The sequence below is a fragment of the Notechis scutatus genome, chromosome 2 (genome assembly GCF_049901735.1).
Source record: "Notechis scutatus isolate UNSWTSFEM ecotype Mainland chromosome 2, rNotScu1.2, whole genome shotgun sequence".
NCBI lineage: Eukaryota > Metazoa > Chordata > Lepidosauria > Squamata > Elapidae > Notechis > Notechis scutatus.
The window spans coordinates 127,451,625-127,518,209 of record NC_142010.1 but is presented as its reverse complement, the minus strand read 5'-3'; the positions used below and the strand labels follow the sequence as shown (position 1 = coordinate 127,518,209).

The 66,585-nt window shown below is 44.1% G+C and overlaps 2 protein-coding genes across 2 annotated transcripts; both read right to left on the bottom strand.

The window, feature by feature from the left end:
* Positions 1 to 28,504: 28,504 nt before the first annotated feature.
* TROAP (trophinin associated protein) lies at positions 28,505 to 49,087 on the bottom strand. The gene is made up of 16 exons (XM_026680809.2): positions 46,816 to 49,087; positions 45,819 to 46,020; positions 45,302 to 45,464; positions 43,933 to 44,090; positions 40,900 to 40,981; positions 40,657 to 40,705; positions 39,792 to 39,835; positions 37,579 to 37,736; positions 36,645 to 36,738; positions 36,423 to 36,547; positions 35,070 to 35,129; positions 34,156 to 34,230; positions 32,829 to 32,927; positions 31,861 to 32,179; positions 30,658 to 30,830; positions 28,505 to 29,023 (listed from the first exon to the last, which is right to left on the bottom strand). Exons 2-16 carry the CDS (start codon positions 45,990 to 45,992, stop codon positions 28,952 to 28,954), a joined length of 1,845 nt encoding a protein of 614 aa, XP_026536594.2. The 5' UTR covers positions 45,993 to 46,020; positions 46,816 to 49,087; the 3' UTR covers positions 28,505 to 28,951.
* Positions 49,088 to 49,340: 253 nt separating this feature from the next.
* PRPH (peripherin) lies at positions 49,341 to 65,693 on the bottom strand. Its single transcript, XM_026680791.2, has 9 exons — positions 65,039 to 65,693; positions 62,566 to 62,626; positions 62,018 to 62,113; positions 60,418 to 60,582; positions 58,222 to 58,347; positions 57,282 to 57,502; positions 56,134 to 56,183; positions 55,547 to 55,626; positions 49,341 to 54,855 (listed from the first exon to the last, which is right to left on the bottom strand). The coding sequence occupies exons 1-9, from the start codon at positions 65,611 to 65,613 to the stop codon at positions 54,808 to 54,810; spliced, it is 1,422 nt and encodes a 473-aa protein (XP_026536576.1). The 5' UTR covers positions 65,614 to 65,693; the 3' UTR covers positions 49,341 to 54,807.
* Positions 65,694 to 66,585: the final 892 nt, after the last annotated feature.

Sequence of the window (66,585 nt, the reverse complement as noted above, 5' to 3'; positions counted from 1 at the left end):
ATTGCATATTTATTTATATATACAGGTAAATGTATGCTTGTGTATGTTCCTACACTTTTATATTCCTCAATACACATACAAATACACTCCCAGGAAACAAAATGGCAAGATTAATGCTGTAAGTGGAGGATACCATTTTTAAAGAAAAAAGAAGCTAAAATAGGACTAGTCTCTTCCAAACAGACTGGTTTTTAAATGGCAAGTAGAAGCCTATAGGGACTTATAATCTGGGTGTTGTGCACAATTCCATCCTGACAGAAGCAGATCCTAGTTGAGTAGTTTTGGGGGGACAAGAAGGAAGGAAAAATGGAACTGAGTTTTGATAGGAACAGTCAGGGTGTTGCTATAATCAACCACATCTCAGCATTGGCTCTACAAAGACAACATTCATCATGGGAGAGACTAGCTAAGCTTGCTTATCTATTTATATCTATATCTATCTGTCTGTCTGTCTATCTATCTATCTATCTATCTATCTATCTATCTATCTATCTATCTATCTATCTATCTATCTATCTATCTATCTATCTATCTATCTATCTATCTATCTATCATCTATCTATGGGGTTCCTCAATCATCTATTATCTAGCTAGCTAGACTAGCTAGCTAGCTAGCTCTATCTCTAGCTATCTCTAGCTATCTCTCTAGCTATCTCTCTAGCTATCTCTCTAGCTATCTACCATCTATCATCTAGCTAGCTCGCTATCATCTATATCTATCTGTTCTGTCTCCCCTTCCCTTTCCCCCAAAAGGTAAGGGATTATACACGCACACAAATGCCGACAGGCAAGCTGGCTCGAACTTTGCAGAGCAAATCCTCTGTAACTGATAACATTCTTGGCATCCCACTAACGTCCTGCCTGCCAAGTCCGAGCTGGCAGCAATTGTAAATCAAAGTCTTACTCATACAGAAAGAAATGGGTCTTTTACTTCACAAAGCACAAGGCAATCCACAAAACAATCATTCTTCCAACATAGTCATGAATAAAGTCTAAAGTAAGTTAAACTTTGTCCCATACAAAGTTTAAGGAGAAAGCACACCCACTTTTATCCCCTGTGGGGTGTGGCTCAGTGACTCAGCTCACTCTCTGACCCTCCCACACTTCCTACATTGCTGCTCACGTTTCTCCCTACGATGCTGCTTGGGGTAGAGCCAAGACTCCTCCTCTTCACTCTCTGTCAGGGGCTGCTCCGACATGCCTTCCTCCTGATTCATCTCAGGCTGTTCTTCTTGGTTGTCTGATGGAACCTGAGGCATTACCAGGGAGGAAGGCATTGGCAGGGAGGAAGGTCCTAGGGAGGAAGGCATTGGCAGGGAGGAAGGTCCTGGGGAGGAAGGCATTGCCAATTCCTCCCCCTCATCTTCCAGGTCCTCTTCCTCTGACAGCATAGGCTCAGGAGTTGGGGTCACAACATCTATCTATTTATCTATCTATCTCTAACTATATATCTATAATCTAGCTATCTGATAGATAGATGATAGATAGATAGGTGATAGATTCTATCATCTAGCTAGCTAGTTTATCTAGCTAGCTAGCTAGCTAGCTATCTTTCTCTATATCTATCTCTATCTAGCTATCTAGCTATCATCTAGCTATCATCTAACTATCATTACCTATCTATCTATCTATATCAATGTAGCTATCTATATAGCTATCTTTATCTCTATATTTATCATCTATCTATTATCTAGCTAGCTAGACTATCTATCTACTAGCTAGCTATCTCTATCTCTAGCTATCTCTAGCTATCTCTCTCGCTATCTCTCTAGCTATCTACCATCTATCATCTAGCTAGCTAGCTATCATCTATATCTATTTATTTATCTATCTCTATCTCTAACTATATATGTATCATCTAGCTATCTGATAGATAGATGATAGATTCTAGCATCTAGCTAGCTAGCTATCTTTCTCTATCTCTATCTAGCTATCATCTAGCTATCATCTAACTATCATTATCTATCTATCTATATCAACATAGCTATCTATATAGCTATCTTTATCTCTATATCCCTATATCTATCATCAATCTATTATCTAGCTAGCTAGATTATCTAGCTAGCTAGCTAGCTATCTCGATCTCTAGCTATCTCTCTACCTATCACTCTAGCTATCTACCATCTATCATCTAGCTAGCTAGCTATCATCTATATCTATTTATCTATCTATATATATCTATCATCTAGCTATCTGATAGATAGATGATAGATAGATAGATAGATAGATAGATAGATAGATAGATAGATAGATAGATGATAGATTCTATCATCTAGCTAGCTAGCTTATCTAGCTAGCTAGCTATCTTTCTCTATTTCTATCTCTAGCTAGCTAGCTATCATCTATCTATCTAACTATCATTATCTATCTATCTATCTATCTATCTATCTATCTATCTATCTATCTATCTATCTATCTATCTATCTATCATCATCTATCTATCAGATATCCACCAGTATCTATATCCATCTATCTCACATAATGACTCTGGATAGTTTACAATAAATATCCATACCCAGGCAGTATATACATATAGTCCTCGTTTAGCAACCATAGTTGGGATCAGCAATGTGGTTGTTAAGCGAAGTGGTTGCTAAGTGAATGCATCCATGCTTACAATCTTAAGTCAGCTTCATTTGCTTTGCAGACCTGCAAACATTGTAAATGCAAGTATTGGTCCTAAAAATATTTTTCAAGGCTAAACCCATATAGAATGGGGTATCTATAGTATGTATAGTTTGTAGGCAGAGCATATCTGAATGTTATCTTGGCTCATATTATCTCTTCACCCACAACCTCCTTCTAACCGACTCAGCTAGGATCCAATACTGAAAAAGGGCAGGCGGGCAGGCAGGCAGCATCTTCTCTGAACATTTTCTTCATTCTTCCCTGCCACTCACAGTTACTTTCCTCTCCTCAGCTCAGAAGCTGTCAGTGTTGGTAAAAGGGCTTCAAACAGCACTGGCTTTGTGGGATGGCTGTCATGCCTCCCCATCCAGCTCGCTCAGACTAAAATTCACAAGAATGGAAACACGTCACCCTGAATTCATCACGAGAGCCTCATCACCTCAGACACTGCGCTCTCAACGTGCGCCTTGTCCAACAAGCCTCTGCTCTAATGCACACCGACTCCCGTGGGCAGCCTCAGGAGGGTGCAGCAGTGCGGGAGTCTCGCGTACACTTGTAGACATATTAACCCTTATGCATAAGCTCACACAGGCAACACGTTAAGAATGCAGGAGACGTCGGCTGAAGAACTGCTGCATGTGGAAGGAAAGGTGCTCCCCAATGCCATAGATGCCGAGTTTGCCAGAGGCCTTCTTTATACGTCCCCCTCCCACACTTTTCATTTATTTACACCCAGCCTTTATTACAGGTAGTCCTCATATTACGAACCACAATTGAGCCCAACGTTTGTGTCGCTGAGTGAGATGTTTGTTAAGTGAGCTTTGTTCCATTTTACAAACTTCCCTGCCACAGCTGTTAAGTGAATCACTGCAGTTGTTAATCTAGTAGCACGGTTGATAAGTGAGTCCGGCTCCCCGTTGACTTTGCTTGTCAGAAGGTCGCAAAAGGGGGATCCTCATGATCCCAGGACACTGCAAAGGTCATAAAGATGAGTTTTGATTATGTGACCATGGGGGTGCTTGCAACGGTCATAAGTGTGAAAAATGGTCATAAATCATTTTTTTCAGTGGTGGTGTAACTTTGAACAGTCGCTACATGAACGGTCGTAAGTCGAGGTCTACCTATATTTTTGTGAACAATTCAAATTGGTGAACGTACCTAATATTCGTTCCACCTCCTCATTTTGCTCACCACAACAACCCTGTGAGGTGAACTGGGCAGGGGGGGAAGAGAGACAGAGGGAGGGGAGGAGAGAGAGAGAGGGGAGGAGGGAAGGAGAGAGAGAGAGAGAGAGACTGGCCACCTTGTGGTGGTTCAGTGGTTAGTATGCAGTATTGCAGGCTACTTCTGCCGGCTGCCAGGAGTTTGGCAGTTCGAATCTCACTGGCTGAAGGTTGTCTCCGCCTTCCATCCTTCCTAGGTGGGTAAAATGAGGACCCAGATTGTTGGGGGCAATATGATGACTTTGTAAACTGCTTAGAGATGACTGTAAAGCACTGTGAAGCGGTAGATAAGTCTAAGTGCTATTGCTATTGATATGTCGGAGGCAACCACAATAAAATTTGGTGATGTGCCCTGCCTCTGTCATAGTGCTGAGGGGCGGGAGGGGATGAGAGATAGTTTCACAGTACTTAATGAGCTCCCCAGCCTGGCTGAGGTGAGAAACTAGGGATTTAAACTTCCTGACATCTCAGGCTGGGAGGGCTGTTCTGAGAACGAACCGAGGGGCTGAGGACTGTGAGCTGCCTGTTGAGATGATTAAATCAACGCTTGGGAGGAAATGGGTCAAGAGCTCTCTCCAGATCTGACCCACCCACCCACCCCTCCCCCCTCTATTCCCGTGGCATGGCGAGAATCTTCATTAAGTCAAATGTAAGCTTGGGAGTTCGCTCCTCTGACGACAGCTTGTAAAGGGAGAGTGCACTGAGGTGAGAGCGAGGCTTTCAAGAACACTTGTGCCTGCTGGAGCTAATCTTGGAAGTGCAAATAAGACAAGTTATAGAGGGCTGAGAAAGCAAAATCTGAGGCAGCCACACATGAGTGCAATAAAGAACAGGTGAGCAAATACCAAACAGACTCTTCCAGGCAAAGTGCTGTGGTGTGTACCAGAGGCTGTGGTGCAAATAAGTAGATAGATGCATAGTGTAGATGGAGAAGTGTTTTGCTGGGGCCGCTGGGCTCCCTGTCATAGTCAGCTTTTGGCCAGGAAGGTTTCCAGAAGGGAAGTTTATTTTTATTTCATTTATTTATCTTGATTTGTCAATCACTTACAAGATAATAGGTATAAGAATAAACATGAGTAAGAATACAGGAAATAGGCACGATTAAATGGGGACAATAGGACAGGGATGGGAGGCACGATGGTGCGCTTATGCACGCCCCTTACAGAACTCTTAGGAATGGGGTGAGGTCAATAGTGGATAGTTTGAGGTTAAAGGAGTGGGGGGTTTGAGGATGTAACAACAGAGTCGGGTAGTGCATTCCAGGCATTGACCACTCTGTTGCTGAAGTTATACTTTCTGCAATCAAATTTGGAGCAGTTTACATCTGTTCTGTTCATCTCCTGCAAGTGAAACAAGTGCGACATTGTAGGAAAGACAAAATACTGGAAGAAAGAAATAAAAAATTGCAAAGATCTTGTGGATTACAGATCACTTTGGCCAATGCATAATTGTGCGCCTGTTTAGAATTGCCAAATTGGAAAGGCAAAAGGATGTTTGGCAAATCCTTGTCTCTTTTTTTGAGCCCGCAGCCCAACTCATCATTGTTTCCTTTGCTCATTGAACAAGTTGCTCTTAGGGAAACGTCATCCTTAGGCATATGATGTTTGACTTTTCATCGATGTCCAAGGATGACTGGAGAGAAAAGTCTTCGCCCCTGAGACCTGTTTGAATCCTTGACCTACTCCTAGTATGGAAGGCTCCATCAGGCAGTTTTATTTTCAAGAAGTAGCCTTAGAGATGAAACTGATATATGTAACCTTTGCAACAATAATTCCAGTTGAGAGCTACGTTAAACTACAGGTAGTTATTGACTTACAATCATTCATTTAGTGACCAAAGTTACAATGGCACTGAAAATAGTGAGTTACGATTGTTTTTCACGCTTACAACTCTTGCAGCATCCCCGTGGTCACGTGATCAAAATCTCTTCCTACTAGAAGTGATCAAATTCTGTTTCCTCACTACCCTAGAAGACCAAAAGATAATCGCAGTGAAAGAAGGGAGCAGGGGACAGATAAATGCATGTGCATATTGCTGCAACCCCCAAAGGTTTCAGTGATACCTGCTGTGGCCCTCAAAACCCCAAGCTGTTGACCATCCCAATATAGAAGACTGCTGCACAGTGTGCTTATGAACGGGCAACCTTCATAACATAAATGCCCCTACTTGGAAAATATCAGAAAGTGTCATCAAATATTGTATTCCTAGTTTGCAAAAACTTATTTGCAAACACTGAAAGCCAAATGAGTACAGCCACCATGGTCAGCTATGCCTATTTTTTTCTACTGTAGGAAGTTAGCACCCATCCCTCTCCTAGAAAAATGAAATATCCTGGGAAATATTAAAAAGGCAGAATATTTCCCCTAAAAAGAGTAGAATCTCAGAAGTAGAAACTCACCTCAGAATTAGAAGCTCACCCCCACCTTTGTTAATGGGTGAGCCATTAAGGCCTGGGCCAGAATAGTTTACATAACAAAGATCTCAGGTAAAGCTATAGCTATTGCCCAAAGCCCTTTTCATTACATCATCATCTAGCAAGGTTCAAGCAAGCCTGGAACTCAGGACAGCCTACAGAGTTGCCCCTGCATGGCCCCATGGGAGTCTGACAACCAATCAGAATACAAGCTCAAATTCAAATCTCAACAGAGGGTATAAAACTAGGCACTTTCAGCTCTCCTTCTTCTTGATCTTCTCTTTTCACCTTGGAGCATGTGATCATACTTTTCACTTTGGAGCTCCAAGCCATGTGGTCCTGTCCACCATTAAACCATCTTTCCAAACAGCATCCATGTTTCCAGTGTCTTTTTTCCGACTTGGAACTGAACCCAGAAGGATAATTCTTCCAACACTATCTTCAGCAGATGTTATCAGAGGACTTGATTTGTACTTTGGGCTCCTTAGCCCAGTTTTATCTGCTTCAGACCTGAGAGGACCTCTGCAGCAAAGTCAAAAAAATCAAGATGGTGGCTGTGACTGCACAATGTCCTGCTTTTTTACATGTTGTATATGCAACTTTAATTTAGAGAGGTGGGGAGTCCATTGCAAGGTTGGGCTCCTTTTTTTAATCCACACAAAACCATGTGTACAAATGATATTCCCTGCCCAAACTGAACTCTGGGATTAAACCCCAACCCTTTGCATAAAAAAAAAATAGCAACTTTACTACAAGTAATTCATGACTGTTCTCAATCCCTTGCTTTGCCTAAGCAGCTGCCCTTACAATATTTTGAACTACTACATTCACAATTCTCATGCTATGAAGACTGAAGATAACTATAGCTCACACAGCTGGAGAGTACCAGGTTGGGTTGGCTGACCCAATTATAAACCTGAAAAGGCTTTCCAGAACAATAACCTTGCTATAGACTATGCCTACAACAGTTTATGTCAAGCTAATAAAATAAGATCAAGGAGTATGCAGCCTTACTTTTTAAATCATATAAGATGTGTTATCTCAATCAGAGGTGGTATTCAGTAGTTTCTGACCAGTTCTGGAGAACTGGTAGCGGAAATTTTGAGTAGTTCGGAGAACCTGCAAATCCCACCTCTGACTGGAGAGTTTACAATATCCTTCCCCTGCCACGCCCACCAAGCCATGCCCACAGAACCAGTAGTAAAAAAAATCGAATCCCACTACTGATCTCAGTGTAGGTTTGCTACCAATATTCACTTTAAAAAAATAACTACTTAACAGGTAAAATACTATATTTTCTGTCCTTCTTTCTCAGGTCCATTTTCTTGGACTGGCAGAAAAGATACCATTAAACAGGTTTTGATGGGAAAAGAGTTCTCCAGAAAAACCAGCCAATGATCTTGGTTGTATCATTTAGGGTTAAAAGATCACTTGGAAGTCTACCTAAATCCCCTCACTAGGAACGAGAAAACGACTGATTTAAAGAGAGATTTAAAGCAAACTATGAACACCTCAGACTCAACATCACATATTTGTCATTAGTTAGATGCATAGATATGTCTTGTAAATAGTAACTTTAAGCAATAAACATGGTCTGAGGTCACATACTCTTTTATGAACCAATAAGATCCTGTTTAGTGTATGGGACATCTGGTTGTAGCTGCTTCCTCCACAAAGCGATCTAGGTTCCCCTGTTGCAGATCAAAGGATAAGGTGTCATGTGAAATCTACCACTTCTTCTTTTATTTAAGAGTGAGTAGTCTTTGAACTTCTTGAGGTAACAGGAGTCTTCTGCCACACACTATTTTTGAAACTCCTCTTTGCTAAAGCACACAACAGAGAGGGAAAGACCCATTTAAGCTATATTTAACAACTTTTGCCCATTGAGGGCTACACTATCTGGAGCAGGGGCGTCAAACTCGCGTCATCACAGCATCATCACGTGACATATCACGACTTCCCCCCCCCCCTTTGCTAAACAGGGTGTGGGCGTGGCCAGCATGTGACACATCCGGCCGAAGGTGGTATTCAGTCAGTTTTGACAGATTCTGGAGAACTGGTAGCAGAAATTTTGAGTAGTTCAGAGAACTGGTAAATGCCACCTCTGGTTGGCCTTGCCCCCATCTATTCACTGCCTCCTGAGTCCCAGCTGATCGGAGTCCCAGCTGATCGGCTGGATCTTCTTTTGTTGCCCTGCACAGGAGAACGGAGCTGGAAAGCAGGTTAGTGGGGTGGGGAGGAAATGGGGATTTTACAGTATCCTTCCCCTGCCACTGCCCACCAAGCCACACCCTGTCCACCAAGCCACGCCCACAGAACCGATAGTAAAAAAATGTGAATACCACCACTGCATCCAGCCCGTGGGCCACAAGTTTGACAGCCCTAGTCTAGAGGGCTTTCTTTCCTGGATTGAGACACGGGGTCTGTAAAGAACAATTGCACAATCAGGTTTAATTCAATTCAGCTTCAACTGATTCAAGGTTAGAAGAGAGCAAATAAAGCAGCTTTGAGGCATTTCATGTCAACATGCAGAGTGAGAAAACACTCTGAGAAAAAGGATCAAAATAAATGCACCTCAGTTGTAGGATAGCATTAATTACATTAATTAACACTGATACCGCTTCTTCTGTGAAAGTTAAAGTAATTGGATTACCAAATTCCCCAATCTATATTCAACATTGTTTCACACAGATTGGTCTCCTATTGGAATATAAAGGAGCCTCAAGTATGTCTGCAAATTACAGTATTTCTCCATTCAACATAGATTATTACCTAAAAATATCACATTTCTTTTCTCACTGTACACCCAACCCTTGCCTTCTTGACAAAATTTCCAGGTCTAATTTACATTCTGTTAAGTTTGGGGAATAAGGAGACCAGACATCTGACCAGTGACTTCAACTCTTTAATAATAACAGGAATCAGAATGGAACAGAGCAATGCTATGGGCAGCAGTAACCCTTTTATAGGGTTAGCTGCTGCCTTATTAACCAATGAAACTGCGCAACAGGTTCCAACTACTGACCAATAAGGACAGTCCCAAAAGTAACCAATCAGGGACTGGTTCTGGCCCAATCCCAAGTTGTTGTATAATGACCAATCAAGTGTGCAGGTTTTCAACCCTAATTTGCATTTAGGTTATTCACTTTTATTGATTCACAACACCCCTCCCCTTGGGTTCCTTTTGAGGGAGCTGTGATAAAATCCTCAAGATAGGCAGGCCGCTTGGTCTGCCTGGAAGATTTTCGAGGCTCCACCGGGTTTTGTCCAACGTCCGGTTCCGTGGAGCGTTTGGATGACCATTGTTAATTTCTATTTCGCTGCACGGTGATTCCGTGCTGCATTCACTGTGGATGTCTCTGCTGCTGCGTGTTTCTTCGGGTTTTGCAGTTCGTTTTCCCCTGTATTAAAGTTCCCTGGCGACATCAACTCCCTCCCGCTTCACGCCCGGTGCTTCGCTGGGCTGTAGGGCTCCCGTTGACCCGCTATTAGTTGTATCAAAGTCAATTCCCTCGATACTCCCTCCCCTTGAGTTGTTGAACTGGGAAAGTCATGGCCGCTGGGTGATAATCTCGATCGGAGTTGGTCTATGTGGCGTTTCCACACCCTTCCATCGTCTGTTAGCAAGCGGTAAGATCTAGGCCCGGTGAGGTGGGTAACGGTTGCGGGTATCCATAACGGGTCGCCGGAAAAGTTTTTGGCAAAGATTAAATCGCCTACGTTAAATTCCCGGCATTTGCTGCTGGAGCCGACAGGTTTTTCTGGTGCGAAAGCGGGTGGAGTCGGTCCAGGTGCGATCGTATTTTCCGCCCCATGAGAAGTTCAGCGGGTGTTTTGTTGGTCACGCTGTGAGGCGTGATGTGCTGCAATAAGAGGATTCGATTGATTTTCTCATCGATGTTGCCAAATTCCATTTTATGCAGGGTCTTTTTCACAAATTGTACCATGCGTTCTGCACGTCCATTCGCCGCAGGGTGCGCGGGCGAGTCAGCGCATGGCGGATGCCCCGATCAGCCAGATATTGTTCAAAGGGCAATGCAGTGAACTGCGGGCCGTTGTCCGAGACCAACACGTCCGAAACCCGTGCGTGGCAAAGAGTCTGTTTAATTTATTAATAACTGAGTCGGTTGTAGTTGTGTGCATTCGATGAATCTCGAGCCAGTTGGAATAGGCGTCGACAGTAATCAGGAAAGTGTGTCCTTTGGTAGGCCCCGCAAAGTCAATATGAATACGGGACCACGGTCCCCTCGGCGTTTCCCATTCGGTTGGGCTTGCTTGGTGGGGCGTTGCTGACGTCCTGGCAGCGTTGGCACGTAGCGACCCAGGCCTCGATTCTTTTGTCGATTCCCGCCACCAAGCGTAGCTGCGGCAAGTGATTTCATCCGCACAATACCGGATGTCCCTCATGCAATACCGCCAGCACGGTCTGTTGCAATTTGGCAGGGATTAAGACTCGATCGCCCCACAAGATACAGCCTTTTGGAAAAACAGCTCGGTTTGGTGGGCTTTGAAGGGCGCCCATTCAGGTGCAATTTGGTCCGTCGGCCACCCCCGTTCAACCCAGCGTAGTATGTGTTGCAGAACTGGGTCACGTTTCGCTTTCAAAAGCAATGTCTCTAGCCGTCAAGGGTGGTGCCTGTAGAGATTCAATCTGTAGTGTTGAGAGGGTTGGTGCTGGATCCACAACAGCGTGTGGAGCGGTGTTCTGCTCAATGCATCGGGCGTGAGAATCGATTTCCCGGCGGTGCTGCAAAGTGTAGTTCTAGGCCGCCAGGAATTCATACCAACGGGTCATTCTGGGGACAATATATACGGGTTGGTTTATTACCCGCAATGATCCCCTGTAACGGTTTATGATCAGTGATTATTGTAAAGCACGCCATAAACATATTCGTGAAATCTTTTAACTGCAGCAACAATAGCTAAAGCTTCTTTGTCCAGCTGACTATAATTGCGCTTCAGCTTTAGCTAAGGTTCGCGAAAAAACGCGATGGGGGCTTCCGCTCGTTTGGTAACACGTGGGCCAGAATTGCCCCAACCCCAAAGGCAATGCATCACACGTGATAGTAAGCGGCAGAGTCTCATTGTACTGCATAAGTACTGAATCAGAAGTTAGCAATTTCTTTATCTGTTGGAAAGCATGTTGTTCCCTTTGTCCCCAAACCCACGTTGCTTTTTTGTCTAATAGTCTATGCAATGGTTCAGCTACTGTTGCTTTGTGGGGTAAAAACATATTATAGAAATTGATAAGTCCAAGGAACGCCTGTAGGTCTGCCTTGTTCCTCGGAGTGGGTGCCTTTTAATTGCCCGTAATTTGTCTTCGTGGGATGAATTCCTTGGCTGTCCAGGAGGTATCCCAAAAATTCTACTTTTCGGTACATAAGTGGCATTTATCTTTTTTTACTCTGAGGCCTGCATTTTGGAATCTTCGTAAAACCTCTCTGAGTCGTTTTTCTAGGGTGTCTTTGTTAGGTGCGGCGATGAGTACATCGTCAAAATATGGGACAACGCCTTTTATCCCTTGTAACAACCTTTCCATTAAACTCTGGAAGATTCCAGGGGCAACGCTTACTCCGAATTGGAGCCGGTTGCATTTAAAGGTGCCCCTATGTGTTACGATCGTTTGTGCCTCGGCTGTGGTTGGGTCTACAGGCAATTGTTGATATGCCTGGGCTAAATCTAGTTTGGCGAAAACTTTCCCGCCGCCCAGAGAATGGAGTAAGTGTTGCACTACTGGATAAGCACTTTGCTGCAGTGCGTGGTTTAATGTGGCCCGGTAGTCTCCGCAAATTCTTAGGGACCCATCAGGCTTGATTGGCGTCACTATGGGGTTTCCCAACGGGCGTGGTCGGTGGGTTCCAGCACGCCCTGCGCTATCAGCTTATCGAGTTGTTCGTCGATTTTAGGCTTTAGGCGAACGGCACCCGACGCGCTTAAGGCGGATGGGTGCTATTTCAGGGTTCAAGTTAAATGAGATTGGGGTCCCTTATACTTGCCTAGTCCGTTCGCGAAAACGTCTTTGAATTCTTGCACGAGGTCTTCCTCCCAATCGACGCTTTCGGCCTTGTGGACTCCGGCTACAGTGATTCCGGCGGCCTGAACCATTGGAGGCCTAGAAGACTAGGCCTGTCGCGATCCACGACAGTCAGTGGTAGTGCGACGGTGCGGTCCTTGAATGAGACCTGGAATCTGCGGGACCCGATGACGGGATTCGGTTGCCCTGATAGTCTTTGAGTATAACCCTTTGAGGGTTAAGGTCTTGGCGGCGAATCGTTGGAAGGAGCTGTTGGAGCGTTTTCCATGACACCATCGAGAGGGAAGATCCTGAGTCTACCTCCATCACGCAAGGTTTGTTTTCGATGGCAACCTTTACTCGGATTTTCCCAGCATCAAGGGATGTAGCGTGGCCTATGGTGATTGTTTGGTGGGTCTCTTCCGCCTGGTTTCCTCACGCCTGGTGGAAGTGGTGGACGGCTTGTTTCTGTAGGAGTGTTTCACTTTTTTCTCGGTGTGTGCCGAAGAACTGGAAGACTGGAATTCGCCTGTCGGGGTTTGGAGTTCTGTTTGCTTCTGCAAACCTTTGCGATGTGACCGCGTCTCCCGCAATGGCGGCAAAGTGCGTCAAGGAATTTGCAGCCGGATCGTGGGTGATTCGCTCCACAGCCGCACACGGTCGAAATGAGTGTTGTGAGGACTGTTCTCTCTCCGTTCGAAATCGGTTTACCTCTTCCTCATCGCTGTCGGACGGGACTCTAGGTCTTCGTGGTGAGTTGATACCGGTGTCTCTCTGAGCGAGGCGAGGTATCAGTGGCGAGTTTACGTAGCGGTGCGTTGGTGCGGCGCATTTGGGCTGCTGACTTCTTTGTCGCCTCTGCTGCTGAGGTTTCTTTAAGGGCATCGGTGAGGCTGATGTCCCCCTTAGCCATAATTTTGCTCTGGATAGCACCGTCTTCTAGGCCCAGAACCAAACGGTCCCGGAGGGCTTCTTCCAGGTCGGCGAACCCGCAGAGGCCTCCTAGGTTCCGGAGGTCCGCTATGTAATTGGCAAGGCTTTCGCCCTTCCGTTGATCCCTCTGGTAATATTCGTGTCTTCTTACTAGGGTCGGCACGGAGGGCGCGTAGTGAGCCCGTAGTAACGGCTCGAGGACGTCCCAGTCCATTTCTTTTACCTCTGCTGGCTTGGCAAGCGACTTTGCCATTTTAAACACGGTTGGCCCACAATGCGTTAGAAAGATAGCTCTTTTTTTTCCCGCTGTTGCATTTTTAGGTTGTTGGTCTCCAGAAACATCTGGAACCTATCCATGTATGACTCCCAGTCTTCGGTCTCTGGGTCGAATGGAGCGGGTGGTACGACACCGCTGGCCATGTTGCCGTTGATGGTGCGTGATCAACCACGTGCTCTGTAGGTTGCTCTGTAGGTTTAGTCAGCTCTTCGGTCTCCGCATCCCATCCTCGTCGCCAGTGTTAAGTTTGGGGAATAAGGAGACCAGACATCTGACCAGTGACTTCAACTCTTTAATAATAACAGGAATCAGAATGGAACAGAGCAATGCTATGGGCAGCAGTAACCCTTTTATAGGGTTAGCTGCTGCCTTATTAACCAATGAAACTGCGCAACAGGTTCCAACTACTGACCAATAAGGACAGTCCCAAAAGTAACCAATCAGGGACTGGTTCTGGCCCAATCCCAAGTTGTTGTATAATGACCAATCAAGTGTGCAGGTTTTCAACCCCTAATTTGCATTTAGGTTATTCACTTTTATTGATTCACAACACATTCTATTAATCAAAACAGACTTTTAAAGTTGGAATATTTCCAGAGGCTGCTGCTTCATCATTCATTCAATCTCAAACAAGACACAGCCTCGTTTTTGTTTTAAACGTTTAAATAAAACCATTACAACTCTTTAAAGAAAAAAATATCTTCAAGAGACATGTTCTATTAAAAGCAACAGCTTTGTGAATTCAAAATAAGCTCATTTTAGTGTAGCACTTCTGGTTAAGGTGGCAATTCTATTTTTAAAAAATATATTACTAAATATAGATCAAATAGCATAATCTGTACTACTTGAATTAATTCTCAGATTTAAAGCCCCGCTTGCAGCCAACTCCTTCATCACACTACTTAAAAGCAAATAAAAAAACTTGAAATTTAACTTATCTGAAGAGCACCAGGTTGGCCAATGGTGAATTATATCTACAGCTGCAATCCAATTAATTTTTACATTTGAATAAGTTTCATTGAAGTAAAAAAGTTCTTAGTTCTAAGTAAACAGAGTTAGGGATTACTGTCTGAGTAATTCTCCAGAGAGATTGTTTCAGTCAAGGACCTCTCACACAACCAACTGCTAATTCTTTCATGTAATTACTTAAATTAACATCAATTTTAATTGCAGACTGGAATTAACCTTTAAGAATATTTTAGCTTTATTTAAATTACAACACTACACTACACTAGCCATACAGGTAAATTTATTAAGCAATTGTGCCGGAAATTATGGCTGTTGTAGAAACGGTCTACGAAAAGTTTGCCTTGATATATAATCTTAATCTCCCTTTTCTACTTTTTCCCAACTTCCACATCTGTTGGGATTATAGTTCAACTCCCAGAACAGCCAATCAGAATGATTGCTAGGCATTGTAATCCAAATAATTCCAGGGGCATCCGATTGAGGTGGAATGTTTATTCAATTTTATATATTTGGAGAAATCAGCATAAATATATTTAACTGCTCGTTCATTCTTGGAGTTTGTGAGGGCCTAAAGAAGAAAAATCAATGCCCTTAAGTAGCTTTAGTGAAAGAGTTAAAGAAAAATGTGAGATCTTACTTATAATTATTGAGTTTGAGAAAAGCTAATTTGGGGTATGTTATCTTGCTACTGAAGCATTTCTTGAACAGATTCCATATTTTAAACTATCCAAGGATCTTGGCCAGCAAGCACTGAAAGAGTTAAAAGTTATAGTGCCATGAACTACACACACAAGGCGCTTAATTTCAGCCAAGACTCAGAATTATTTTTAACATGTGACAAGAATTACCCCTAATTAAGTGATAAAACATCCCGCAAAGTCCTGGCAAACAGTCTTTCAAGGACTAATTACAACCACAGACCTTATCAGGCTTGGAGAACTGCCAGGCTGATAGCTTCCAAGTGCAATGCTGTACAAGAAAATACTTGGCAAGAAGTCTCTGAGAGTCATGAACAAATCTTCACACTAATTAAACAAACTAATTGTATCCTGCAAACAACACTCCCCTTTCTCTCCTTTTATTCCCGATGGGAGGGACCATTGACCGTCCATCTGTGCCTTTACTTCTGAGTTGACCCTTATTCCTTTCTCCTGGCAGCTCTGCGCATGTGCACATCGGGAACAGGCTCCAGCTGTTCTTCTGCCCCACTGATCTCTGACTCCAAAAACACTGATAATTGTCGGACAGCCCTGGCCCCATCTCTGACTCCAACACAGGGCACTCATCAGAGCCTTCCCCAGACTCCAGGACTGGCCTATGTTCCTCCCCAACCTCCTCACTGTCCGAGTCTGCTGCCAACTCCACTGGCTGCTGGCAGGCCACAACACAACCACAACCACAACTAAAATTCTAGGCTCAATTGTAGCCATAAATTCAGGGCTACCTTACCATAAGCATTTCGGAATAGAAAACTAATCACCATGGTCATGTTGCCAAGTGATGGATCAGGATCAGCCCACAGCTTGCCATTTTCCTGCCCTACTAAACTGACAACATTTGGAAGAGGCCAAAATTCTTTTGAGGTGTGGAAGACCAGTTGCTTACTATCTACTATAGGTATCTGTAATTTCACAATGGCACTGAAAAAAGCGACTTACGACCAGGGGTGGGATTCTACCGGTTCGGACCGGTTCTGTTACGATTCTGCACAGTTTGGAGAACCGGCAAATCGTGCCCCTAGCTGGCTCTGCCTCTCTCCGTCCGCCCCTCCCCTCCCCGCCCAGTCTTTATTGTGTATGCGCGACATTGCACGCATGCCCGACATCGCTGACTGCATTCTGCATTGCTCAGTCACTCTGTAAGGTATTTCTCTCTTTTTTTTCTTCCTGACGATCAGCTGTTCTCACAATCAGCTGTGCCAGGATTCCCCCCTCGCTGTCTTACTGCTTTGCCCAGGAGGCTTCCCTGAGGCCCAGGAGGCAAAAAGGCAGTGAGGGTGTATGTGTGCTATGCGCCACCCTCCCGGTGCTGTTTTTTTGCCTTCCTGGGCCTCAGGGAAACTTCCTGGGAGCAAAAGCTCCCCCCAGGAGGCTTCCCTGAGGTCCAGGGACCCAAAAACGGAGTGCGAGGAGGTGCTGCGTGGTCCCCTCACACTCCATTTTTTGCCTTCCTGGGCCTCAGGGAAACTTCCTGGGAGCAAAAGCTCCCCCCAGGAGCCTTCCCTGAGGCCCAGGAGGCCCAAAAATGGAGTGCAGGGGGGTGCTGCAAAAAAGAAGAAGGGGAAGCCACGCCCACAGAACTGGTTGTTAAAAAAAATTGAATCCCACCCCTCCTTACGACTGTTTTCATGCTTATGTCTGTTGCTGCATTCCCATTTGGTCAACGTGATCAAAATTTGGAGAATCGGCAACTGACTCCCATTCATGGCAGTTGCCGTGTCCCAGGGTCATGCGATCATCTTTTACAACCTTCTGACAAGCAAGGTTAGCGGGGAAGCCAGATTCCCTTTAAACTACCATGTTACTAACTTAACATCTGCAACGATTCACTTCACAACTGTGGCAAGAAAAGTCGTAAAATGGGGCAACACTCACTTAACAACCATCTCGCTTCTCAATGGAAATGTTGGACTTGACTGTGGTCATAACTAGAGGACTTACTGTACTATCTACTCTCTGGAGCAAGTGCCTATCAGAACCAACCCTTGTTATGAAGCCTTGAGGCTTTCTCCTCTTCCCCTTGGAGGCAAGGCTGTTCTGACTGCCAAGCCCCTCCCCCCCAATGATGGCTTGCCTTGAAACCTCTTTGCAGACAGATTTGCTACTGAATATGTTGGATCGGGTACAAAAGAAACGCGAGAGCAGTGTACTTCAAGCTCTTTATTTCATGTATAGATCTGTATAAGATCTTGGAGCCGCGGCAGCCCTTCATATAGGGATTGCTTGCAGCTCGCCGGCCAATGACAGGTCCTTGAATCTCCCGCGATCGGCTCAGCCAATCGTGGTTGATTCTTAGCGAACCAATCACTGCCTTTTAGTTGACCAATCATGGTGCTGTATGTGTGGACCAATCAGAAGTTAGTATTTGGAGTATGTTAATACAGAACAGAATACTTTTCTGTAAAAAGAAAGGACTGATCTGTAGAGCCATGAAGCCACCTTAACGATGCCCCACTGTGAGGTGTTGAGGCCGATGTGGACTCCAAAGAGTACATGGCCATTTTCCTCTGCAGCCACACAGTAAACCTACTGATGCAAATCTCTAATGAAGAAATCTTTGATGAGGCCTACATGTCTCATCTTCAGGTGATTTTAAAGGGTCCCTGTACCACCACAAGCCAGTCAAGCTCTGCAGCCACCTCACCCATAATACAGGTAGTCCTCGACTTACATCAGTTTATTTAGTGACCATTCAAAACTGGAAAAAATGAAAAAAAGTGACTTATGACCATTTTCACACTTATGACCGTTGCAGCATCTCTATGGTCATGTGGTTTACTTTTGGGTGCTTGACAATTGACTCACATTTATGACAGTTCCTTTTCCTTCTTCTGAAAAGGAAAGTCAATGGGGAAGCCAGACTCACATAAAAACCGTGTTACTAATTTAAACACTGTATTGATTCACTTAACAGATGTGGCAAGTCGTCAAAAGGAGCAAACACACTTAACAAATTTCTCACTTAGCGCTGGGCTTAATTGTGGTTGTAAGTCAAGGATTATCTGCCCCCATACCAGATGCACCAGCAGAATGCCCTGAAACCATCCAGTAGAGCTACCAGTTTTGAGCTGCAAATTTGGGAGAGAACCTCTAGATATCACCAAGATACAGAAAATATTAACTATTAATTGCCGTCTAGTGATCAGTCAGAAATCTAGTAGTCGTGGTTGATTGCTGCCAAGTTGACATCAATTAATGTCAACCATGTGGTCGGCTAGTGGGAAGCCCCTCCCCTCCCCAGAATAAAAATATTGTACAGGATACTAAAAAGGGCAGGATAGAATGTTTCTCCTAAAGGAGAAAAATCTTAACAAAGGCAGAAAGCAGCCCCAGTCTTCCTGCCGTAGGAAAACAGTCTCAAGTAGAAGCTTGAAGAGGCTGGTCTTTAGGGATGGAGATCTTGTAAGACTGGGCCAGTCTGTTTATAAGCAAAGAACAGCCAGAGACCTCAAATAAGCAACACAATAGGCAAGGAGCCAAAGCTGACAAGATTAGCTCAAACAAAACACTTAGGATTTTCATTTCCCCTCTTGCCTGTAGAGCCAGCCATGACCCCTACATAACCCCATAGTAATCTGACAACATAAATATGAAAATATTAAAGGACATATTTTTACACAGGAACAGGCATCTCAATCACAAAGACCCAAAGAATGTATAAAACCCATCTACTCTCAATCCTATTTTGTGAGCCACCCCAAAAACATGCTGCTGTCACTGAAGTTTCTGGCTACCAAATAAATGGAGCCTTCCCTTTCCTGCAGCCTGCCTCCATTTTATTTCCAGCATCTTTCTCCCGGCTTGGAACCGGAACTGATTTTTCTTCCAACAGGCTGTATGATCTTCAAATATCTTTTTCTTCACATGGTGTGTCAAAATATGAAAGCCCTGAGCTTCTAAGACTCTGGCTTGATTTCTTCCACTATAGATTGATTTATTCATTGGACAATCCACGGTATCTGGAGTATCCTTTGCCAGAGGCCATAATTCAAAAGCACCTATTTTCTTGCACGAACCTTGTTTCTTCATTGTCCAACTTTTTGAAAATATCACAGCTCAATAACTTAGATTTTTATATCCAGAGAAACATCTTTCAACTCTGGTTTTATCTCGGTGCTGCATAGCCCTTTTTATACGGGCAGTTAGTAGTTTGATTTCTGGGCTGCTTGTAGTTTCATTACGGATTATTGATCCAAACAAATTGAAATTGTCAACTATTTTTCTTTCTTTTCTGGCAGGGATGAAATTATTGATGTTACCAGTTAGAAGCTTTGCCTTGGATTACATGTAGGGCATTCTAACCTAACAGTTTCTGACCTTTATTTCATTATTACAGCAGCAGTCGGGCAACCAGAGAGGACGTAGCTCCAACCACATCATAAATGCCAGGTTTACTCTGATGAGTAATCTTTGCTCCTTTCCAATGGCTTCTTGAGGGCCTTCTTCTTCAGCACTGTATCACGTTTTGTTTTGTTATGACTATCCATCAGATTTTCATGACAAGATACAGAAGCAGATTGCTGGGGCCTTCTCCTCGGTGAGTAATTCTAGGATGGTTGCCATTGTCATAAGAATGTGATCCTCCATTGCCAGTGCTACCTCATCCCCAAGACTCTTTCTTCCAAAAGCCAGAATGAGAATAGCAATAAGCAGCAGAATAAGGGTGGCCTTCAAGTTACAAGCTTTCATTTAGTGACCAAAGTTACAAAGGCACTGAGAAAAGTAACTTATGGCCATTTTTCACACCTATGACCATTGCACCATCTCCATGATCAGGTGATCAAATTCAGACACTTGGCAGCTGGCTCACACTATTTATGACGTTTGCAGTATCCCAGAGTCATGTGCAGAGGTGGGTATTCAGCAAGTTCTGACCAGTTCTGGAGAACGGGTAGCGGAAATTTTGAGTAGTTGGAGAACCAGCAAATACCACCTCTGACTGGAGATTTTACAGTATCCTTCCCCTGCCACGCCCACCAAGACACGCCCACAGAACCGGTAGTAAAAAAAAAAGTTGAATCCCATCACTGGTCATGTGATCCCTTTTTTGTGACCTTCTGACAAACTAAGTCAATGGGGAAACCAGGTTCACTTAACGAATGTGCTACTAACTTAATAACTGCACTGATTCACTTAACAACTGGAGCAAGAAAGGTCATAAAACGGGGCAAAACTCACTTAACCGCTGTATCTCTTAGCAAAAGAAATATTGGGCTCAGTTGTGGGAGTAAGTCAAGAACTATCTGTAAGAGATTAGTAAGATGGTTGCTTTTCCTTTCCTACTGCCGGTTGCATTCCCAACTTCATTGCAGTCCAAGTCAAAATCAGATTTTTAGAAGCATATAATTATTAATTGATAAATATATAAAAATCATTAACACGTATCACTCATTTGCATCATTTCCTTCCAGGTAGATGAAAAAAGGCTGAATGTTCTCAGGGAGTTCAGGTAGAAGATTCAAGATCAGCACAACTTAGCCCAGTTCTTAGTCTCTTCCTGGCTAATATGTCTCTTATTTATTCCTAGTTATTTTTTAGAAGGGTCTCCTTGCTCTTCTCCACAGCAGATACACTTCAGGCAGAATGTAAAAAAAGTACTCACAGTGACCATTTTTTAAAAAAAAAAATGGAATACTTACAAAATGTAATTACCGAAGTGATAGTTGGGACGTGGCTGCCATCTAGTGGCCATTCATAGGATCACTTCTTTGTTCTTTCAGAATTGAAGAGAATTAAAATCTTTTTTAAGACAGGAGCCTAAAGTTTATGAGAAAAGATTATGTATTCATATCTCGCAATTCATGTCTTGCAATTCCATAAAAGCTAATCTAAAATGTAATTCAAGGCAAAATTAATTAAAATACCATGCTAAACCACCAGGTGGGCCCAGCCGAGGTTGCAGTTAGCATTAAAAAAAGAAATCTAGGAAGAGATGAGGAACAATTTTTGAAGGCAAGGTGCAGCCATCAGTTTTTGCTGCAAAAAAAAGGGGGGTGTGTGTTTAGGGTGTATGTTCCTCCATCCTAAGCTCCTTTATCATCTAGGATTCAAGGTCACAAGCGGGCAACTATGGCCCCTTTATGACCTGTGGACCTCATCTCCCAGAATTCCTTAGCCAGCATGGTCATAATGGGGTCATAATGGGCCATAGTAGCCCACCCCTGATCTAGGGAATGAATGAGTGGGAAATAGAGAGAGCGTCACAGTGGAAATTTTGGGTTCAACTGTGGTTGTAAGCTGAGGAAAGTTTGGAGTGCAGGGGTGCTGTTGGGAAGTGGACTACAGGCAGATCTGAAGTGGAGAAGACGCTGCAGGAGCAACTCACCAAGCAACTTGCAAGCTTCCTGCTGATTTCCCCATTGACTTGGTTTGTGGAAAGCGGGCAGTGAAAGTCGTAAATGGTAATGATGTGACCGCACCTCCCTGCGATGTCATCGTTGCAAGTCAGGCCCCTGAATGGCTGAGTCACAACCACATGACTGTGAGGAGGCTGCAGTGACTGGAAGTTTGAGGACCGGTCGTACATCCATTGTTTTCAGTGCTGCCATAACTTCCATTGGTCGTTAAACAAATGGACATAATCTGAGGACTGCCTGTATTCCCGACCCTCCTTTCCAGGGCAAGAGACAAAAGGGCTCCCCTCTCTCTTCTTTTACAGTGGGCAACTTCCCCACTGCATCCCTCTACAAATACCTAATTATATTTTGCTATCCTCACCAGTGTCATTTCCTTCTGAGCCGTGGCTTCCGTGACTCCATCCATACTGCAGTTGGGACCCCTCCTTAGCTACTGTCTTCACTCCCACAACACTGTCAAATTACTTAGTAAGACTGTATTACTATTCTTCTTCTCATCCTTCCTATTACCTATCTCTTCCCACTTATGACTATAACCTTGTTGCTTATATCTTTATGATTTATATTGTTTTATTTGTTTTCCTAGTATGTTTTGATTGCGTATTAGTAACCTGTGTATGATTTGATTGACTATGACTATCACTAAGTGTTGTATCTTATGATTCTTTACAAATGTATTTTATTTTTTCTTATGTACACTGAGAGCATATGCACCAAAGACAAATTCCTTGTGTGTCCAATCACTCTTGGCCAATAAAGAATTCTATTCTATTCTATTCTATTCTATTCTATTCTATTCTATTCTATTCTATTCTATTCTATTCTATTCTATTCTATTCTATTCATCTTTCTCAATTTGCCAAGCATTTTTATTCCCAGACTCTCATAATGTTCCCCCCCTATGATTTCAGGATCATAGTTTTTAGGCTTTTACATATGAATTGAGCTTGTCTTTTAGGATTTTGAGCCTTGATGTGCCACTCGCCCTCAGGGCCTTAGGATCTACCTGATGTCCAAATTATTAATGTCATTATTTGGTTCTTCTGGACCTCAGTGGGAAGCCATTTCTCTTCTCCAAGGAAACAATACAGAAATGGTCTGCCATAGTCAAGAAGTTTTCAATTAGGATAGCTATGGGCTTTGGGATTTTCTGGGGATCTCCCATCCAAATACTAACCAGGTCTGACTCTAGCTTCTTAATTTTAACTAAGGCCAGTCAGAAGCTGCCATCTGCTCTGGCAAGAAAAGACACACACACAAAAATCTCGTCTTCTACATCCATTTTCCCCCTCCCTGTACAATATAAGTGCTCTCTCTCTCTCTCTCTCTCTCTCTCTCTCTCTCTCCCTCCCTCCCTCCCTCCCTCCCTCCCTGATGCAGGCTGCAGCTTTAAATACTGGCCAGCCCAGAATATTTGGTGAACAAAGAAGGATTATTTTCAAGTTTAAAACCTTCTGTGAGGTACAATAGTACATGTTCATACTACATGTTCTCCTTCATGAGAAGAGCTGTTTACACACAACAAAGCACTTGTTGAAACAACGTTATTTTCTGCTCAGTCTTTTGTCCAGGCAAACTTGCTTTTGGTTTAATGCTAGGCTTCCTGGCACAGTGTATTCTCCTGCAGTGGTCTGTCCACATTGCACAACCCTTAAGCTGTGCCCTTATTTTCTAAAGCAGCTGCCCCTGTGTGCTGAGCCCTCCTCAGATGGCCATCTTGCCCTTGTCAGGGAAAAGAGAAATGTTTCCCTTGTTAAACCAGAGGGCTGAAAGCCTGCCTGGGAAGGCTGTGGTTAAAGCTTGATATCTTTGCAAGGCCTACAGGAAAGAGCAAGTACATCATTTGTTCTCATTTAGCTCAGATGAAATAGGATGGGAGTAGTTGAATGAAGCAGAGGTTGCTGGGTCATCCATCACTGCCCATTGGGCATGACAGGGGCAATAGAAATGAATCAGATAAAAACTACATTACCTAGAGCCTAGATGTAGCTGTGCTTGGTGAAAAATTAACCCTTTTGCCTGAAAAGAGCGAAGTTTTTCCCTGGTTCAACCATTTATTTTTTATTTTTTGCATCTTACCCTTAAGGTCACATCAGCAGTCTCTCCACGCAAAAGCAGTAATCGAGATTCTACAGCTTTCCTCGCTGCCACTTTAAAACAGAAACTGTAGTTTGTGTTCACACGCTGTATTAAGTCATCTGAAGGTTTGCTTGAGTTCATGCATCACAATGAATCAAAAATAATCCATTTGGGTTTATTAAAAAGAAACTAAATTATGGTTTAAACAAACCAAAACCAAATGTGAACCTAATCATTTGATAACCTTATATGTGGAAAATTTATGGCTTCTGGGGAAGAACTAAATATAATCCCAGCAGCCCCATCAGGCATGGCTAATATCAGGACTTATGGCTCCTGATATTAGCCATGCCTGATGGAGCTGCTGGAATTATATTCTTCCCCTGAACTATCTCAAAGATCTTCAAGATATTCAAAACAACATCCAATATGACTGTAATTGTGGTTGCATTTTCTGGGAGACCATCTAGAAGAGTGTTAAGATGTGTGGGTTTGGGTGAACATTTGAGAAACTTGAAATGGCGAATGTCTGTGCTGTGGATTCTGAACTGGGCCACTTGGACCTGATTAGTGATGAAGTTCAGCTGTAGAGTAGACAGCAGATATTTTGTATTTTGTAAGACTGGAAAAGCATGACCACCAGTGGCTCTGCTATCCATCTGGTGTGCTTAGTTTGAGTGAGGGAACATGTATGTAATTACTGATCATTTCCTGGATTTAAAGAAAGTGGAGTGGATAGATTGTATCCTAGTAGTGTTGAGTCAAGGGAGAGATATCAAGAGGTACCATGATAAGTTTATGTGGAAAGGAAGATCAACATTTTGGTGTTCTCTGCAACCAATCCAAATGCCCCTCACACTGGGTCTTGTTGGGCAGGGCACTAGTGCCAAGCTGCTGACAGGAAATGTTCGTTCATTGTTCAGTAATCAACAAAGTGTGGATCCAGAATGTGTTACTGAGTCCTTTAAGGATTGTACTGTGTTTCTCACAAAATAAGGCCTGGCCTTTTTTTTTATTGAGCCCCCAAAAAATGGCTAGGCCTCTCCACGAGGCCGTTTCTATCGGCCGATGAAAGCTCCCCGAAGGCAGAGTCCCCAGCCGCTTTGGGGTGAGGCATGGCTGCCCGTGTCCCCTTGCCATGAGGCAGTGTCTTTCGGGCGATGGAAGCCCCCCAAAGGCAGTCACCAGCCATTTCAATCGGCCGGTAGAAGCGGCCTCACAGTGAGGGGAGTGTGTGTGTGCGCTCACCCCGAGGCCGCTTCTACCAGCCGATCGAAGTGGCTGGTGACTGCCCTTGGGGAGCTTCCATCTCCTGAAAGACACTGCCTAATGGCGAGGGGATACGGGCAGCCATGCCTCGCCCCAAAGCGGCTGGGGACTCTGCCTTTGGGGAGCTTCTATCGGCTGATGTTCTATCGGTAGATTGGGGTATTCTAGCCTAGGCTACTTGCAGGGCACTCCTAAAGGCAAGTTTACTCCCCACCCCACCTCCGCCCTTCCCCCCCCCATTTCTCTTCAGCTCGTGTAGTTCTAATGAATGATGTGAGAAATGGCGGGGAAACGCATGGATTAAATAGGCCTAAATTTGGGGGGTGGGGCTTAATTTCACCTCATGCCTAGAAATCATGCTGGGCCTTCCTATTGATGGAGGCCATATTGTTGGAGAAACATGGTAACATTACCTTCTCAAGGATTTGTCCTCCGCAAGATTTGGGTTTTTCAGTAGGCTAGAAACTAAGGATAGGGAAGAGTAGTGATACTGATCTTTTGAAACCCCTTGACTGTGACCAGGGACACTATTCCTGAGATAGTGGCATGTGGATGCTATGTATTTACGTTTGGCTTTAGGGACAAGCTGGAAATCCTTCTGGTGTAACTGTGCCCTCCTTTGTGCTGCTAAATCTGGTCTTGGGGCAGGTCTGGGAGTCCCCCACTTTTGGTTACTGAGGAGTTTCAATCTCCATTCTTTGGAAACCAGGCTAGGAAGAAAAAAATTCTAGACTCCATGGTGATCATGGGCTTATTTCAGGCCTGATGCAAGTAAGCTTCCATACAGTTGGCCTCGTCTTTGCCTCAGAACAGTTTCATAATTGGTATGTAAGAGGTATTTCCCTTTGCCATAGTCAGAATACACATAAAATTATTGGAACAACCCTTTAATTAAAATGTTCCACCCTAGGTACCAGTAGTTCATGAACCCACAGAGAATTTGGTGGGAGCAAGGAGAATCATCCGGTGATCTTTGTTCTGCTTACTAATGTATGGATGGCATAAAGCAGACAGAGTAACTCCACAAAGCATCCATACAAAGTCTTTTTATTGGTTCATCAGGCATCCTATCAACTCACATTTATGACGAGTTTCTTCTTAATGTCCAATCCTTTGCATATCTGAATTGTGGTGTAGAAAGATGGTTACCTCTTTCATCCCATATCGTAGAGGCAGGGGGTAGAGCTGCTACCATGAGGCTGTGTTCAGGCAAGAGTGAGGGAGCCTCCCCCAACCCAACAAGGGTCAATTTAGTGACCAATCAGGATTACAGAGGTGGCCACATGACATGAACTACATTTCCCAGGATACCTTAACTACATTTACCATGATGCATTCCCTTAAGGGGACAGCTCTCAAATCCTAACTATCCCAAATCCCATTAACTCTAAACTTGTCTGGACAGCACAATCTTACAAACAGCACCATTGAGTACTTTGTTGCCTGCTGGCAATGGACGCTTAATATGGTTGTGGCTTAATATGGTTGTTCCAAGATACTGACGAACCCAATAAAGTCATTCAGATTTGCCAACCTCATGACTCTTCATGAATGAAATCAGAGACTAGATCTGCATCTTACCAAGTTATCAGGGATAATCCTTTGATTTATGGTACTAAATAAGTGAGTGTGCTTTCTGATAGGCTCTCAACCATGTATCACTAAATATCTATGGAGATTCTCAAATAATCCAGGTCATGGTTGTTCCAAAGGTGCTTTTTCAAGAGGTAACTGGACTTTCTGGTTTTTCTTTGAAGACGTTTTGCTTCTCATCCAAGAAGCTTCTTCATTTCACTTTTCATCCAAGAAGCTTCTTCAGCTGAAGAAGCTTCTTGGATGAGAAGCAAAACGTCTTCAAAGAAAAACCAGAAAGTCCAGTTGTCTCTTTAAAAAAGCACCATGGTTCACCTGTTCCTTAAGTGGACAAGCGGGTGGCAGTGGGTAGAGCATGACAATCTGAATCTTGGGAGTTTGTCAATGACTCACTATGGGAGAAGGTTGTTACTCCCACACTGAAAGCAATAATACAGGTAGTCCTCGACTTACAACCACAACTAAGCCCAAATTTTCTGTTGCTAAGTGAGGCAGTTAAGTGAATTTTGGCCCATTTTATAACCTTTCTTGCCATAGTTGTTAAGTGAATCACTGTAGCTGTTAAGTTATAACAGTCATTAAGTGAATCTGGATTCCCCCACTGCTTTTGCTTGTCAAAAGGTTGCAAAAAGTGATCCCATGATCCTGGGACACTGCCACCGTCATAAATACAGGTCAAGCACCCAAATTTTGATCAAGTGACCATAGGGATACTGCAACAGTTGTAAGTGTGAAAAATGGTCATAAGTCACTTTTTTTCAGTGATGTACTGGTAACTTCAAACTGTCACTAAACAAACTGTTGTAAGTAGAGGACTACCTGTATATGCTGACCTGAACCCGATCATTCCTGGAACCAGCTGTTTGTAATAACTATCGTCTAGTATCTAGCTCTCTTTTGTAGAAAGCATAGGGAATGGCCTTGGAGGTCAGGGGTTAAGAGCTGCTACGAAGGTTTAACCACCAGAAAGCACCCATTCCAAGAAACTAATTTGAGTAAATATCTCCAACAGTCCCGAGAGTCCCTCCCTCTGAAGCACATTCAGATTTATAAGGTTGTTACTATACCTGTTGCAATAAAAGTAGTTCTTGATCTATATAGCAATAGCACTTAGACTTACATACCACTTCACAGTGCTTTACAGCCCTCTTTAAGCAGTTTACAGTCAGCATATTGCCTCCAACAATCTGGGCCCTCATTTTACCCACCTCGGAAGGATGGAAGGCTGAGTCAACTTTGAATATGGCATCAGTTTCTTAAACCTGGTCTACCTTATAGAGCTGACATTGCTTAGGAGCACTCTAGAGGAAAAGGCTCATCTGAATTATTTTCAGACATGGTTCACACCTGCTCATGTTAGATATTTCAGCAGTCTTTTATATCATTTATCACAGTATCTTCCTGGACCATTTGTAGGGATTGGGAATTGAGACACGGTGCTTCTCTACCTCCTTTAATGGATGCTTCCAATTGGTGGGAGGAGGCAGTGATATCAGCACAAGACCTCTCTCCCTATGGATCTTTTCTTTTCAGAGCTGTTATGTACCATTTGTACTTAATATTTACCTCACAACTGCTGGGAGAAGCCATCTCCCATGTCAGCCTATGACATCATCAATATGCTGATGATACCCAACCGTACATCAGTATCTTAGCCACATAAATACCATCATCTTGTGGATCACTTGGAGCTTGGATGGGACAATCTGATGAATGATGAAGTTGCCATTTGTTGAATGTGGTTTCTTGATTTGGTTCCCGTGAGGAACCAGGCCCATGACTCGAGGAGCCTCATGCGTTTACAGCCAGGGATGAATGGGCAGGTGGAAACCATTCCCCAGCTTTGGCTGGTGGATGGCAACCTGAGAAGGCTTTTGCAACAATATTGTGCTTTGTCACTATGTAATTAGGCTACAGGTAGTCCTCACCGTTTCATTCAGTAACTGTTCAAAGGTATGACAGTGCTGGAAAAAAATAACTTTACAACCAATGAAGAAGAAAAAAATGGAAGTAGAAAGATTGGCTATTCGTCTTTATTTTTCTATTTCAGTACAAGTACTGGTATTAGCCCACAAAATGTGTAAATCAATTTTTTAATCCCTTCATACAGTAATTACCTGTGATCAGGCCCTTACAAACACAGTGCAAGGCGTAGAAAGCACCTGTAACAAAATCTGGCAAGGCAGGGCTATTTCACAGGATGTCTTTATTAAAATATCTTCTAAACTTGGAACAAATTCCGTGCTTTCTTCTCATATCTTTTTTTTAGGGAGAAAAAAAAACAGGGCAACTTTTTTACAGTTAAATTTATTTAAAAAAAAAAACTGTTTACAATTAATGTTAGTGTATCCTGTAAAATGTAAAGTCTTGGGAGTTCTTTGCCACAATGGCTTTTGCAGCTTTTTCTCCTTTCCTTTCTTTCTGAGCACTTCTGTCTTCCATCGGCCAACCCGCAAAACAGAGGCATGGCTCCCTTTTTTCAGGAGAGTGGAGTCCTTTCTTCCTCTGAAGATGGGGAAAGCGGTGCAGATGCCAAGATGGGTGTAAAGTGCTGATTAAAGAGAGAGAGTGCGCAAAAACATTAGCAAAGATATATATTCATTGGCCATTATCAAGCTTCTAACAGCATCTGATCAAGAGCACCTCCTGGAGTGGGATGACAACTGCTACATCTCTAAGGAGTAATTTTATTCCTTAGCTTCAGGAGAAAAGCAGCTCCAGATAATGTTTTGAAAGTGCTACATTACCAAAGTGGTAATTACTATGGGATAGAAAAGTATTTCTAAAAATTATAAAAGGAAAAATCCACAAATGTGTCTCATGGGAAAAAAAACTGTTAGAAAATTCAACCTGCCTTTTGTATTTTTACTCAAAGCAGCGAACATATCCAACATATCTCCTCATATTTTCCTCACAACAACCACCTTGTGAAGTGAATTGGCCTGAGAAAGAGTGACTGGCCCAAGGTCCCCCAGCCAGCTTTTATGTCTAAGACAGGACTTGAACTCGTGGTCCCTTGCTTTCTAGCCTGGTGCCCTAACCACTAGGCCAAACTGGCTCTCTTGCTTGCCCCTCTGTAAAAAAAAAAAAGACTTAATTCTGAGTAAGTAAGTCACAGCACCAAATCAGCTGCACATTTTAGGCACTTACACACAAACTACATGAATGCCTTGATAAGCTTCAAGTAAAGGGGATACAGACAAGAAAAAGATGGACAATCTTGAGCAACAGCAAGCTGAACTACAATGCCAGTGGCCACCATTTCAGCAATTAAAATGTCAGCAGTTTAATGGCAATCCGGACTAAGTAGAAAAGAGCAAGCATATACCCTTTTGTTTGAAGAATGACCCTGTCTTGAAATAAAGGTTAATATGAACTTATTGGTTGCCACAGCAAACAGCTCACAAACATGCCTTCCCATGATAAGAATGTTCTGGAATGCCCTTGCTCTGCCCTCACCACACTTGCACGTTTTGGAGCCCCTAATTCTATAAGACAAACATACTTTGGCATCTCACTTTTTCTCAGAAATAGATATTTTGAAACCTATTTTTTCTATTATTATTAAATTTATATGACACTGTCAAGCGGTTCTGGATGGCTTACAAATATAGAGAGATTAAACAATTTAAAAAACACACACACACAAAATGCTACAGGATGGAGCAGGGATCTTCTTCCTAATCTAATAATCGCCTCTAACATGGAACATTCCCATCAGGCAGAACCAGGTTTTGAGCCTCTGACAGTAGGCCCAGAAAGGGGATTGATGGGGGAAAGGAGAATCGCACCTCGTGGGTAAAATACCTCATATTAAGCAGCACATTCAGTTCAAAATTGTGGGAACTTGCATAAAAGTTTCAGCCTGTTTGTATATGCATCCCACTGCAGATCCTCTGAATTTGGGCACTGAATTTGGGCAAACAACCAAATAGATTCACCCTGTGCAAACCATATGGAGCAGAGCATTTTTTTTTTCATGTGGGAAAATGGCAGCATAGCCCATCATACACAAATACACGAAGGGGAACAATTGGCACCCTTTGAGCTACAGCATACTTTCAAAGAACAACATGGATCCTTCCCTCAACTAAATATTTTCTGTAAACATCAGGAGTTGCTTTTGGCTTATGTAACCTTGACTTGCTGCTCACCCAGCACATCGGCAGGCTACATCCATCTTACCATGGTATCGTGAGCGTTCAGCATTTTTGCTACCGGCTCTTGGCACCGATGCACCGAGGGCTGAACCAGGGAGGCAAGGCGAGAAGTGTAGAAAGCACATTCGTCATTTAGGCAGGCTTCATGGAAACGAAGGGGGGCAGTGCGGAGGTGATCCAACCGTTGTTTTACGAGACCTACAGGGGCAAATAGAAGGAGGCATGGACCAAGGCTGATTATAGGCAGGTTTTTTTTGTATTTCCTGACTCTTTTATGACCCTGGTGAATTGCAGGGGGGGGAGTTTTTTGTTGGGTGTTTTTTTGTTTTTTTTTTTTTTTTTGGGATTCCTTTTAAACCCCAAGATTACATTTTATTTACACTTTCTTACTTAATTCTTTTTGGGTTTATTATGAAAAAAATATATCTTGCCAGGAATCCCTCATTTCAGGAAAGCATCCCATTTTCAAGTATTCCTGTTGCATAACTACAGTTGTTCACTTCCAGTACGTTCTCCCCTTTTCCTGGGCCAGGTCTTTTGAGAAAATACCTTCTGTGCCCTCTGTTCCTTCACAATGCTTCAGAGTCCCTTGCAGTGGTTTTCAAGGATCCTTCTGGCCTTGTCATTTGTTCTCACAAGGAACAGTGGAAAAAGGATACCTGTCAGTAGGCTTAAAGACTATAGGGAGTTCTACTGTCACACCGCCAATGTATGCCTCAGAAGACAGCCTACTCTTGACAGATTGTCCAGCCGGCATTGCTTCAGTATTCTCAGCGGGTTTCTCCAGTCATTGGTGGAAAAGGGGGTGTTTGGTTGGCAATCTTTAATCTTTAGTTAAAACTTTATTTTTATCCTATGGATCTGGCTCAAACTATCTCTGGCCAACCCCACTTGTTCTGAAAGTAGACCTTTATATAAACTAAAGACCTATGGCCTATCTGCAGAGGTTTTGCTGTCCATGGGCTATGATCATCAGGACACTTCTTAAATGGCAAGTCTCAGACTCTGAAAAGTGCTACGAGCTGAATTTCAACAAGAAGCTCCAGAGCAGGTTCACTCTAAATGTGGCAATGTTAAGACTTGTGGACTTCAACTCCCAGAATTCCCCAATCAGCCATTTTGGAGTCCCCTGCTCTAGAGCTTCTTGTTCTTGCAGATGAAAGTCTGGAGCCACCAAAATGTCTCACTTCCTTAAAAGGCCTAACCACCACTACCTTTCCTGCCTCACCTGTACTCGTCGCACTGGATGAAGGGCAGCTGACTTCTTGCAGGGAGGGGCTGGGGCAGATGTGCATCTGGCTGGAAGTGGTGTGGGTGAAGCAAGGTACAGGGGTAACAGTCACATTTTTCAAGTCTGGAGCCTGTTCATACAAGCTTGGCTTAGGATCCTGGGGAGGTGTAGAAGATAGTTCAGGCTCAGAAGCTTCCAGAGTTGGTGGGCTGTGAACCGTCAAGCGCTTGTGCAATTCCTTTAGTGTGGGGGTCTCCTCATAATCAATGTCACCATCCATCTCCTGCTGCAAGAGCTTGGCGAGGTACTCAATACGCTAGAGGGAGAAGAACGCAAAGAACCGTGAGGAAAAAAAGGTGTCCCCAGCCAGAATCCACAGGAAACATCAGCTCACCTAGCAAGCAACATGGCTCCCTCTCATCTGCACCGGACTTGTTTCTGTGTATGCCGTTCCCCACAGAGGACCTCCAGAGCATGCTACTATACAATATATCAGCCCCAACCACCCTGTACCATCCCTGATTCAGGAGGTGAGCCATGGAGTCTTCGTGGAAACCACACAGAAGTGTTTGTTGATGCCTTCTCCTGGGAAGTTCTGGCCCACAGCCCTTGGAGCCCTGTAGGTAATAGGCAGCTCCTGACAAGGTCCGTCCCTGTGTCTAGATTTTTAAGATCAGCCAAGGCTGCTGAGGCTGCCATTGCTTGTTTCTTGTTTCTTTATAATAACCACCCTCTTCTACAAGTTTAACATAACCACTGAGCATCATTTTGGGGAGCCATTCTGGGGGCCTGGGCCAAGCCTGTGGGGGAAAGACCACAGGTTTACAGCACACACACCCCATAGCCACTTCCGTAATTTCAGACTTTACTTGCAATCACCACACTGCACATTCTCTTTGTAGGTCTCATTTATAAAAATAAAAAAACCACAATTTGACTCCCACTCTCAAGACTCCCTTGCCTACCTGAAGCTTTCCCATTTCTTTGCTAATCGCAGGAACAGCTGCCACTTTCTTCAATGATGCTGACGTTTCCTCATCAAAAAGACGCACAGCTATTTTCCCCTGTGTGAGAGTGGGGAGGATAGGGAAATGTCACATATCACTTCCTCTGAAACAAAGGTCTGTCCAAAGGTCTACCAAAGGTCTGTCAAGAACAGGCAGAAACTTGAGGAATGTTTTCTGCCAGGTCCATTTTTGGCTGGGCAATGATTTCCTGGCCCCACCAAGCATCCTAGCATGGCTGCTATATTTTCGCCAGGCCTGACAAAAGAACTTGGTTCTGGTTTATATTATTTCTGGTTTTACAAAAATGCAGCTTTTAGGAACACTATCTTTTTTTTTTTAAAGCCAGAAAGGTCTTCACAATAAATTACTGTAGATCACATTTACCTTATAAAAATGTGCATATAGAACAAATTTACAGATTAAAATTCTACATTTAACAAGATTAGTTTTCTAGCAGAAATTCAGAAATCGTGTTTACCAAGAATTTCATAATTTGCAACAACAATAAAGTGGAAAGAATAAACAACAAATGATGCACCCTAAAAAACAAATAATGCTGTATTGGCCTCCTGGATATACAATAATACAGTATACAGTAACATGATTATGTCTAAGTAAAATGAACTAACTAATTCTAACCAAGAGTTATCTGGTTGGGCTGCCAGCAAAACTTAAATGAACATCTATGTATCTGGTATCTGTGACGCATTTTATAATAATAAAACTTTAGAAGTAGTCCTCGACTTATGACAATTCAGTCCATAATTTCTGTTGTAAAGTAAGACATCTGTTACGTGAGTTTCGCTCCATTTTACGACTTTTCTTGCCACAGTTGTTAAGTGAATCACTGCAGTTGATCAGCCAGCTGTTAAGTGAATCTGGAATCCCCATTGATTTTGCTTGTCAGATGGTCACAAAAGGGAGTCACATGACCTTTGGGACACAGCAACGGTCGTAAGCATGAACCGGTTGCCAAGCCTCTGAATTTTGATCAACTGATTGTGGGGATGCCACAAAGGTCGCAACTGTGGAAAATGGTCAGAAGTCACATTTTTTTCAATGTTGTTGCAACTTTGAATGATCACTAAGCGAATTGTTGTTAAATTGAGGATTACTTGTACTTGTGGCAGATACAAATAAGAAAAATGGCTAAAATGACTGTTCAAGGAACTTCGAGCCATGCGTTAGGAGGACTGAATGCCCTGTGACCTGAAGGACAAGAGTCCTCATTATAGACATATTGTCTTACATGGGCAATACTATTGTTTGCCATAAGAATACTTACCCAGGGCACAGGTGCATCTTCCTCCTTGGAGCCAATAGATCCCATCTGTCCAGTGACTCTGTCGAACCTTTTGACCTGAGAAGAACAAATTAGAGGACTGAAATGAATGCTTCATTATCTACCAATTCTTAGTAAGACATGGCAACTTACTCAAATTTCTTTAAAACCACAATTTTGAGAATACATTCACAGTCAGAATGCTTACGTTGCCAAAAGATGAAGTGTCCAAGTAATAAAATCACCCTGCATCTACTTTCTAACTCGGAAGCCAAGTAACCATAATGAGAATCAAATTATGGGAAGCAATTATTTGATATGGAAGATATATAGAGGCAGACAATTATTTGATAAAGCTTTTTTTTTTTAACTTGTGAAGCAATTAGAGTCATGGGAAATAGGGTGGCATACAAATTTAATTATAAAATATTTAAAAAGTACTACTTCCCGAAAGAACAACAGAAAACTAATTCCTTCTTACAGAAACATGTACCAGCTGATACAACATACTGCCACAAGATCATACATACCAACAACAACTGAGCATCCATCCATGGGTATCTGCCAGAGTCCAAATGACATATGCATCTGACACCCATCAGAAAAGTGATGTGGCTTATATACTTGCCTCAAATATTATGATGCCAGCTGGTAATTGCAAAATTTGTATGATGATGTCATGATGCATCTCCATTTTGATACTGTGTCTAGTAATGGATACCCAAGTTTAGAAAAAAAAAATGCTAAACTCTGTTCTTGTGAGGTCAAGATTAATCTAGGTGTGCTTCCTCTCTAACATTTGGAATAGAGGAAGCTGGACCCGCTTGTGAGCCAAACTCTCCTTGGCTATAAGAAGCAAAATTAGACAGTTGCCTAGTTTTCTGCTGCTATGCCTTTTTAAAGTGATGGGTACCCACCCTTTTGTCCGTGGTACAGAGAGTAGGAGGTATACGGTGACGTGTCCAAGTTGCACAACGCTGATCCAATACAAGAGAAAAGTATTAAGAGAATGATTAAATGGAATCACAGAGAACTACAAGACAATAGGGGCAGATCTTCAAAAGGAGCAGATCTATCGGGGGGAGGAGTGTCTCATTATTCAATGATAACTACACATTTAGCATGCATCCGATTATGGCACTGTAGAAATGCTGCTAATCCAGACAGACCATCTTACTGTAGGAGAGCTTGATATGTTTTAGTCTCTTTTGCCTTTCCCTTTAGAGATGATAGTGTCAACAATAAAAGAAAGACACCACTTTCCATTTGCTATACAGGTAATCTTCGACCTATGTCCATTACCTGGACTGGAATTTCTGCTGCAGGTCGAATCAGACCTAATTTTATGAGATTTTCATGACCACTGTGAAGCTAATCATGTGGTCGTGCACCAAATCCAGCAATCGTTAAGCAAACCCAGCTTCTCCAAAGGGCACTTTTTGCCAGAAATTGGCAAAAAAAAAAAAAAAAAAGTTGCAAATCATGATCTAATGATCACAGGACACTGCATTTACCAGTCGTAAATGCGAGCTCTGATCACACAATCATGGGAACGGCTGTGAGTACAGGTTGGAAGTCACTTTTTCCAAGTTCGCTGTAACTTTGAACCATCATTAATTAGACGGTCAAAGGTCGGGGATTAGCTGTATACAACTAATTGAAATACAATGAAGAAACTAAAATATTTGGGCCTGTCACTAAAAGCAGCAGTGCTAATCTGGTATCACTGAGCAAGTGACATCACTAAAATGCCAGCATCTTCCACCTGCTGACCCCTGCACACCTTTTAAAGGTGAGTGTAAATGAAGGAGAATGTAAAGATAATAATTCTACAGATACATCTATATGCATTGTAGGGAAAGTGCACGTTGTGAATTACAAATCCCAGCAGCCGCACTCAGCGTAATAAGTGGTAAGGGGTGGTGAGACTTATAGTTCAGCAAGCTCCGATGAGCCACAAGTTCCCACCCATAGTAGTAGAGAAGCAAGGAGACATGTTTGGTCTCAAGAGAAAGAGGGCTTTATGGATTAAAAGCCATCAATGTTGAATTATGCTTGGACAAGCAAAAAACTAGCTAACATTATTAATATGGGTTGGGAGTGGACATGCTCAGCTTACATATGAACCAAAGTACTAAATCTTTGTCCCTAAGAACCCAGCAGTGTTAAACATATCCAGGTTTATCGACCTTCAAATTATTATCAAGAACTAGCTAGATTATTAAGGATCCAGTTCAGACATTCTCAGGTACTTTGCCTCAAGTACGAACCAAGGATTGAGAGTTAGTAATAGGAACTCTTCTGGCCAGTCCATAAGGTGTCCCTTCAATATTGGAACACCTTCCAAACGGTGTATTTGTTCGTTGGGTTCCAGAAGCTCCCAACTTCTCTAGACCTGCAAAACAGGCAAGGCAGAAGTTAGAAATCAGGGAGATGCAGTCGTGAAAAGCTCCAAAATTGAAAGGAAGTTCCAACTGCTCTATAAATGGTACCTTTAGTGCCTGGAGTAGTATGGCAGGACACACGGCCATACTTCCCTGCTGACATAACAGCCGTGCGGGGCTGCGACCGAGAAAGACCTTCTCCCTAGGGACAGGAATCAAAGTGAGTGCCCAACATCCACCACAGAGGAACGCTCCTCCTCCTAAGTGGAAACCTACTTAGCAACCCCGTCAACAACTACAGGTAGTCTAAATGTTAAAACAGAAATTTGTTAAAATGGACAAACATATATGGTATTGTAAACGCTTTGATTATGATTACCTAAAAATAATTGTACCCAGACAACACACTGTCCGATTGAAATGGTTTTTTTATACGTATATTATACTAATAAAACAAATAAAATTTTAAAAAAGAAGATTTTTTTAAAAAAACTACAGGTAGTCCTCAACTTATGACCACAGTTGAGCCCCAAATTTCCATTGTTAAGCGAGACATTTGTTCAGCAAGACATTTGTTAAAGTGAGTTTTGCCCCATTTTACAATCTTTCCTGCCACATTTGTGAAGTGAATCACTGCACTTCTTCAGTTAGTAACATGATTGTTAACGGAGTTCGACTTCCCCATGGACTTTGCTTGTCAAAAGGTCACAGAAGGTGACCCCGTAACCCTGGAACACTGCAACCATCATAAATATATGAGTCAGTTGCCAAGCGTCCGGATTTTGATCACGTGGCCATGGGGGATGCTGCAAATGGTCGCAAGTGTGAAAAATGGTCATTAGTCGTTAGTCACTTTTTTTCAGTGCCATTGTAACTTTGAACAGTCACAAAACAAACTGTTGTAAGTCGAGGACTAGACACTAGACAAGCGTTGTGACTAGATAACAGGGTGAGGAGAAGGCACAAGGTGTACATATGCAAGGCAGGTGTCCTCCTGCATCTAGGATTACCGAGGGAAGCCAAGAGATCCGATGTTGCTCACCTGCATATTGTCGCACCTTCCTGGTGGTTTCCGAGCATCCTTCAGTGGTACTCGCTGGGCCAGGCTCACTTTGCCTGTGGCTCCAAAGGTGGAGTGGCTCAAGCCTATGTTCAAAAGGATGCTTGCTTTCGCTGCTGCATCTGGCGTGAACTTTTCCTCTGTAAGGATAAAAGATAAGGAGCGACACCAAATCAGCTTGAGCTGAATTACAGATAGTCCTTGAGTTATGACCTCATCTGTACCACTTGCTAAGCGAAGCAGCCCTTAAATAAAACAGCACGTGGCTGCACTTTGTTTAGGGACAGCCAGTCCTGGCAGCCCCAGTTGTGGTTGTTAGGCAAGGACCTCGTACTTCTCCTGGCCCCCTGCAGAGATAGGCAAGGAAATAGGCAAATGGGGGGGTGGGGGGAGTTGAAATGGAAGCAGCTCATGCAGGGCAGGAGAATATGACCAAAAACAACGCTGCAATCATTGTAAGTACAGGCCAATCACCAAGCATCCAGATTTTGATCACATGACCATAGAGACATGGCAATGGCCACAAGTTTAAGGACCCAGCATAAGTCCATCTTTTTCAGCACCATTGTAGCTTTGTCTATGGAGATTCTCAGTCATCCAGGTCATGATTGTCCCAAAGGTGTTTTTTTTTTCAAGAGGCAACTGGATTTTCTGGTTTTTCTTTGGAGACGTTTCCCTTCTCATTCAAGAAGAGAACTGAAGAAGCTTCTTGGATGAGAAGCGAAACGTCTTCAAAAAAAAAACAACCCTGAGAAATCCCAGTTGCCTCTTGAAAAAACACCTTTGGGATGTTGTAGCTTTCAATCATGGCTGCTGAACAAATGGACATAACCAGAGGACTAACTCTAGTCTTATTTTATAGCAGTTTTCCCTAAACAGGTACCATCCAATACTTTGGAATCAAGGTCACATTGGAGGCAAATCACGGGAGCTAAAATCAAATGCACCTGAATGATACCAGGTTGGAAAAACTGGTCTGTATCAAGGAAAAGCAAGTGTTGCTTGAAACCTCAATACAGGTAGTCCTCGACTTAGGACTACAATTGGGCCCAAAATTTCTGCTGCTTCGTGAAACGTTAACCGACTTTTGCCCCATTTTACCACCTTTCTTGTCACAGTTGTTAAGTGAAACGTTGCACTTTTTCTGTTAGTAACATGGTTGTTAAGTGAATCTGGTTTCCTCATTGACTTTGCTTCTCAGAAGGTTGCAAAAGGGGATTACATGATCCCTGGGACACTGCAACCTTCATAAATATGAGTTTGTTGCCAGGTGTCTGAATTTTGATCATGTGACCATGGGGATGCTGCAAGATCGTAAGTATGAAAAACAGTCATAAGTCGCTTTTCTCTGTGCCATTGTAACTTTGAACGGTTACTAAACGAACTATTGTAAGCCGAGGACTACCTATACCACCTTGAGATAATTTTGAGGAATCTTATTCCATATGAATGCTGTGTGCACTGAGCAGGTCGGATTTTTTTTTTATATGGTGACAAAATGGGCTACAAAACAGAGGAAGGCAAAAAGTGGGTCGAACCATTACAGAAAGATAAGCAAACCATACTGTTTGATCTACACCAGGGGTGTCAAACTCAAGGCCCGTAGGGTGCTGCAGGGTGTTTAGATCTGGCCTGCGGGGCCGCCCTGGAAACAATGAAGGACCGCCGCGGTGTCTCTGCCAGCGAAAACGGAGCTTGGGAGGCTCCTCCTCAGCTTTGTTTTCACTGGCAGAGGGTTGCAGGTGGCCATCGCAGCCAAAAACGGAGTTTGGGAGCCCCTTTTCTCTGGCAGAGCGCTATAGCCACACCACAGGTACCCTTGACACAAATGATGTTGAACTGGCCACGCCCACCCTGGCAACACCCCCACTAAGGTCAAACACAACCCTGATGCAAATTGAGTTTGACACCCCTGATCTACACTATCTGATTGATTTGCACTCTCACTGATATTGACAGACATAGGGAGTGGGGGGCAAGTTTAGCTATACTCCAAAATAAAAAAAGAGAAGAGAATTTTCCCCATGGTTCTAGATCAGGGGTGTCAAACCCACTCATATGGCGGGCCGTATCGTGGTATTTTTTGCCTTTACAGAGCCAGGATGGCTGTGGCCTGTGTGGACCATATCCGGCCCGTGGGCCACCCGTTTGACAGGCCTGCTCTAGAGATCATAGAGAAGAAAGCAGTTGCTCACCTTTCCCAGAGGTTCCTGTGATTTCCTTCCTGCCAACAGGGCTGCTGTTTAAGACCAAAAGCATCAGAAAGTTAACAAGCATCAGAACTAGTGTGGATTTATGTGGCAATTCATAATGCAAGGGAAGGGAAGGCAAAGGTGGGAGTTTAAAAACTTTTTGCTGAAAAGGTAAAAATGCCTTCCTCCTCTCTGAGGTGCAAAAAAACGCTCACTTAAAAACCTGCAATAAAAAAACTATGTAATTCAGAATAAATTACTCAACATTCACAGTTAGGTTAAGCCACGCTGAGCCCAGCATGGTAACTCAAGTCACCGAGAAACCATACAGGTAATCCTTGATTTGCGATCACAATTGGGACTAAAATTTCAGGTTGAGACAGTCATAAGTCAAGGCACGCACGTGACCAGACCTTACTTTACAACCATTTTTTATAGCAATTGTTAAACGGATCAGAATTGTAAGTCTGAATCCAATTCTCCCAAATGGGTGTTTTGTTTTGTTTTGCTGGAAACTGGCAAAAAATATATATCACAAGACATGATCACATGACCACAGGACATTACAACCACTCCAAAATGTGAGCTGGTTGCCAAGTGCTCAAAATAGGGTCATGTGTCTATGGGAGGAGCACGGAGTGCATCATTTTAGGATGGCCAGAAGTGCTTTACAAGCTTCAAAGTACAACGGCTGAGCCAAAGTAACTGCGAATCAGGGGTTATTAAGTCATAAGTTGAGAACTACCTGTAGCAAGTGGAACTACCAAGACTTTTATTTACTACAAATCATAATGCACCCACCCAAACCCCAACAAACCACAAGGGAAAAACTTCCAATGCAATTGGGAGCATTTGGCTCTTTTCTCACCTTTGTGTCGACATCTTGTCCCGATGAACGTTGCTTGGCTGATCCAAATCTGTGAAGGGACAAAGAAAAAAAAAATCAAATGGATGATATAGCACCAGCGGTTTTTCCAATGCCTGTAAGCATGGTCTTCAGACATTTCAAAGTCCTGGTTAATTGTATCATGAGAACTTCATGAATAAATCTTAAGACACTGTTTGACTGCGGCCTGTTTGTCCAAGAAGGGAAATCCGGATTAAGTCGTACCTATTGAAGCAGACGTAGAAATATGGGACATGCGGAAAGGGTCCATCGTAGGTGCCTCTGTACCCAGGGAGCCATGGGCATCCTACAGAGAGAGAACACACATTCCATGTTTAAAAGACAGTGCTTGGATGCCGGTATAATTTATTTAAAAAAATTTATACTGGTAGTTCTGGATGTACAATCATTCATTTAGTGACTGTTCAAAGTTATGACCCTGAAAACAGTGACTTGCAACTGGTCCTCGCACTTATAACCACAGCGGCATTCACAAGGTCATATGATCAAAATTTGGGCACCTGGCAATATGCATTGTTTAGGACAGTGACAGCATCCTGGGAATATTTGATCGCCATTTGCAACTTTCCCAGCTGGCTTCTGACAAGAAAAGTCAATGGGGAAAGCCCTCACTTAACGACCTCATGATTCACTTAATAGCTGCCATGGCTCATTTAACAAACCTAGGCAAAAGTAGGTCATAAAATTGGATGTGACTTACTTAACCACCTTGCTTGCTTAGCTCTGGTCTCAACTGTGATCACAAGGTGACGGCTGCCTATATAAACACAGGGACTCTGAACAGCTTACCAAATTAAACCTCCACAGCCCAGAAACCCATAATGGACTCCCCTACAGTAGGAACAAACACAATCAAACCAGCCACTTGATTGGCTCTGTGTTAACATGGGGTCCTGAAGGATCTTGTGTTCAAGCCCTTCTGGAAAAGTAAAAGGAGGAGGCCAATCTTATCTCCAGGGGAAGGGAGCTACCTCTGAAAAGGCAGTGGATTTGAGGACAGAGGACTTTATTTATGTAGTTTGCCTCTGTTCCTGTCACGAAGATTTTTTTCTAGGCTTAGGGAAACGGCAAGCAGAATCCGCAAAGCAAACAAAATAGGTATGCAGTTTGGATGGGCTGAATTCTTTCCCAGTAAGCAGAATACTTATCTATTAATTTCATTTGTTATGTCCAATCACTCGAGCAGACTCTGGGAGGCTTACTAAATCCAATTACACAGCTGAAATGTTAAAAGCATCAGAAATATAAAACAAGACAGCCCAGCAATACAATAAAAGCCTGGGAAGGCCGCCCCCAAATATAATATTTTGTGAGATGGGCAGCTACGTAAATCAATTTAATAAATAAAATGAAAATAAAACCAGTCTGGGAACAAAGCCAGGTTTTAGAGGCCACCCTGAAGTCTGGTAGAGTGGCTCCATTCACATCTCTGTGGGATATTGTTCCAGAGGGCAAGGGCTGTGGCAGAGAAGGCATATTCAGCCCCATAAAGAGACAATGTTTAAATAAAGGGGACTTGTGATGACCCGGAGCGTATCAGAAATATAACAAAAACCAGAACGTAAATAAAGGTCCTTTAATGCCTTCAACTTGGCTTCACTGTTTAATTGTTCACAGTTGAAGGTTAAACTATTTTCAAAATTACGTTCCAAATGAAAGAAAACACAGTTCAAATTCAAAGAGCAGATAATGAAGCAAAAAACAAAAACAAACCGCACTGAATAAAGTTCCACGACAGACCAGGATAAATAATTACCAACTTCAGAAAGATAACCAGGTACAGTCCATTGGAAGAATGCCAACCAAGATAAACCTCCTCTAGGAATAAAATACTAATTTGTCTCCAGCGTTTGTTAGCACACAGGTTCAAACTCTAATGCAGATCTCACACCTGCAACCCATGAGGAGGATCATGGCCCTCTCCTCCTGAGTAGACCACGTTTTTCCCTGATCCTCTCCTCCCTGAGTGCCCTAGGATGGATAGGGGATGGACCTGGGTCCTCCTCTGACTGTTCAGAGTCAGTCTCCACCAGGGGCATGACAGGACTTGAAGCGTACCCACTCTGTGTGAAAATACTAGGCAGGCAAAATACCAGACAGACAATTGGAGATACTTAGTCCTGCAGATAGCCAGGCCTGATGCCATGAAGGGCTTTATAGGTAATAAACGAGGCCTTGAATTGCACCTAAAAATCAATTAGCAAGCATAGTGAAAAGCCTGTTACTGATCATATCACTGCATTTTGAACCAGCAAAGATGGTCTTGAAGGATGGGCCTGAGTAGAATGCACTGGAATAGTTCAATCCTAGGGCGAGCAAAGCTGGTGTATTGGTGAATGTGTTGAGCTAGAAACCAGGAGACCATGAATTCTAGTCCCACCTTAGGCAAATAAAGCCCACTGGACTGGGTGACCAGCCAAACCCACCTCACAGGGTTATTGTGGGGGAAAATAGGAGGAAGAAAGAGTATTAGATATGAGTCACAGCCATTCCATCTCTTCAGAATTGAGCTAAAGTCAACCCTTCTCCATCCAGAGCCAAACAATCTCCAGAAAGAGCATCAACAGCTTCACTTGTGCAATCCAGGTTGGAAATATAAATCAATATGTGTGTGTGTGTTAGTGTGTGTGTGTTAATTCTAGAGTTATGCATGCATATTATAACTGGGTTCACGCACCATGCTATATTAAAAGAAAATTTGTTTGGCTTTAGCATTGCATGTTATGAAAACCAAGCTGATGGTTTATCAATAATCATGACAAGGTATGAACCTAGTTAGGAATTCTTGCATTTGTACATCATTCCCAACCGATATTGTGCTGGAACTAGAACTTTTGCAAACATCCCACACAATAAAGCCAAAGGAGGGGAAAATGATAGTTAAGATAATATATCTCCAAATGATCATCCCAAAGGTGCTTTTCCAAAAGGCAACTGGACTTTTGTTTTTCCTTGAAGATGTTCTGCTTCTCATCCAAGAAGCTTCTTCAGTTCTGAAGTCACCTTTGGTACAACCATGACCTGGATGACTGAGAATCTCCACAGACATTTCCAGATGAAGATTATCATATTTTCTCTGTTGAACCGTAAGGGCAATTAAGGGCCCTGATTAGTTTTGAACTAGTGCATAAAGAAACAAGAAGTCTGGATATCTGCACTGCTCCATTTTAACTCAATAAACCAGAACATGCGAAACAAGCGAGGCCAGCAGAATTCTTGTCCATGATGGAGACTTACCCCAATGCTGGTTAAGCACGCTCTCTTCCCTTTCAGAGGAACTCGCTGGGCCAGGCTGGGCTTGTGAGCTGCACTCACCATCTGGCGAGTCAGCCCCGTGTTGGATAGTATGCTGGCAAGAGCTTCTGGGTCAGAAACAAACTCGGCTGAGTTCACTTCTGCAAAGAAAATTGGGATTTGCATTAGCCACACAGTTAAGGAATTGTTTTGGGAGGAAAAGGCCTCAAACACTTAATTATACCTGATACCAAGAAAAGTCTGCCTGGTACCAGATACCAAGAAAAGATACCCTGAAGTCTGCACCATTTTTCACTAGCCGGACTCAAACGCAGAATTAGAAAGAACTAGATTTTTTTTAAAAATCTTTCATTTCCAATTGAAAACAGGCTCCATGTGAACCTCATAGCATACCATAGGAGCTACATCATCCAGGTGTGCTCTGTCACAAACAGAAAGGAATCAAATCATATCAAATCAAACCTTTATTATGGTTACAAAGCAGCAGAAAGCAGAAAGGGAGATAATTTATCCATGCAAAAAAAAATCTAATTTCAAGACTGATCTGGATAATTTATAGTGGTTGACACACAGAAGCAGTGGATTCATTCACAACACCAAGCTATATATGAAGTTACCATTATCACTTAGTTACAAACCAGTCCTCATTAAAAAACAACATCCTAGTACTGCATTATATGCTGTTGATTCAAACTACCACTACCAGTCATTTTTACAATTAGCCACAATTCCACACAACCCAACAAGCCATGGATTATCAAGTACAGGAACAAAGATCCTGAGGCCAGGCTCTTCTTGAAATATGCAGGTATTGGCACTGCAGAAGGACATCTGTGACTCACAAAACTTTGCTGAGGATATAACTTCCATAATTCCCAGCTATTAGCAACATTGGGAGTCAGTGGGAGTTGAAATTTAACAATACCATCTCCTAACTTAAAGTTACTTGTCCATCAGATCCAAAGTTAGCTGCCTACAATGCCTAAGCAGAGAGCCAAAATTCTATCAAGTGATGGTTCATTCAATCAAGTTAAAAATGATGTACAAAAACTGATCCATCTCAATAAATAATAAGACTTTCTTGCCACCCATCTCACCTACAGCCAACTCCGGGTGGCTTACAAACATTAAAAGCCAATACAACATTGCAATAAATAGTAACAATTTACAATGAAGAGATGGGGATGAAGGGAGCAGGATGCACATGAGGGTGAGGTGGAATCTTGTCTTAATCCATTAGCCATCTCCAGTGTGATGCGCTCCCATTGGGGCTCAGGCCAACTGGCAGAGCCAGGCCTTCAGGCCCTTACAGGAGGTCAGGAGGATGGGTGTGGAACAATAACCTTTATACCTTTGCCACGAGATACATCACTTTTATTCCTATAACCAGAGGTGGTTAACTGCATGTCTGATAAGGGTTCTCTGATAGGGGTCTTGGGGGGTAACCCAGCTGCCACTTCCAGAACTGGATTGGAATGAGACATCTTGCAAGTCCTCGCTTTGGAAGAACATGGCTGCAGATAGAACAAAAGGATTAAACTCAGGATTAAACTGTCTTCCTATAAAAACATATCTAGTGGTAACCTAGTTAGAGTAGACCAGAATCAGCCTGAAGCCAGGTTTTCTGCTCCCATATTGGTGGCCCTTCTACTCTGAGCACAGTACCCTTCAGTAAACAACCAGGGCCTGAAACAGAATCCCAAAGGACAGTGTCCCAAAGCTCCTTTATTTATTTTACTACATTTATAGCCCCCCCTTTCCCAGTAGAGCCATTTTGAACAGGGCATACATACAGCCAAGTACCAAAACAAACAGAAGCAGAAACCTAAAACCATACAAGCCTACGTCAAAAGGGACCCCATGTTCACCTGTGGCTGGGATTGTCTCCACTCTGCAGGGTGTCTGCTTTTGGAAAGCACCGGGATCTTACTGTTGCTCAAAGTGCCTGCAGCCAGCAAAGTGTTTTCCTTCCAACTTGGTTTGTCAGGGGTCTTTGGAAAAGGTAACAATATTTGCTGGTTTTCCTTTCCTACTGGAGCCATTTAGGATCCTGTCGGCCTGGGTTTGTACCTACATCAAAAGCAAGAGAGCAAGCACTGTAGCATTACCAGGGTGGAATACAATGTGAGTAGTCCAATATGCCTTTTTCCCCCCCACAGTCATAGTTTCTCTTTTATTCTCTGTGCATTTTTGTTCACATCCACTGCCATTAGCACTTGGTGGTCAATTACGCCTCCTCTAATCCCAGCGCTTTTATGCCGAGTCCACATAACAGACTACTAACAAACTAAAACTAAAGTTGGCAACTTTAAGACTTGTGGACTTCAACTCCCAGAATTCCTCAGCCAGCAAATTCCTCAGCCAGCAAAGCAAAGCTGGCTGAGGAATTCTGGGAATTGAAGTCCACAAGTCTTAAAGTTGCCAGGGCTGGAGACCCCTGAACTAAAAGACCCTGATTGGCTTACAGCTCAATGTTGCAGTAACCGATACTTCGAGACTAAAGAGGAACTGGGTTAACTCAGTTAATGCTTCGTGGGAAGAACCCACAAAACCCGCCATGGCGTTTCTATAGGTAGGACAAAGGCATAAATCCTAGTTACCCCGACAGATAAATGCAGCTCCTCGCCCCACTCCCCTTGACGTTGAGGAGGGGGGACCGAAGCTCAGCCGACCCGTTTGCAGCTAAAAGGTGTCAGCGTAAGGTTTGACAATAGCGTAACGGTCTCGCTACAGCCCCGCCTTCTGCTCTACACCGTTTCCCGAAAGAGAGAAAAGGGGGGGGGGCTTCTCAGGTAAACTCTGCTTATGCTTCGCCACCCCCGCCATTCAGCCGGAGGGGAGGGGGGGTCACCCCTCGTTGCTCACCTGCTCCGGACCATCCCCTCCGCTGGCAAAGCGAGCGAGCCGCAGCCGCCGGCTCAGTTCATAAAGCAGCAGAAGGCGCCGATTGGCTCTCCCGAGCGATCACGTGGTCTGCCAGGAGGCGGGGCCAGAATGCTGAAGGGAGTTCTGGGGTGGGCAAAGACCGGAAGAGAATAAAGGGAGGTTTGTTTGTTTATTGATTGAATGAATGAATGAATGAATGAATAATGGCCAAGTGTGATGAGACACACAAGGAAATTGTCTTGGAGCATATGGTGCTCTCGATGTACATAAAAAGATACATTCGTCAGGAATCATAAGGTACTTAATAATAGTCATAGGGTACAAACAGGCAATCAAATCATACTAGGAAACAGTCCATATAAACGTAGCCAGTTTTGATGTAAAACCCCCAAAGTCAGAAGGATCGTTCGTGGTCTGTATTTCTACTTAAAGCAAGATCAAGCGAGTTTTTGCCCTTCTGCTCCAATGGTGGTTTCTGTCCTCCCTGAGCTTGTCTTAGAACACTTGCCTTACAAGTTTGATGGGTGTACCGCCCCAAATGCTCCCATCTGATGCTGTCCTTGGAGCAGATTGCGCTCAGCCAGTGCCAGGCTGAAGAGTGAACATCAAAGGGTCAAAAGGCAACTTCATTATAAACACTTGGCTGCTACAAGCCATTTATCCCTGTGGTAACTTTTTAAACACCTGCTTAAAACCCCAAAAAAGTCTGAAGGGTGTTTTCTCTAAACCCTCGTTAGGTGACCCCTGGTTTTTTCCTACCAATTTGTGCTTCTGTGATAGCCCCATTGGTTGCTGACTTGGAGAAGGGGATGAACTGGAACCGGGGCATCAAACACCTGACCAGGAGCACTCAGAGAAGCCTGGGGATGGAGGAGGATGCAGTCCCAGATCCATCAGGCATGGGGCGGGGGGGGGCATGATCAGCAGGACAGCTACACGCTGGAGGAAGAAGAGGTATGGCTGCCATATGGGTGCCTTATAGCTTTAACAGGATGCCTCCCATGATGAATAGTTGCTGACACACACACACCCCATCCCGCTAACCGGGAGAGCTGATGATTAGTAGCATGCAGGAAGGAGTGCTTGGTGAAGACAAACGTTAGTTTTCCTGAGTGTTATCTTTGGCTCTGTGCTTTCTGTGTCCTGATTTTGGCTGTGATCCTTAAGTTTATCTTGTCAGCTTTTTTTGGACCTGGACCCGGACTTGGATTTGCATCTGAATTTGGCCTTGCCTTGGGGAGTTTTCTTGTGGGGGGTGGCATTTGCCTGAGAATTTATTGCTTTAATTTCCTGTGTGTGCGCTAGGACTTACTCACTAAACTGCTTGGGAAGGGAGTTTGTGAGTTGGGGGGATTTGGGGGGATATTGCTATAACAAGCAGTATTGTGCAATAGACATATTCCACTTGCACCTATTGCTGTCCATGTGACTTGAATCAGAACATTTTCTTTCAGATGCACCTTATTGTTAATATGTGAGAATAAAACCAAGGCTTCCAGGAGGTTATACCTGAGGACCAAGTCATACTAATGATCACTTTTCACTAAGTTTTGGCTGCTTATCAAATGTGCTTTTAAGAGTTTTTGCCAAGCAAAAGTAACAATGGCCTGTCGTCCAAGCAGCTGGACCATTGAGCCCAACCCTTGCTTCATGCAAAATTGTTAAAAGGGCCATCACATTGTTTTCAGGTGAGTTTCAATCTCTGCAGGCTTTGAATCAGATGTCTGTTGACCTTTTTTTCAGATTGCTCATTAGATGAGGATGAAATTCTGGTATCTTACCTAAAGCACAGCATAAAGCCACAGCGTTTATACTTTCACTGTTTTTGCATAATGCATATGTTTGATTTTTAACTGTTACACTTTTGATACTTTTGGAGCTTTTATAAGCCACACTCAACTTTTGCTAAGTCAGTGTTTCCAGAAAGTAGTTTAGCTAGTATTTAATCATGGAGTTAAGCCAACTTATTGGATTGGCTGCTTTGGGGCCATATGTGCTGCTCAAGGTCTTTTCTGTCCAACTATGTGAACTATTGAACTGAAAGAGATAGTTCATCACTATTATGTCAAGCCATGTTTTTTAAAATTATGGCTTATTAACTAAAATTCAGTTGGTTGGGTTCACATGTGCAACCATTAGAAACTAGGCCTTAGTGCAGGGCTCTTCAAACTTGGCAAGTTTAAGACTTGTGGACTTCAACTCCCAGAATTCCTCCTCCAGTAATGTTAGCTCAGGAATTCTGGGAGTTGAAGTCCACAAGTCTTAAACTTGCCAAGTTTGAAGACCCTTGGCACGAATCAGGTCACAGAAAAGTTTTTAAATGATAGAGAAAAGTCCTTTTTGTGTTGCTTGACAAATCTAAGCGAAGTTAGCAAAGGTTTTCAGCAGCCTCCAGGCTTTAATAAAATCAAACATCACCAGACCTTGGAGTTCTGTGGGGAAGATTCTGTTGACATTCAAAACACACACACAGTCACACACCCCCCAAAAAATAGGCAGCAAGACACTCTTCACATTAAATTTATTGGCTGGTTCAAAGCATACGTGACCTATTCCACACACTGACCATGGGCATCACAAAACCAACATTATTCAGGAGATAAGAAAGCACCAGGAACAGAATGACTGTCACCCCTCCCAGTCTCCATGTATCCTGATTCTTCACCAGAATATGTACTGTAATAGGTTGAGTTGGTACCTGGCAAACCCCAAGCTAGATATTTAATAAAGCAAGCCTAATTGCAAGGAAAGGTGCTCTGGAGAGCCAGTTGATGTGGATATCCAAGGGCAGGAATTGGGATCGGACAGGATTAGCATAGCACAGCAGGAGTGATGCAGAGATCCAATGGCATGGGAAGAGTTAGCACCAGGAATCTCTACTAGCTCTGCAAGGAACATGGAAATTGACAGCTATCAAAAGCAGGAAATCAGTACCAAAGCCCATAAAGGATAAGCCCGGAGCTTTTCAAAAACCTATCATTTATTTTTGGGGAAAAGGGGAGAAGGTGCAAAGTATCAGAATCCAAACTGGAGTTCTGTAATGTGCCAGAGCCATTTATAAGGAACCAATCACAGGAAATATTATTTAGGTCCCTCCACCCTGTACAGAAATGGGTATTGTATGTTGTTGAAGTTGTTCTGATGCCGTTCCTACCTTGCCAGAAATCTCAAGCTTGGAACACATCCCGAGTCACGGAATAGCCACTTTCAAGCTTAAGTGTTTTAAAGCTGGCAAGATTTACGCACCTGTGCTTCTGTGCAAGGAAACAAGGCTGTTGTTTTCTCAACATTTTAAGCCATCTTGCTTACTATCAAATCATGCTTTATTGTTCCTAGTTAATTTGTAGGATTAGTCTGGCTAGGAAAGGGGGGAAACGGTATGCTCCCCATGGGGAAAATTTCTTGTATTTTACAATGAAAGCCAACTTCAATAATGGTCTAAAATTTAATTTTGTGTAGATAGCATATAATAAAGTTGTTTCACACTCACAAAAAATAAAATGCTAAACTATCTGCTATAAAAAGCAAATATTGGAAGGACGAAATGAAAGTAAGATTCTGCCTGGACATAGGCTGATGAGCCAGACTTGTGGTGGGAAGATCCATTAGATAACATGACATTGTGTACTTCCTGTGTCATCAACTTTTTCTTTTCCTGCTCTGGTGTACTGTAGCTACTGAGACTTTTACAATTGTTCCTCAACAGAGAAGGAAAAATATAGGTAAAAAGATAAAATAGCCAGAAAGGCAGCGTCCTAGTTTCCCTCAGAATCATTAAATTGGATTTGGCAGTTGGCAACTTTATGACCAGAGACATCTGTGCCTTAAGTCAACTAGAAATTACTGATCCTGAAGGTGTGCAGCAGGTAGCATAGTTGAAGTAAGCTGTAACTGAACTTGTTGCAAAATGGGATCAGGGAAACACAATCTTGAAAGTTTCCTCCAATTCTTACAAGTAAACTTGAATAAAGCCGTAATAGGGTCCCCGTTCAATTTCTGATTTTTAACAACAGGACAGGGACAGAAAAAGGACAGAAAAATTACAAAGTTGGCAGAGGGGAAAAAGTTACAAAAGATCTGAAAGACTGGAAACAAAAGCCTCTGGAGTAATACAGAAGAAGACAGGTAAAGCTATCTCAATAGCACCGAGGTCCTCAACTATTATTGGGAAAATATTTTGAAGACTTGTGAACTTCTGTTCAGTTTTCAAATCTGTCTTGAATCAGATAAGTTAGTTTTTATCGAAGGTGAGTTACCCCTTTGGCCACCAAGGGGCAGTACTCAGTGCCGGGAAGTCATGGGAAGTCGAGGGGGAGGGTCTTTTTTTTTATCCCCCAATATGCCTTTTTTGATAATTTCCCTGGTCTTTTTATCTCTCAAAGTGGAGGGAAACTGGACAGTCCACTGTAAGCAATCATGATCAGAAATGCTTCTATGTGGCAGAGGTTACCTAACCTCAACTAAGCAATTTAAACCTGATATTAAAGTAACTTCTATTAGACCAGATTCCAAGAATTTCCGTAACTTTAGCATTTACCGATTTTCAAGGAAAGAATTAACATCCCTACTGGGCCATTAATGAGGTTTAAGAAATCAAGAATAAATAACAGTGATGCGGCAGGAGGGGGGTGGGGAGATCAAAGGAGAAAGCATAATCATAGAGACTACTTTCAGCTACTAACTCACTAAAAAAAGTCATCAAGGTTAAGTGAGATTTTCTGTTTCAGAAATTCCTATTTCCAAAGACAAGTATAATCCAATCCATCCTATGATCCATGTGTAGATTATAAGGAGCTCAAGTACCATTTCACGACTCCTTGCACCGTACGATTTGGTAGCAATTCAAACCAAACAAAGATGGCACTTCGAGCCAAAAGAATGCCTTTAAAAAATTAGCTTCATCCTTTCTGTAATTTCCCTGCATTCCCTGTCCCTTAAAATAAAAATAAGTATCAGCCCCATCCATTAAAAAGTTGGCTGGTCTTGGTCTGAGAGAACTGGGGGGATGAACCAAACGTCCACAGAGAAGCATCTTTCCCTGAAGTTTCCTTCTTTCCGGAATAAATCTGGAGAAATGCGGCGACGAGACTTCTTATCAAGATGAGTCAAGATGAGTTTAAGGTAGAAAGCTCTATGCTAGATTTCTTTATTCCAGTAAGATCGAGAATGTACAGAAATATGAAAATAGAACTTGAAAAACAAAAACAAGAATAGTTGAGTAAACATCAATTTGTTTACTTCAAGGTGAAAAATGGGAGGTGAGGAAACCCAGGCCCATGTAGATTCTCTTTGGTACAGCAGAAGCAGAGAGGAAAAAAAACCTGTCAGTCTTTCAAGAATCTGTTAATATAACTTAGTAGAGTTCCTGTAGTCTGAGTTGTGGACTCTGCTTCCTGTCCTGGCCTATCTTCAGGGATGACAAAAATCAAGTTAGAATCAGAAATGCAATGGTCACTGTACCCTATCTGAAAAGAGGAAGTCTAGAATATCAAAGCAAGATAAGAGGAAAGAAAAGACAACGTGTGAAAGATGTCCATCTGAGGGGGAAAAAAGCTGGATTTGATTAAAAATGGACAGACTGGCAAGAAGCGGTTGGTGCTATCTCTTATGAGAAGCCACAGATGCACATGAAGCAAAGATAGGCAATAATTTCTGAGGGCCATAAGTAGACAAAGGACATGACAGAATCAGAACCGAGCTGGAAGGGACCTTGGAGGTCTTCTAGTCCAACCCCCTGCTCAACCAGGAGACCCTAGACCATTCCAGACAAGTGACTGTCCAGTCTCTTTTCTGACCCTAGGACAATAGGATGAGAAGGTAAGATAGGACTTCGCTATAGCCTTTCAAAAGTGTTTTGCCATTTGGGATTATATTAAATCAAATGGAGGACATGCTACTCCCATTTTGGCCATTAGGCACCCAACTGAGATTGCATTCACACAGTCCCTGGGGTTCTCAAGATCATAGACAAGGGAATCAGGAGATGCACTGAGAGCTTTGTGACCATTTCTGCTAGCCAGGAGTCTTGGGTGCTTTTCACGCATGATGGCATCGCTGTTTATTAAGGCCATGAGTCAGCACCACTGGAAGTAGGCATTTTTTTTTCCTTTTTTTTTTTTGGTTCCGTAGTTTGTTTGACCCTGTGAATTAAAGGGGATTGTTTGATGTTTTTCAGTTTTCTAGAGCTGCTCATCTTCTTTCTTTGCCTGCACAACGCAACCCTTAATTATATGCCATGCAGATGAAGGGGAATTCCATGGCGGTCTCACCCTGTTCTGGTCCTTTCTCTCTGAAAGGGAGCAGAAAAAAGGTTGCTTATTGGACATAGGGAGCATTAAAAAGCTGAACAGGAAAGTGTTCTGTTCTGTGACTCACAATTTCAAGTGTAAGGCAGCTTTCTAGCTTCACTTATGTCTCAGAAGGCAAAGTTGACATCACTTTTAAAAGTGCAATAAAAAATCATTTTTGAATGGAAGGAAGTCAAATGGTTAAGAAAGGCTTGAGGCTTCTGAGTAAACACCTACCAGATCAGTTTCTAAAAATTACCACTAGCACCCTTCAGTATTGGGAAACAACGGACCAACGGTCAGAAGGCTTATTCTGCAGATATTTTTTTTTTAAGCTTCCCTTACAAAATTTGCTTTAAACAATAAAAGACAGTGAATCATCTTTTTTTTTAATATGACTTCATTTGGGAGCTTGTTTGAGAAGATCTGAAGTAGTAGTCTCCACCTACATTCCCTTGATGCATTTAACTCTCACAGCCCCAGCTAGCATCATGCTGCTTAGGAATTAGGAGAATTGAAGTCAACACATCTGGAATGAACCAGATTGGGGCTGGACAACTGAGGAAATTAATGCTGGTTATCATTTAATGTTTAAAATGCTTTAGTTGCATTACCTAGCCAACCTTAAAGTTGGCCAGTGCTATTCTCCCCGTCAGTACAGATGACCTGAAGCTGACGGTGCACCCTCTCAACGTAAGTTCACAGAAGTGAGAACCAATTGGGAAGCTCAACCTATTGCATCTTGATAAAGCAAGTTCCTATCGTGATTCTCTTGGGAATCTTTGTAAACCAGGGGTCTCCAACCTGGGCAACTTTAAGCCTGGTGGACTTCCACTCCCGAAATTCCCCAACCAGCTTTGCTGGCTGGAGAATTCTGAGAGTGGAAGTCCTCCAAGCTTAAAGTTGCCAAGGTTGGAGGCCCCTGTTGTAAACCATGAGGGGGTTTTCTCTGTGACCAGCACATAGAACTGTTTAGATTCAACAAGAGCAGTAAAACAAGGTTATGAGCAAGCTCCTGGCCTTCTTTGGTGCTTCCAAGATGGTGTGCTTAGTGGGCCTTGCAGGTTGGTGGAGCTTGCCAACCTGCAGCCATCGAACTGTTTGGCAGTGGTGGGGATCCTGGGACCTTCCAGCTATTGCTAAACTACAAGTGCCAGCAACACTCTGTATGATTTTTAGGGGGCTGGGAGTTTTAATTCCAAAACAACTGGAAGGCCACAGCCTTTAGATTCAACCTAAACACACCTGGTAAATTGGTTCCTAGGGTGGGCTGGCTTTGTGAGTGGTACTTTACAGGAAGGCAGCTTGGTTTGGGGGGTACTGGTTGGAGAAGGGCTCTTTGCAGGGAGAGATGAGAAGGAATGTGATACAAAGAGGTAGGAGGCGATGGAAGACAAGAGCAGGGGGAAGCCATCTCCACTCCCAAGATCATTGGTGGCTATTGCTGGGACTACCACCAGGCTGTGAACAGAGTACGGTCCGAAGGGCAGAGAGGGGTGGTTCAGGAAGCCTGGAATAGTGTGGGAAGGCTGCCAGTGGTAAGAGGTATCGTCACCATCACCATCGTAAATAAGGCCAGTGTGGCTTAGTGAGGGAAGAAGGGATCTGCGACTGGGACGTTTGCAAAGAGGTGAGCTAAGTGCCTCTCTCAGTGGCCCAGGGGGCCTTGCCGGGGTGGCCAGCCTCACTTCTCTGTCTCAGCTCTCTGCTCCTTCCTTGATTCGGTCACCACCTGCAGGGAGAGAAAAGGCCAAGCCGTGAGAGCAGCAGAGGGCAATCCTTCCCCAACCTGGCGCCCCTTGGGAATTTTATGAAGTCAGGCTTCTTTTGATTGACTGAAATAACAGCAAACCCCTAATTTGGCCTCTGGAGGTTTTTTTGCTATGCCCAAGGGCAGTGGCCCCCAACCTTTTTTGAACCAGGGACCGGTTTCACGATTATTTATTCTTCCACGGACCGGTACCTGAGTAACGCGAGACTCTACCACCATTGGGACGGCTCTTCGTTCGAAGCCGCCCCCCCCCCTTCGACAAAACTAAAGCGTGAGCACCCAAACGGCGCTTTCCAACTGAAAACCTGGAAGCACTTTCCAACCGAAAACCCGGAAGCGCTGTCGAAACAAGATGGCGGCGCCCAAGCTTTGTGGCCTGGTAAAAAATGATCCACCGTCCGGGGACCGGTGGTTGGGGACCCCTGCCCTAAGGCAAAGGGTCATCAGACTTGTGGACTTCAACTCCCAGAATTCCTCCTCCAGTCATGTTAGGTTAGGAATTCTGGGAGTTGAAGTCCACAAGTCTTAAAGTTGCCAAGTTTAAAGACCCCTACCCTAGGGCCTAGGCTTAGGTCCAATCGCCACAGCTTAAAAATCACACCTCTGCTCCGAGTTCCTCTGTCATGCAAATCTGAACAAGTCATTGACTTGCCTCTCCATCCTGGGTTTCAATGGTTTTGATCAGCACCGTCTTCCGGGTGTGGCTCTCTACACTCGGATCCGGCTCTGAAACTGAGGAAGAGGGAGGATTGAGGGAGAAAAGGCTCAGCATTCAAGGCCCCTCTCTCCTTCCCTATCCAGGGTCATGCAGGGGACTGAGGGCTACAACTCCCAAACACCCAGCAGATCAGCTGCCTTCTTTCACTCACACTTCCAGCATGAAAGACTTTTGGCTACCAGCTGGGAGAAATTAGAAAGAAAGGACAGTGGAGAGGTGGGGGAGGAACAAAGGAGCCTTGGGGTTTCTTTCCAAGAAAAAGCAACTTAGACTAAGGCATGATTGCCTGCACAACTTGAGATAAGGGAACTTTGAAAACCAAGTTTGTTCCCGTCAAATTATTGCTCAGTAAGGGCGGGGGGAAAGTGTGTGCAAAATATGGCCAATGAGATGCTTGGGTCCAACCAGAATATTGCTGACATCTATGCCAGTGCTACCATCTCTTTCAGAAGCCCACAACTTTGTCAAACAACCCAAAACATGCGGGTTCATTGAGGACCCATGCTGGCTAATTGGCTTACCTGCATGTCTGAAGCTGAAAGATGCCATGGATTGGACAGGCACTGCAATCCTGCAGGGAACATACAGGCCAGTAAACATTACAGAAACTTCTACAAATTAATTTCCAAACTTTTCCATTTAAATGGCTTTTCTGCATCCTTCCTAGAAAAGGAGAAGGCCACCTTCCTCCTCACATACTCCTATAAAAGTTTGTTCAGAACTAAGTAAAAATAAGTATCTTTTCCAATGCTGTAGCTGTAACCAAGACAGCTGTAGATTAACTTTCCGGTGCTCACCCCTCCTCCTCTCTGACATACATGCCAGGCATCCCACAAAAGAAGACTGGCCTATATTCCAGAGCAGGTCTCCAACCTTGGCAAATTTAAGACTTGTGGACTTCAATTCCCAGAATTCCTCAGCCGGCAAAGTTGGCTGAGGAATTCTGGGAGTTGAAGTCTATAAGTCTTCAAGTTGCCAAGGTTGGAGACCCCTGTTCCAGAGACTTTCCCACATACACCTGGTCTGATGGTCACGTGCCCAGATATGAAAATGCTGAGAGGAGATGGAAGGGAGAGCATTAGAGCAAGTTAGGTGGAAACAGAGGGAAGTGCCTACCTATCAGGAAGGTTAGGAAAAGAAAAAAACTGGGCATTTTTAGGAGTGAGGAGCAGAACTCATTTGTTTGAATTAAAGTTTCAGAGAAAGAAAATGGGTTGGGTGGGGACAGGAAATTTTGGGATGGTCAACCTTCTGCAACCTGGTGCTCTCTAGGTGCATTAGAACTGCCTCCCACACAGTTGGTGGTCCCTGTCTGTGCTGATTAGGACCTCTTAAAATTGCAAATCCCGAGGCTTCTGGAGGGCAACGTATTGCAGAAGGCTAGATGGAAGGCCTTACAAGAGACCGCACCCACCAACACAAATGTTGTGTTGGAGCAGAAAATGGTGGCGCCCAATGAATAAACTTTGTGACTCAACCTTCACGTCTGCTTCATGCTCAGTTTCTTGGGTAAGTCCTTGTCTCCCCCAAAACCAATTTACATTTTCCAGTGTTTTGTGTCTTACCCTGCTGCCTGCAGTAGCCACTCAGCGGTGGCACACATGACATTCACAATGTGCCCATGAACCTAAAAGATGAGCAGGGCAGGATCTGGCCACTGTTGACCTACCTACTTTCCTCTCCTTCCAACAGTTTGCGGTAGGTGGCAATTTCAATATCAAGAGCCATCTTGACATTCAGCAGGTCCTGGTACTCCCGGAGGTGCCGAGCCATCTCTTCCTTCATGTGCTGGATCTCCTGCTCCAGCCGCCCCACTGTCTCTTGGTAGGAGCCCACCTCAGCCCCATATTGGTCCTCAAGATCTCGCATCTGTCTCAGCAAGGCTTCATTCTAGCAAGAGGAAGAGCAAGTCGCAACAAGACTTTAAAAACAGTTACGTCCAGATAACTTGAGAGCACTGAAGGTGGCTTCTCCTCTTCGTTTTATTGTATTTATTGCATTTACAGCCTGCCTTTCCATCATAAATGGTGCTCGAGGCTACCAACAACCAAGTACAAAAATTTGATTAAAGTACAACTGAATTTTTAAAAAATGAACAGCAGCTACTTATCCAAGCCTATTTCAGTTACTGACAAATCATCATAAGGCCCGCAAAACTGCCTGAACAAGGTCTTTGCCACTACCAGGAAGTTGCAGAAAGCAGAGTCAATTTAGTGATTCCAGAGCTTGGGAGAAGCCATCACCAAGAAGGCACTTTCTGCATTCCTATCAAACTTGCTCCAGTGAGGATAAAGCAGAGCCAAGGTGCTTTCTAACCGAAGATCTCAAAACCCCAGGCAGGCTCAGGTGAAGGAATGTGGCTTCTCAAAATCCTTGATCCTAATATCATACAGGGTTTTTGCTGGTCATAGCCAGAGTCTGCAAATGGCCTAAGTGGTGGACATAATTTGATTGCTGTAATCAAGCTTTCCTTTGGGATTTCACCATGCACAGCAAGGAATGGGGAAGCTAAAACATCATTGTCAGCTGACCTGTGATTTTCCCTCTTGTTCTTTGGCCACCCATTTGCTACTGACCCAGGTTGAGAGCAGGGGGAGTGTTTTACTCACCGTTCCTTTGAGTCCATCAACCTCACAGGTCAGGGTCTGGATCTGACGGCGAGATTCGTTCATCTCCTGTTTGGCCTGGCGAAGGGCCTCGTGATTCCGATTGGCTGCATCTGACAGGTCAGCAAACTGCAAAGAACAGCCATAGCAGTAGCACTTTTAGACTGATATACTGCTTGTCGTGTCCCTCTCGGAGTCTGAATTCGAGGAGGAAGATGAACAGCTGACAGGGAGGGGGAGTGTGGCTCCGTTGGCTGTGGAGGAAACTGGGGAATGGCTTACGGGGAAGGAAAGGGCCCTGATTCCCTTCATTAGTCACACCTGGGAACAGAGTTTAAAAGACATGAATGCTGCTGGGAACAAATGTGAGTTAATCTTGTGTTGACTTTGGTGATCTGCGTTCCTGGCAACCTCCCAACTGTGTTGAATTACAGCCGTTCCTTCATGTCTGGAATTCCTTCTCCTGCCCTGCCAGACCAATTACCTCATCTTGCCTTGATTGGACTTATAGTTACAGTTTTTGTTGACCACATTTTGGACTTGACTCTCTGCAGCCAAAGACTGTTCCTGAGAGAGTTTTTCTCCAGCCAGGAGGTGACCAGGACATTGGGGGCAAAGTTGAAGCTACTGATTATCTGACTGTGTTGCCTTTGTGCCATGCTCCAGGTCATCACACTGCTCTACGGTGCTTTACAGCCCTCTCCAAATGATTTATGGAGGTAACATATTGCTCCTTAACAATCTGGGTCCTCATTTTACCAATCTCAGAAGGATGGAAGGCTGAGTCAACCTTGAGCCTGGTGAGAATCGAACTCCTGGCAGTGAAATGCAGAATTAACCTGCAATACTGCATTCTAATCATTGCTTCACAAGCCAAGAATTTGGGAACATCAAGAGAAAGGAAAGAAGGAACCCCAAAACAACTCCTAAGCAGACCCACCCTGAACTCATTCACAATTATCTAGCTGGAGGGGAATTGACAACACAAGCCCAAGGTCCACACAGAACTCTTCTCAAGAGCCTCTTTTCCCTCTGTGGAAATCTCACAGAATAGCCACAGCATTGGACCCATTCTTTATACAGGCAATCCTCAAGTTACAACCGTAATTCAGCCCGCAATTAAAGTCATAAGTCATGACGATTGTAAAGTGGATTGCCATGTGACCCAATATTATGATCTTTCTTGTGGTGGTTGTTAAGCAAACCTATCGTTCGCTATGCTTGGTTTTGCTGGAAATCAAAAGTAAACCCATTTTCTGACACGTGCATCATAAATCACAGTCACGTGACTGTGGGGGGCTGCAAACGGCCCTAATAAATGCAGGCTGGCTTGGCTGCAAGAGGGGGAAAACTGTAAGTCATGTGATTGTGGAGGAGGGGCAAATGTCAGAACAGACTCACAATTTTTTTTTTCAGGGTCTGTCATAATTTCAAACAGTTGCTAAGCAACTGGTCATGTAAGTCAAGGATTACCTGTAACATTCTACAGCAGTGGTTGGATTTCCCTCAGTCAGGAAAATCTGATACACAGGAAGCCAGCATCATCAGTCTGATTTAGGGCTGTCCCTCTACTTTCTTTGACCCACACCACAAACTATATTTACATTATTAATGGAACTCACTCATGACAAGCACCAACCAAGCCACACTGTCTTACAGCAGTGCATGCATCTAAAGAGCGACGAAGAGGCGTTATGCCACATGTCAAGTAAACCCTCCAGAAGTAGGAGGGGGTCAACCTGTACCCTAAGTGGTTTATTATTTTGCTATATCAATAAGTTTTACGGTAATAAGAACATTCCTCTTCCACTAAACAGCTATTTTCTTGATGCTTCAAAAGAGACAGCGTTTATTCAGTGTTAGGGCTCCCCCTACTGGCTGGGGAATTCTGGGAATTCATCTCATCTCAAAGTGGCTAAGCTTGAGAGAAACACTGCTCCGTGAATTACAGAGGTGCCTACTACTCCAAATGTAATCTCTTTGTCCTGGACTTAAAAAAACAAACCCTCCAGCCTCTCTTGCCATGGGACAGAGAGAGAGGGCGGCATCTAAATCTAATAAAAATCAATAATGCATCCTGCATATTCCCGTTGAGGTCTTCTTTCTTGCTCTCTACATTTCATGAAGGCATCCTGTTAATCGCGCGGTAACCCCGTCTTCTTCTTATCTCCCCTCCTCCCCCCCCCATAATTTAGGCACCTTGGATTTGTACCACTCCTCAGCCTCCTGCAGGTTCTTGACCGCAATGCTTTCATACTGAGTGCGGATCTCTTTCAGGGCGGCAGTCAGATCCGGCTTAGCCTGCTCCACCTCCACTTGCATCTGCTGCTGGCTGTGGATGCTCACTTGCATGTCGTTCAGCTCCTGCATGCATTGGGGGAGGGGGAGAGAGGTTGTCAGACACACCAAGAAAGGTGCTTATAGGGTAACAATCACATATGCTGCCATACTACACACACAGAATAGAATTAGAATTAGAATTAGAATTAGAATTAGAATTAGAATTAGAATTAGAATAGAATAGAATAGAATAGAATAGAATAGAATAGAATAGAATAGAATAGAATAGAATAGAATAGAATAGAATATTGGCCAAGTGTGATTGGACACACAAGTAATTTGTCTTTGGTGAATATGCTCTCAGTGTACATAAAAGAAACGATCTATCCGTCAAGAGTCAAGAATCATAAGGTACAAACACTTAATGATAGTCAGAGGATACAATCAGCAATCAAATCATACTAGGGAACAGTCCATATAAATCATAAGGATACAAGCAGCAAGGTTACAGTCATACAGTCATAAGTGGGAGGGGATGGGTGAAAAGGAGTGATGAGAAGATTAACAGTAATAGTAATGCAGACTTTGTAAATAGTTGGATAGTGTTGAGGGAATTATTTGTTTAGCGGAGTGATGGCGTTCGGGGAAAAACTGTTCTTGTGTCTAGTTGTTCTGGTGTGCAGTGCTCTATAGCATTGTTTTGAGGGTAGGAGTTGAAACAATTTATGTCCAGGATGTGAGGGGTCTGTAGATATTTTCACAGCCCTCTTTTTGACTCGTGCAGTATGCAGGTCCTCAATGGAAGGTAGTTGTGGTTAGGGACCATAATTCAGTGGCGAAGAGCACAGCACGGAGAAGTTAATTTTGACAGAGAACTGCTCAGACATAACATCACTGCCCACATGGAACAGAACCCCCCCCGCCCAAAAAAAAAGATATATTCCCACTGAGCATCCAAGTGCAAGAGCAGCCGTCAGCCACTTGCATTACTTTCTCAGGTGAATCCGCCCTGCAAAACTACAGTGCAGACCAGTCATCCAGCCCAGACATCCAAGGGTGGGGCTGGAGAGATGCAGATGTTTTCCTGCCAGGAACCACTAGGTGGCCCAGAAGCAACATCTTTGCTGCAGGGATGCCTTAAAAATATATATAATAATAATCACACGCCCAAGGGCAGGGAACTTGTCATCTTCCAAATGCTGTTGAACTTTCAGCTCCCAGCATCTCTAACTCTCAAGCATAACAGATGGGATTGCAGGATCTAGAAGCCATGGGATTTCCTATCCCGGCTACATTTATCCCCCACCATCCTTCTTGAGGCTCCTGCTTTGCTCATTGTGGCACCCCCTCCACGACTGACACCATCACCTTTGGGAAGATACACTACTTTCAGGGTGATTTCTTGCAGCAGCCCCCAAATGGCCCTCTTTCACATAGGTCTACGGCTGTTCAAAAAATCCAAATTGATTAGCCAGTGAAAGGGGCCTCAGTTGCACGCCAGACCATTACTACGCCTTACCTCCTCGTGCAATTTCTTGAGGAATTCAATTTCATCCATGAGAGACTCGATCTTGCGCTCCAGTTCCAGGCGTGAAAGGGTGGCATCGTCCACATCCTATCACGGGGGGACAGGAGGGAGCGGGGTGGAGGGCGGGAAAGGAAGGAAGGCTGATCAGAATCCCAGCAAGTTGCCCGCCATTTTCCACGTTAATTTAAGGAGTAAAATGGGCAGCAGAGAATGGGAAGAGGGGTAGGGGGGTCGGCTGGCCTGCTCCTGGCCTGGGATTCCAGGGACAGAGCGTGCTTTCAGCACAATCGGGAGATTACACAGCTGCCAAACAGAGATTTAAGCTTGCGGCTTAAAGCATACGAACCCATGGAAACAAATGTGGATGCATGCATGCGTTGCCATGTAAACAAGAAAACAAAAGAGCATGGCTCTCTGCACGTGGCAGGGTGAATCTGAAAGGACCCATGCAGGGAGGGGTGTCGTAAGGGGGTGTGAGAGCCAAGCATGCCATTCCCTCCTCTCGTGCTCTTCTATAGCCCAGAAGAGGCTTGGCTCACCTTGCGAAAGAGAACCAGGTTGTTTTCAGCATCTTCTCGCTTGTGCATTTCCTCATCCAGCCTGTAGAGGGCAGAGAGCAGCCCCAAAGCAGAAATTGGGCGAGAATGCTACAGAATTGGTCGGTTTTTTTTTTCATTTCGCCCACAACTTTTAAGCAAACTCAGCCCTAACCCACATAATTAAACACCTTATTGATACCAGAAATAATATTCCACCTCTTCTCGGTTTTCCATTTTCAGGAACCAAACACAATATAACAGCTTGGCAAATGTATTATACAAATTAAGATTCAGGCCGCATTCTGGCTTCTAGACATTGATCACACCTCATTCTTAACCTATGAATGTGATATTAAAAGATTACATAAACATCTCTGCAACCTAAAATAATTGTTCTGTATTGTGGGCACTGTTAAAAATAAGCAACAACCATCTTCACAGATTCTCTGACCTCTAAGTAAAAAGAAGAAAGCACTAGAAATGGGAAAGAGCAGAGATGCAGCTGGAATGAAGTTAAGTAGTTTGAAATTTGACTTTAGAAACCATTGCGTGCTCCTTGCAGAATTAATAATCTATAAAGACTATTTTGGGTAAAACTAAAGCATCTGAAAAATGTGGATTTTGGAGGATAACTTCTTCTTTTTCCCCAAGAGGATAAGTAAGATGGGGGAAGAAGGTGGAGAACATACTGGAAAAGAGGGTGCACCATAATAGTTTGTATGTCTAAAAGAGTCTAACTGCCTCTCCTCCGACATTTGGCATCTAATGTTCATCTCTTCTTTCCTGCTTCCCACCTCCCCCATCTGCCCCAGCACGAGCCCTGCCACTTGGAGGAGAACCAGCCACACTTCACAATGCCCAAGGGAACACAGTCACGCTTCTCTTCCACTTGAATATAAATATGTGTGAAAAATAAATGAAAAAGCAGAAAAACGGTTCGGCTGAAAGAAGCAGGCTCCTGCAAGGCCACTGGCTCTCCCTTGTTACTGTTTGGTCCCTGGAGTTTGCAGCCTGGCCGCCAATATTGCCATTGCTCTTTCCTTTGTCCAACTTGCATTGATTCCTCCATGTCCTCTGACAGCCACTCAGAGAGGTCTCCAACAAGAGAGGGGATCCTCTGCTACATCCCTTCCCTGGGCTTCCCAGATGTCACCAAACCAAACAAGGGGTGGAGTTCCATCTGGACCAGAAGGTTCCTCCCTCTTCCCACTTCCCACCCTTCTCTCCCGCCCCGCTCCATATTTAGCCCCGCCTCCTCTTTTCCAGACGCCTGGTTTTCTTGCCTTGCTGCCCTTTGACAGCCTCCTCCTCCCTCCTCCCCATCACGTCATGTCTGCCAGACTCATCCCCACCACACCCTACTTCCCCCATCTCAAGGACCTCTTTTCTATGCACGGCACACCTACTCCACCTGCGTCTTCTCTCCTTCACCCCAGTCCAAGGCTGGGCAGCTTCCTTCCACTTCAACCCCTGAGATCCTAAAACTCTTCATTATGGTCACACAGGGTCTGAGTGACAGCTATCTCTTCATCATCATCATCATCTTCCTAAATGCAACAATTTGAGAGGCCCAGAATGAGTCTGGGACCCAGCTGCCCACAAAGGAAAATCTTTCCACTACAGCTTTCAGAGAGCAGCTTACTTTTGCTTAGGAACACAGCCCGACTTTTTTTTCTGGAGGCAGGAGATCAGCTGGATTCCTGACCCAGGGGATCCAAATCATTAGATTCCTTGATCACCAGAGAGGATAAAAGGCTACAATGCAAAGACACCGGTCTTCTGACTCTTCTGCAGTTATTCTTTTATTCGGACTATAATACACATTTGCTTTCTATATACCCTCAGGCAGCAAAGAAAAAGAATCCATTATTATGCATCCATTATTCATCAGGCATACATTATTCGGCTCCTACTAATTTATTCATCACGTTACAAAGTGCAGAGGACCATTTTTATTTTTTTATTTTTTACAGTTCGCTTTTTTATTTTCCCCCGGGCCCTTCTCAGGGCCAGCTGATCTCTCAATCACCCTTCTCTTGGGAAGTCATCCCAACTCCTCGGCTAATGACCCATCCCTGGCAAGAAATCCTTCCTTTTCTTCAAGACAGGGAGTAGTTAGTTACCTGAGCCTTCTGAATTTGGGTCTAGGAAAAGCACTCTGCATATGCTCAAGGCATTCTCTTTTAGCACTCCAGAGACATGATTTTTTTTAGCAAGCTGGACAGGTTCACCCCAATTTAAAAAGCCGGCGTTCCCTCTCTATCGGACGGCCCAATGTAAGAGACCGAATTTTCTAGACTTTTAACCCATCTGCCCCCCACCTCTCTTCTAAAACCGGACAGGGAAGCCCCAAAGTTTCGTGACATTCCCCGGATCCGGGCAGGACCGGGACCGCCCTTTGGATTTCCCCACCGCACTACCCCCACCCCGAGTTCTCCAGCGCGGGCTCCGTTTCGGGGGGGGGGCGACTAACCTCTGCTTGAGGGCGGCCAAGTCCTCGGCCAGGTTGTCCCTGTCGACTTGGAGGCGGTCGCGGTCCTTGCCCAGCGAGTCCACCTGCCGGCGCAGCTCGCGTAGCTCGTCCTGGAAGAGGTCGGAGGCGCGGGTGGGCTCCTTGGCGCGGGACTGGCCCAGCTCGGTCAGCAGGGCGGCGTTCTGCGTCTCCAAGTAGCGCACCTTCTCGATGAAGCTGGCGAAGCGGTCGTTGAGCTCCTGCAGCTCCTGCTTCTCGTTGCTGCGGGTGGCCAGGAACTCCTGGTTCAGGGCATCGGCCACCGAGAAGTCCAGCTTCTCGGCGCTGTAGGCGTAGCGCTGCGGCGGGGGCGCCACCATCCCCGGCGCGCCGGTGCGCAGGAACAGGGCGCTGCCCCCGCCGCCGCTCCCGCGGTAGGAGCGCAGGGAGACTCCGGCGGAAGGCATGCTCAGCAGCCGCGTGGCGGAAGAGCCCGAGGCCAGACGGGACGAGGAGTAGGGCATCGGCGACAGCATGGGCGACGGCCCGAAAGTGCGGCGGTAGGAGGTGGCGCGGATGCTGCTGGAATGGCTCATGGCTGCTAACTGGGCTGGGCTGGGCTCCGAGCAGGTCCGACCAGTGGGCGGCGGGGAGCAAAAGGCGATGGGTCCGGGGATGCTGCTTTATAAACGATCGGTCGGGGATTGGGGCGGGGGGGGAGGGGAAGGGCTGGGATGGGGGGAGCGGCAAGCTCCTCCCCGCTCCTCCTCTGCCTCGCATGCAGCCCAGAACTCCGCACTGCAGCCCGTCGACGGTGGGGTGAGGGGTGGGGAAGGGAGCCACCCAGCCAGTCACCGCGTCCTGCCAAAGGCTGCTCACTCCGGACGGGAGAGGAGGAGGAGGGCGATCACCCCATCTCCCATCCAGGCGACCCGGCCCACTCTGTGTAAGCCGGACGGCATCTGGTGTCCGGTGCCGCCCGCCAGAAGCGCCCCCGTGACGGCGCGGCGCTTACATGTGAGTAAGTGTCCGCTGGGTTGCCTCTGTTGACACACACACACACACCCGATTCGCGGGACGGGGTTTCCTCTTTTCTGGAAAAGGGGGGGGGGAGAGAGTTATGCGGTTATTGGGCGCGGGTGTGGGACTTGCCCCATCCTGACAGGAGGAAGAGCTCCCGACATCTCTTCCTAGTTCTGGGGTTGGAAACAAGACGCAGCAGCTGAATGAATGAAGCCGGCGTTTTGGGGCAGAAGAGCAGGGCAGAAATAAGGTGGCATTAATATTAATGAACCTGTATCTTAGCAGGGAGGCGCGGGGGGAAGAGTTTTCCATGGATCCCTAAAACTGCGGATTTACTTTTAAAACAAGAGGCATCATGGGTAGCATTGGGATCGCCCATAATCATTCTGCAGTAGAAATTGTACCCTTTTTTTAAATACGGGAATATTCTGCTCTGGAATGGGAAATGGTGTATATTCTGTTCCAGAAAAGGCACAGCGGAGAGTGAAAGGCTGGGCAATGACCTAATCCTTGAGAAAGGAAGCACTTCAGCAGTCCCGTCTTTC

Bases quoted from the DNA above. Each gene is read 5' to 3' on its own strand.
- PRPH (XM_026680791.2), bottom strand. From the start codon at position 65,613: ATGAGCCATTCCAGCAGCATCCGCGCCACCTCCTACCGCCGCACTTTC. The intron at 57,503-58,221 runs GTGAGTAAAACA...TCCTCTTGCTAG, and splicing joins TTGATGGACTCAAAGGAACG to AATGAAGCCTTGCTGAGACA. The intron at 54,856-55,546 runs GCAAGTCAATGA...CTCTCCCTGCAG, and splicing joins TTGAAACCCAGGATGGAGAG to GTGGTGACCGAATCAAGGAA.
- TROAP (XM_026680809.2), bottom strand. From the start codon at position 45,992: ATGGCTCCAGTAGGAAAGGAAAACCAGCAAATATTGTTACCTTTTCCA. The intron at 32,180-32,828 runs GTAGGCAAGGGA...TTCTCCCTCTAG, and splicing joins AAGAAATGGGAAAGCTTCAG to CGTATTGAGTACCTCGCCAA. The intron at 30,831-31,860 runs GTGAGGCAGGAA...TTGCCCCTGTAG, and splicing joins ATCCAGTGCGACGAGTACAG to GTCTCGTAAAACAACGGTTG.